Source organism: Dipodomys merriami, unplaced genomic scaffold (genome assembly GCF_024711535.1).
Source record: "Dipodomys merriami isolate MVZ:Mamm:240054 unplaced genomic scaffold, mDipMer1.0.p SCAF_129, whole genome shotgun sequence".
Classification (NCBI taxonomy): Eukaryota; Metazoa; Chordata; class Mammalia; order Rodentia; family Heteromyidae; genus Dipodomys; species Dipodomys merriami.
This window is the reverse complement of record NW_027202593.1, coordinates 1,927,991-1,999,097: the sequence shown is the minus strand read 5'-3', so window position 1 is coordinate 1,999,097 and position 71,107 is coordinate 1,927,991. Positions and strand designations below refer to the sequence as shown.

At 49.8% G+C, this 71,107-nt stretch overlaps 1 protein-coding gene, 1 long non-coding RNA gene and 1 pseudogene across 7 annotated transcripts in view; 2 read left to right on the top strand and 1 right to left on the bottom strand.

The window, feature by feature from the left end:
- Window positions 1–3,232, bottom strand: part of LOC138824445 (protein Aster-B) — a 120,023-nt gene extending 116,791 nt beyond the window's left edge. For 2 of the 6 annotated variants that reach the window (XM_070018304.1, XM_070018305.1), the window contains exon 1: window positions 2,617–3,047. In XM_070018304.1, coding sequence (XP_069874405.1) covers window positions 2,617–2,990 — 374 coding nt within the window. In that variant the 5' untranslated portion in view covers window positions 2,991–3,047. Of the gene's footprint in view, window positions 1–2,616 lie in introns of all 6 variants that reach the window. The other 4 variants (XM_070018306.1, XM_070018307.1, XR_011371088.1 and 1 more) reach the window with 3 other exon arrangements.
- A 20,508-nt stretch (window positions 3,233–23,740) lies between these two features.
- Window positions 23,741–27,675, top strand: LOC138824401 (uncharacterized). Its single transcript, XR_011371079.1, has 5 exons — window positions 23,741–24,028; window positions 24,669–24,851; window positions 25,157–25,392; window positions 26,100–26,397; window positions 27,284–27,675. It is a non-coding gene; the product is annotated as an uncharacterized lncRNA (long non-coding RNA).
- Window positions 27,676–46,947: 19,272 nt separating this feature from the next.
- LOC138824471 (small nucleolar RNA SNORA11) lies at window positions 46,948–47,045 on the top strand (annotated as a pseudogene).
- Window positions 47,046–71,107: the final 24,062 nt, after the last annotated feature.

Sequence of the window (71,107 nt, the reverse complement as noted above, 5' to 3'; positions counted from 1 at the left end):
TGGAGAACCAAGAGAAAGCGTCCTTTATCTGCAGACGAGTCACCAGAACAACCCGGCCTGCCAGGCTGCACACAGCCCGTGGGAGGCACGGCTCAAGGTCACAGGGGAGCCTCACAGAAACCCGAAGGCCCGGGGTGAAAATACACTCTAGCTGTCCACCTGCCAAACTGAGCCATCAGGAAGGACAGGTAGAAAACAGAATGGCCGGGGAAGGGTGATGGCACAGAGGGAATTCATGTCCCCTAGACCGACAAGCTGCAGTGGCCCACTGCCCAAAGCCCTCATCCCTGCCCTCCTCAGAACGGCAACGCAATGCCAACCTGAAAGGAGCCCCTCTCCCCACCCGATTTCTGACTTTCCATCTACATTCAGCAGGTCAGAGACTCTGGTCTTCAGTCTGGGTTTTGAACAATTACCTCAACGGGTTGGGCTAAGTAATTTTGGAAGACACGCAGACACTAATTCTCTAGGTTCTTTTTACATGTTGTTGTTGCTGGTCGTTTGTTCCAAGTTCTAATCCCAAACGCTAGTCCCAGCACGTCCCACTGCCTTATTTCCTGAGCTCAGAGGGCTACACAACCAGCAATAACAAAATGTCACGTTAATCACACGGCAGGTATGACAATGACTCTAAATAAGCCAACTGATATAACTCGTCAGGCCCTGGGCCTGCACCAGACATGCTTCCACCCAATTACCCAGAAGAGAAAGGAGCAGCTGCCACTCATATATTGAAGGTATGTCTTCATATTTTCTAGAACCAACCATAGCTCCTCATTTAGTTGAATCCTATTTGTATATTTTTAAGAGCAAAACCACTTCTGTATATAGGATCTCAACACATCTGTGTGTATGTGCAAGTTCCATGGCTTAAACTCAGGAATTGGGCTCTGTCCCTTAGATTTTTCACTCAAAGCTGCTGCTCTACCACTTAAGCCACAATTATACTTCTGGTTTTGGGTGGTTAATTGTAGATAAGAGTCTCATGGACTTTCCAGACTGGCTTCAAATCAGGATCCTCAAATCTCAGCCTCCTGAGTTGCTAGGATTACAGGGGAGAGCCACCAACCCCTTGGATTTCGGTGCTTTTTGTGTGTTTTTCTTGAATTCAGGTCCCGGGTGCTCTCCCTGTGCCTGTACTTGAGCCACAGCGCCACTTCCAACTTTTTCTGGGTAGTTTATTAAAGATAAGAGTCTCATGGACCTTCCTGCCCAGGCTGGCTTCAAACGGTGGATCCTCAGACCTCTGCTTCCCAAGTAGCTAGGATTACAGGCGTGAGCTCTCGTGGGTTGCAGCGCATTTTCCATGAATCAAAACTTGAGCCCTTTGGCGGACATCAATCTGACGGCCCACCAGTCACCGTTTCTCCACTTCTTCATTAGGCCATCTCACAGCTATGTTGTCTGTGTGTCTCCTACATGTTCTCAGGTGAGAAGCGGAATTCCCTTATCTGGAGGTGGATTAGGATTTATTGGGGCCGCAAGGTGAGTCCCCCTGAAGACAGCTTGCTCTGTCTTGCCCCCCACCCCCCGCGTTGGGCCTGGTACGAAGTACACAGCTCAGAGCGGCCTCAAACTCGCCATCCTTCCACCTCGGCCTCTCACGAAATAGGACCCTGGGCGTGTGGCGCCACACCCCGCCAGATGGGCGAGGAGGGCGGGGAGGCCCTCCCCACGTGCCAAGCACCGCGCAGCGCCGTGCTCTCAGGTGTCCAGAACCCTGAGCCAAGTGCGCGCCAACCCTTCACAGATTACCCGGTATCTGGTGTTCTGTTGTCACCCGAGTCTGCTTTTAGGGTCCCTCTTTGGAGGGGAAACTGACAATTCACAAGTCACGACAAACGACTTTAGTCCCAAGATTCGTCGTCCCCTCCCACCGCCCAGCGAGGACCCCGCGAAGCCCTAGGTCTAGGCGGTGTCTCTAACCAGGAGCGGAGTGCCTGGTCCCGGTGGGAGACGGTGACGAGGGTGGAGCTCAGGGCGGCCGCCCTGGTCCCCAGGGCAGCGCCTGGGCGCCGGGCTCTCTCCCTCACCGGGAAGTTTCCACCGGGGGCGCGCGGGGGGGGGGGGGAGGCCAGGCGCGGGGACGCGCGGGGAGGGGAGGGCCGGGCGCGGGGACGCGCGGGGAGGGGAGAGCCGGGCGCGGGGGCGCGCGGGGAGGGGAGGGCCGGGCGCGGGGGGGGGGGGCGCACAGGGTGCTCGGGGAGGGGAGGGGAGGGCCGGGCGCGGGGGGGCGCGGGGAGGGCAGGGCCGGGCGCGGGGGCGCGCAGGGTGCGCGGGGAGGGGAGGGGAGGGCCGGGCGCGGGGGCGCGCGGGGAGGGGAGGGCCGGGCGCGGGGGCGCGCAGGGTGCGCGGGGAGGGGAGGGCCGGGCGCGCGGGGAGGGGAGGGCCGGGCGCGGGGGCGCGCGGGGAGGAGAGGGCCGGGCGCGGGGGCGCGCGGGGCGCGCGGGGAGGGGAGGGCCGGGCGCGGGGGCGCGCGGGGCGCGTGGGGAGGGGAGGGCCGGGCGCGGGGGCGCGCGGGGAGGGGAGGGCCGGGCGCGGGGGCGCGCGGGGCGCGCGGGGCGCGCGGGGAGGGGAGGGCCGGGCGCGGGGGCGCGCGGGGCGCGCGGGACCTACCTGCTCTCACTGCACTCCTTCCGCTCCCGCACCCGCAGCCACTTGCGGAGGAGGAAGCGCTTGCGGCGCGGCGAGGCGCTGGGCGTGGAGCAGTTGGACCACGGGGTGTCCTCGTCGCTGGAGGGCGTGATCTCGATGGAGGGCAGCTGCAGGAACTCCTTGCCGGGGCCCAGGGCGCCGGGCAGGTCGGGCGCCAGCGCGGCCTCCAGGCTCGGCTCGCGCACGTTCCGCGTCCGGCGCATCTGGAGGCGCCGGCGGCGCAGGGTCGGGGTGGAGGAGCTGGACCAGGCCGGGCCGCCCTCGGGCGCGCCCCGCGGCTCGGGCACCTGCAGGGCGGGCGGCTGCGGGCTCTCCATCGCGTTGGCCGCCGGCATCCTCGGGGTCCGGCGCCCGCGGCCCGGGGGTGGAGCTGGGCTCGGGGTCCCGGGGCGCCGCGCGCGCCGCCGCCGCCGGGGGAAACTTTTCCGCGCGGGCGCGCTGGTCCGGGCCGCCGCCTCCGCCGCCCGCCGCGCGCTGGGCCCGCGCTCCTTGTTTGTCTTCCGCTCGCGGCGCCTTCGCCTCGCCGGGTCCCAGGGCGGCGCGGCCGACTCTCAGCGGAGCGCGCGGGGCGGACCGGGCCGGGGAGCCGCGGGAGCGGCGCTGCGCGGCGGAGGGCCGGGGAGAGAGGGAGGAAGCGAGACACCGGTAACTACGGGGAGGGGGCGGGGCCGGGCCGCCCCGACCGCCGGTGCCCGCCCGAGGCGCCGCCCCGCGCGGCCCCCGAAACCCGAGCGCCCGCCAAACTTTCCCCGGCCGCGATTGGCCCGCGGGCCCCGCGCGAGCCCCGCCCCTTCCCGGGGCCGGGGACACCGGGGGCCCCCCGCGGCTCCGGCCCCCCGCCGGCCGGTGCGGGGACCGGACACTCTCCAGCCCAGTCGCCTCTCCGAGTCCGGTGCGTCCGCGCGGGCGGACCGGACATAGCCGGGGAGAAGGCAGGGGGCTGCTTCCAAAATGACCGCTGAGAAGGAAGGACTCGATGGCGCCTCACAGACCGTGACACACACGCGTAACCGACCACGGAGACACACACGCATACATGGGACAGACCATGGACACACGCGCGCATCCATGGGACAGACCACGGACACACACGCGCATCCATGGGACAGACCACGGACACACACATACACACACATAACAGACTACAGAGACACATCCATGTAACAGACCAGGAACGCACACCCACAACAGACCATGCACACGTGTAACACTCCATGGAGACTCACACACACAGGACCAGTAAGACAGACAGACTGCACCTTGTTCCGTCCCTGCCAATGTGGCACCCAAGCATGAGAGGACAGGAGGGGAGCCAAGCGCGGCGGTTCACCGCATGGGACCCTGCGACCTGCCCGGGCCTGGTTTAGTACGGCTGTGAGCATGGACTGGGTCACATAATCTAGTTTGTCCCCACATCACAGAGCCTAGAACATGTGGGTCAGTCCTAGTAGTGTCTCAAAAGTACTGAGTGGCTCCTCCCCTAGATCCACTTGTGTCCTAAGACATGGCCCCAGAAAGAAGCCATCTGGGTGGGGTCTGAGCCTAGCCAGCCCCACGGCTAGAACAGTCTGTGGCACCCGTGCCCAGCACTTCCCAGCTGGACACAAGGAACACTTAAGACCACATGGCCAGTCCACAACCAGACCTGCCCACTTCGCTACCCAATCTGTGAGTCCCTCCAGCCGAGAACCATGGCCTCGCTTCCCTGGGAGAATAAGACCACACTTCACAGGTGCCCCAAAGCTTAGGAAAACCAACACCCTAAAGGCCACAATAATTCAGTGCGAGTGTGTGTGTGTGTGTGTGTGTGCACGCGCGCGTGTGTGCAGGCCAGCAGGACACAAAGGGTCACAGCTGGACACAGGTCTGGGGTGCCCTGAAACGCCACATAGGTGTGCTCCAGACACCCTGACATTGCACAGCCTCTGAGAGGCTCTGGAGAAGGAAGGAGGTGCGCTCAGGGGAGGCTGGCTGAGAGGAAGCCCGGCCAGGCCATCTATAAATGACGTCCCAGAACATGGGTCCCAGTTCCTGACTCCACATCCGGAGGATCTGGTGTCACTTTATTTTGGGGCCCGGATGTGGCATGGATAAACCCTTTCCATGAGGTATCAGGCCTGGCTAGGAGCAAGACGGCTCTTCCAGCTTGAGGATGCCAGGAGGCTGGGCTGCGACTGGAGACTTCACAGTCCCAGCCAGGCCAGGGGTCCCCAGGGTCTGTTCACTGCCTTAGATCTCCTCCAAGGAGGAGCGCTTTGAAGGGACCTGACAAGGTCCCCGTGTAAGGGGCCTGCCTGAGGCTGGACTGGAGAGCCAGCTGCTGAAGTAGACAGAAGGCTGGCCAAAAAATAAACAGGGGTCCACAAGACAGACAAGAGTCAGGAAACTTAAAGAAAATTTGGAGAAAGGGAGGATCAACCGAGGGTACACCCCCTGTGTACATTTGGGAGGGGGGCATGCTGAATATAATCCAGGGCTGACAAAAGCCACCAGCCCCTGCTTCCCACACACTTCAGCCATTACGCATTCTGAACCTGAAAACCTTTGGGATTTAATTGAACCCTTGGGCACCACAGAGAAGGGACATTTGCATTTTACTGGCCCTGAGGGAAAGACTCCTCCAGATGGCACCCAGAGCACCTCTGATCCCTAACACTGCCTCCCCTCAGAGCCACAGGCAGCCCCCTCTTTCCGTCAGGCTATAGTCAAAAGACACCCCAGCTCCTCTGCCTGGTCCATTTATTAAGATAACAATGGAACAAAAGCAGTCCTCTAACAGCCTGGACAACCCTCGCTCCCTTCTTGAGGGTAATTGAGGATAAACGAGTCTGAATGTTTCCAGTGCCCTGTGTTCTGTGTGTGTGTGTGTGTGTGTGTGTGTGTGACATTCCTGCCTTGTCAGAGGGCCTTTGGACGTCAGACCACACCTTCCCAGCAGAGCTAGGACCGAGGTAGAACAGCAGAGATGGACCAATGTCAGGCACAGTGGTGCAGGAAGGTATCAAGGTCACTTATAGGAGACAGCAACTAATCTGACAAGGCCAGGGTTGGAAACCAGACCTTCAATCAAATGCATGGACTCTGGAAAGCAAGTTTCTCATACTTCCAGAAATTTCCTTAGTCCTGACTCCATCTGGGTATACCACCAAATTTCATGTCACTGTCCAAATTCCCAAAATCTGTTTTACAGGCAGAGAAAAGGAAGCAAAGGGGCTGGGAAGGTGGCTCAGTGGCAGAGTGCTCGCCTAGCATGCATGAAGCCCTGGGTTCGATTCCTCAGCACCACATACACAGAAAAAGCTGGAAGTGGTGTGGTGTCTCAAGTGGTAGAGTGCTAGCCTTGAGCAAAAGAAGCTCAGGGACAGTGCCCAGGCCCTAAGTTCAAGCCCCAGGACTGGCAAAAAAAGGAAGGAAGGAAAGAAGGAAGGAAGGAAGGAAGGAAAGAAGAGAGGGAATGAAGGAAGGGAAGGAAGGAAGAGAGGGAATGAAGGAAGGAAAGGAAGGAAGGAAGGAAAGAAGAGAGGGAATGAAGGAAGGAAAGGAAGAAAGGAAGGAAAGAAGAGAGGGAGGTAAGGAGGAAGCACTTGGTGTAGTAGGGGTTTAAAGGCCCAAGAGTGTCCCTAACCCCCTTCCGGTCCTCAGCCATTGTATTTGCTCTCCATGCTCCCTCTCCTCCCCATTTGGCTCGGAGTGGCTCCTCAGCTCTTTGGGATCTGACCTCACCTCGCGGCCCCAGACAGGTGGTGACCAGAACAGCCCCACCCCCACCCCACCTCGCCGCAAGGGCTCTAATGAAAGGAGCTCACATTACTCAGCAACTGTTGTTTATTCTGGGCTGCACAGGCTCCCTTTCTCCAGCGACACAAGACACCCAACACCTGCCTATTACATCTGGGACCCATAATCGACACAGTCCATTATTCAGTCAAAACTTCCAACCGAAAACTTCAGTGAAACTAGCAGCTTTGAGGCTGGATGTCTCTGGGGGTGCACCCCAAGCGCGTGCAAGGTAGGAGGGGCCTGTACCCCAAGCCCACCGTTCCACCTGCCCCAGGGCAAGGGCCGGCACCTTGGAGAGAACACCAGAGAACATCTCCTCAGCACTTTAACTTCGAGACTCAAGGTTGGGCCCTGGGGTCTGTAAATGCTAACTACCCAGACGTCAAGGCTGCAGCCAGCCCGGGAGGGGAAGTCTGAGATTCTTATCTCCACTTAACCACAAAAGAAAGAAAAAAAAAAAAGGTGGAAGTTGATCTGTGGCTCCCAGGTTAGAGTATCAGCCTTGAACAAAAAGCTAAGAGAGATGACCAGGATCTGAGTTCCAGCCCCGGTGCCTGGGGCAACAACGAAAACAAGCACACAAAAACAAAAACCCTAAAAACAAAGCCACCACCCCTGGGGCACAGAGGTTCCCCCTTGCACAGCAGGGGGGAATGCAGAGGCTGCCCAAGCCCAGCCCAGCCCACGCGGGCGCTTTGGGTGTAGAAGGGGAACCTGTGACTCTCAGGGAAGGAAGCCTGGGCAGACAGCATGGTTGCTTTGGGAACAATGGTCAGACATTCCTCCCTTCTCTGCTGCTGACCTGTCCACTGCGGGGCTGGGGAACATCCCGTTGCTGCTGACCGGTCCACTGCTGGTGGGGGACGGGCGGACCTCCTCCCGAGACAAACATTTACTCAGGCAAAGCCGGTTAAGAACTGGAATGCGTGCCCAAACCTGGTGAGAGCGGTTCTCCCTGCAGAACTCTAAAGGTAATGAGTCCAGTTACCGGCAGTGGAAGAAAAGAGATGATCTCTGGAGAGCCCAGCCCATCCTGGCATTTGTGGGAGTTGAAAACTCAGATTCTCTCTGAAATAAAAGCCTTTCCCTCTGTCTTCTACAAAATCAGTTTGAAGCAACTGTTAGGGGCATTTTGAACACCAGATACTAAATAAACATCTCCCTGGGACCCACAAACAACTTAGAATCCTTGACCCAACTACCAACCATTAGGGTAGCGGTGGGACAGGAAGGGCGGAAGATCAGGAGACAGAATGACTTGAGCTGCCCGGGGACTGGTCTCAGTCCCTTTCAGAATCTTTCCTTCATTTGGCTAGGGAGGAGCTAGAAGAAATGGAACTGAATTTGTGTGGTAGAGGAAAAAGGGTGGAGCCAAATACCTGTAGCTCACACCTGTAATCCTAGCTACTCAGGAGAATCTGAGATCTGGCAATCACGATGGTTCAAACTCCCTGAGATTTTTTTTTTTTTTTTTTTGCCAGTCCTGGGACTTGAACTCAGGGCCTAGGCACTGTCCCTGACTTTCTTTTGCCCAAGGCTAGCACTCTACCAATTGAGCCACAGCGCCACTTCTGGCTTTTTCTGTGAATGTGGTACTGGGGAATGGAACCCAGGGCTTCATGCGTGCTAGGCAAGCGCTCTACCACTGAGCCCATGGACCAGCAGAGAGCCAGAAGCAGAGCTGTGGCTCAAGCGAAGGAGGGCGGAGTGGGAGACCTGGGCTGGGCACACAGGACCTAACTAAACCACATGGAGGAAAAAGGAGAAATGCCCAGTGGGGATGACCTGCCCAGCCAGGAGCCGGGCAGGGCTGCCAGCCTCGGGGCACACACGGGTCTGCAAGGCTGGTCTCCACCAGCCTTCAAGGCAGCCAGGACGGCGCTGACATCACCAGATAAGCCCTTCTGGTGTCTAGTGCTTCAAAAGGCTTAGGAGTCAGAAAACGCTGTACAGAACAACATCAGACTGCCCTTGTTCTTGACATTGGAATACCAAGAGCTGGGCAGACATCATCTCCCGTCCTCTTAATCTTACAAGGACAATTTGTGTGCAAACCAGGGCTGGAGGTCACCCTGTCCATCCTGGGGCCATGGACCCACACCGGAAGTCTTCATCTGCACTCCTTAGTGGGATCATGGAGTGTTGAGCAATCCACAAATGACTCGATGCACAGGCCAAAGTCACGAGCTGCTCAGATCACTTTCCATCATTCACTGTCACTCTGTGTGTGTGTGCGTGTGTGCCTGCGTGCGTGCCAATACTACCAGGGCTTGAACTCAAGGCCTGAACTCAAGGTCTGTCCCTGAACTTTTTTTTTTTTTTTTTTTTTTTTTGGTTGATCGTGGGGCTTGAACTCTGGGCCTGGGCGCTGTCCCTCAGCTCTTCAGCTCAAGGCTAGCGCTCTACCACTTGAGCCACAGTGCCACTTCTGGTTTTCTGGTGGTTTATTGGAGATAGGAGTCTCACGGTTTCTCCTGCCTGGGCTGGCTTTGAACCGCGATCCTCAGATCTCAGCCTCCTGAGTAGCTAGGATTATAGGCGTGAGCCACCAGCGCCTGGTTGTCCCTGAACTTTTTTCATTCAAGGCTAATATTCTAGCCCCACTTCTGGCAGTTTTGCAAGTTAACTGGAGATCAGAGTCTTGTGAATTTTTCGGCCCATGGGCTGGCTTGGAACTTCAATCCTCACATCTCAGCCCCCCTAGTACCTAGGATTATAGGTGTGAGCCTGGCTTCCTTCTCCCTTGTATATAATAAAATTCGTGACTATTATCTAGTCCACAGAGAACATTCCACTACATTGGCCTCTTAGAGCACAGCTTGGCACAGAGATAAATACTACTCTAAATGTTAGCTTTGGGGCTGGGAAGGTGGCTCAGTGGTAGAGTGATTGCCTGGCATGCATGAAGCCCTGGGCTGGATTCCTCAGTACCACATAAGCAGAAAAAGCCGGAAGTAGCACTATGGCTAAGGTGGTAGAATCTTGCTTTGAGCTGAAGAGCTGAGGGACAGTGCCCAGGCCCAGAGTTCAAGCCCAATGACCAACCAAAAAAAAAAGTTAACATCTATCTATCTATCTATCTATCTATCTATCTATCTACCTACCTACCTACCTACCTACCTACCTATCTATCTACCTACCTACCTACCTACCTACCTACCTACCTACCTACCTATCTATCTATCTATCTATCTATCTATCTATCTATCTACCTATCTATCTAAGTTGGTTGTGGGACTTGAACTCAGGGGCCTGGGCACTATCCCTGGGCTTTTTTGCTCAAGACTAGCACAGCTCCACTTTCAGTTTTCTGATGGTTAACTGGAGAGAAGAGTCTCACAGTCTTTCCTATCCAGGCTAGCTTTGAACTGTGGCGCTCAGCCTCCTGGGAAGCTAGGATTACAGGCATGAGCCACTAGTGACTGGCAGTGTTAGGCTTTACTATGTCTAATTGTATTTTATCATGCCCTTGTTAAGAAACTGGACTCGGGACTGGGAATGTGGCTTAGTGGTAGAGTGCTTGCCTAGCATTCAGGAAGCCCTGGGTTCGATTCCTCAGTACCACATACACAGAAAAGGCCAGAATGTGGTTCAAGTGGTAGAGTGCTAGCCTTGAGCACAGAGAGGCTCAGGAACAGCGCCCAGGCCCTGAGTTCAAGCCCCAGGACTGGAAAAAAGAAAAAGAAAAAAGAAGCTGGACTCTTCAGTTGAGTTCTATATAAGGAGTTGTTAAGCTTACAGCACTGGGTGACACTCCTCACTGCCTCAGTCCTGGGAACAAATAAGAGAAAGATGACACAGCTTGTGTATCATGTGTGCCTGGGAACCCACAATCCAGCCCAGCAGGATCAATGACATGCAAAATGAACGTGAGTCAGGGGCTGGTGGCTCACAACTGTGATCCTAACTACTCAGGAGGCTGAGAGCTGAGGATTGTGGTTCAAAACCAGCCCAAGTAGGCAAATCCAGGAGATTGTTATCTCTAGTTAACCAACCAGAAAGCCAGAAGTGGAGGAGCAGCTCAATCAGTAGAGAGCCAGCTTTGAACAAAAAACCAAGCAAGAATGAGAAGTCCTGAGTTCAAGCCCTGATTCTCTCTCTCTCTCCCTGTCTGTCTCTCCCTCTCTCTCTCTTTCTCTCTCTCATACACACACACACACACACACACACACACACACACACACGTGTATGTGTGCACCTTGAAGCATGAATGCATTTCAACAGAAAAGAATATAAGCAGAAGCAGTATGAGCAATGAAGACCTCGAGAAGTAAAGATAGTAGTTTGAAAAATAAGGCCAGATAAATAAGAACTGATGGAGAGAGGTCCAGGCGATGCGACAGGAGAAATCTAGGACCAAATGTAGCATAGAATTTATTCCTTAAACACAAGGTAGCCATTCACATTGATTTGCATTCTTAGTTAGGTTTTGTTTTTTTTTTTTTTGAAAGGTGACATTGTTGAGCTGTATTTGGAGACCATCAACTCTGGTGACAGTGTGAGGTATTGAACAGAAAAGGTAGAAGGCACTGGACCCATTAGGAAATTGTCTTTCGGTCTGTCAGTATTTTGAGGTATTGATGCTTCGAATAGCAGGCTCTAGGCAAGAAGTAGGGATAATCTGAAATAAGGCAGGAATGACAGCAGCTGGATAGGGAAAATGGGGCCCGCATGAAGATGTGTTCAGAGGCAGAGGGACGGCGTGGAAGTGGAAGAAAGAAAGGAGCCAACTTTTGCAGCCAGGCCCTGGGCTAAGCGCTTTGTGTGCCCATGCCATTTGAGGCCCCGACAATCCTGATTAGCTGCTGCCGACGGCCCGTTCTACACTGCGCAGGGGTGACCTGCCCACGTTCACGTAGCCCGCAAGCGAGAGAGAAACAAATCACAACGGGGGTCTCTACTTGACAGCTTAGGCTTTCTCCGTCGACCGTTTCAAGGAGATAAATGGTGCCAGGTGCCACGAGAAAGACTGAGATAATTCCATTAGAGATAGCAATTAGGTCATGGGTGACCTTTGCAACAACAGTTTCAGCGGAGTGGCAAGAGAAGAAATGAGATTGCTCTAGGTTAAAGAGTAAGCATGGAAGAAACAAATGAAGAAGTCAGGGAAGGGGACGGGAGACGGCTATTTATTCTCCAATGGATTTTGAGAACCTTCTTCCCTGGCTGAAACATTCTTCTAGGACCTAGAGTTAGACTGTGAAAAGTTACCCGGGGTGGGGAGGAGGGCAAGAAGAGGAAAAAGGCAGGGGGGAGAGGAGGAAAAGGGAAAGGGGAAAGGAGAGAAGGAGAGGGCAGGGGAGAGGAGAGGACTGGAGGAGAGGGGAAGGGAAGGGAAGAAGGGGAAGAAGAGTCTAGTCAAGGGAACATTTAGAGGGTGAGAATAAGCTTTATTAGTTTTCCCTCGCCCCCTCTGTGTATGTGTTATTGTTGTTAGATGTTACGTTTCAGAGGAACAAAATGTGACTCTATGATTATGCCACTTAAAATGGAGTCCTGACTATACCTGCTAAGAAAATTGAAGTGTAGCGAGGTACCCGGTAATCTAGCAAATCAATCACAAAGTATTCTATGTTCCAGACACTAAGCATGCCATCATACTGGATACTATAAAGAGCTTCTGAAAAGTTTATGTGAAAGGATTCATTGCTTCTTAAGAGTATTTTATTTGAAAGCTGATCGCCAAAGACTCTGTCCTCAGCTGCTTCACAAAGGGGAAGATGGAGCATAAAATCACTCCCAAACGGCAATCTGATAGGAAAATGCACTTCAGTAGGTAGAAATGTGTGTTAAATGCCATGTGAAGACAGGGAGAAAGATCCTTACCCAGAGCAGTCACAGGGGAGTCAACATCAAGTCAAGGTCTGCAAGTTCACAAAGTTAGATTTCCAGATAGAACCAGAGGCCATGTTTCCAGCAAAGTGCGCATGTGCGAAGGCACTCAAAGTTTGCCTTGAGGTTTTTTTTTTTTTTTTTTAATTAAATTTAGTTGTTTTTTTTAAATTTTAGGTGAAGTGAAAATGAACAAACTCATTTTGGGAAACCTGTATTGGAAGACAGAATGGTCACTCTAATTTAAGGCTTGAAAACTGAAGAAGAAGAAGAAGGGCTCGGGGCTGGGAAGGTGGCTCAGTGGTAAAGCGCTTGCCTTGCATGCTCCAGGCCCTGGGTTCGATTCCTCAGCACCACATAAGCAAAAAGAAAAAAGCCGGAAGTGGCGCTGTGGCTCAAGTGGTAGAGCGCTAACCTTGAGCTGAAGAGCTAAGGGACAGCGCCCAGGCCCAGAGTTCAGGCACAGGACCGGACCAAAAAAAAAAAAAGAAGAAGGGCTCAAGCTACCAATTTGGAATTCATCGGAACTGGGGGGGGGAGGGGGGCAGGGATCAGTCACACAGTAAGAGCTACCTCCAGGGAAGCAGTCAAAGTTAAAACCATAGGAAACTGGCATTGAAAGGTTTGCAGAGAGGCTCATACAGAGCCTCATACAGGTACTCAGTAATGGAGTGTGGATGGATGGTGGATGGATGGATACATGGGTAGAATATTGGATGTTGTTCTTGGTAGAGGAAAGGACAGTCTTGTTGATCTGGGAAATGTTAGCTTTAACCAAATTGATAGAAATCCTAGACTAGTGGTAAATATGAGATAGGATGGCTTCTTCCTAGGGCACACTTCAGTTTTTGGAAACAACAGCAATCCCCCATAGATTAGGAGAGAGGCAGAGGGCTCAGGAGACCTTATTTATTATTATTTTCTTTGCAGGGTGGTGAAGAAAAGAAAGACCCTACGCGTCTGCTTTCCCCTCCTCCTCCTCTTCCTCCTCTTCCTCCTCTTCTTCATGTTTTTCTTCTGCAATATAGGGCTGTTTTCTATTGTAAGTTAGTTTGATGGCCTTTACAACATCCTTGATGGTCTTTATATTTAAGGGTATGTTATTTTGTGCAAATGTCTGTATCTGAATTCTTTTATCTAAGATCTGAGATTAATATCTTTTATTTATTCAATAAATGTGACATACCAGTAATATATTGAAAGACATTTTTTAAAGCATGGGGCTATAGATATTTTTTTTTAAAACCTAGCAAGAGGTACAACCAAAATACTAAAAGGATTCATCTCTGGTGAGTACCAGTGGGAGGGGGTCAGGCTAGCAAGAAGAGGATGAATGCAGTCCAAGTATTGTAGCTATGAAAACAGAACAATGACACCTGCTGAAATTGTTTTGGAAGAGGGGGAAGGAAGAGTAATAGAGGGAGTAAGATTGTAAATGTGTGGAAGTGAAACAGTGAAATCCCCCCCCCATGTATAGCTAATGTAAACAAATTTAAAAAAGAAAAAGAAGAGACCGGTTTGCCTGGAGTCTGCTGAATGCACTGCGAGGGGTTGTGGGGGGCGCTGTACACCCTCCCGCACTCCTCCACTCCACACGCATTTACGCTCAAGACGCTGAGGGCAGCGGTGCTCGGAAGCAGGTGTGTGAGGTCTGAAAGAGTTCACGCTCTGCTGAGCGCAGAATTTCAAAATGGCAATAATTTCAGAGAGTTGGTCCCAGCTGGGAAGGGCAGCCCTTGCCGCCAATCCCAGCACTTGAGAGGCTGAGGTAAGAAAGCTTGAGGCCGCCCTGGGCTGTACAGTGAGACCTTGCACACACGCACACACACACACCTGGTTCAACCTCTGCTTTGTCTCCACAGTTCATTTTGTTTCACAGATTAGCAAACTGAGGCACAAGGACGCCACGTCATTTTCTTAAAACCACGTATGAAAACAGCTGAGTTAGCCAGGCGCTGGTGGCTCACGCCTGTAATCCTAGCTACTCAGGAGGCTGAGATCTGAGGATCGCGGTTCAAAGCCAGCCCGGGCAGGAGAGACTGTGAGACTCCTATCTCCAATAAACCACCAGAAAACCGGAAGTGGCGCTGTAGCTCAAGTGGTAGAGCGCTCACCTTGAGCTGAAGCGCTGAGGGACAGCACCCAGGCCCAGAGTTCAAGCCCCACGACCGACAAAAAAAAAAAAAAAGAAAGAAAAGAAAACAGCTGAGCTTCACAGATGATGAACGGCGTTGTGTGACCTTCCCGACCCAGACTGGAGGAGGAGGAGCGAGGCTCAGGCAGAGAGAGAAGGCTCCCATGCTTTAGGCCATGACTGCGCTGAAGCCCTAGAGCTACCGGCCCAGGTTCTTCTGCTAGGAGCTCAGGCCCATTCCTTCCTGTTCTGCACACTGGAGAACCAGACTTGCCGACCAGGTTCCAGAGAACCAAATGCCCCCACCACCCCTAGAGCCGGTCGCCTGGCTTGCGCTGATCGCTGATGACCTCTCATCTGCAGAGCACCCAGGAGATTATCTTTGCATACTCCGTCAAGCAAAAAAAAATTCAGGGCTGGGAAGGTGGCTCAGTGGTAGAGTGCTTGCCTTGCATGCATGAGGCCCTGGGTTCGATTCCCCAGCACCACATAAGCAAAAAGAAAAAAAGCCGGAGGTGGCGCTGTGGCTCAAGTAGTAGAGCGCTAGCCTTGAGCTGAAGAGCTGAGGGACAGCGCCCAGGCCCAGAGTTCAGGCCCCACGACCGGACCCCCCAAAAAAAATTCAAATTGTTTTGTTATGACAGAGGAGGAAGCTGATGAAGGCTGGGCTGGAAGGAGAAGCATCTTCTGGAACACTTGTCACCCTGCCCCGCAACCACTCCCAGGCACCCGGAATCGTTTATCTCTCTGCAGCGATGCATCTGGAGGTAATTAATTACTCTGTGCGGTTCAGCACTGGGTGTGAGCTCTTGCCTGTTGCTGGTCTCCACCTTTCAGGAGAGTCCTGACCCCCGAGAAGGATGAGCACTGTGCTGGGCGCCCCTCCCCCCTGGGGGGCTCACACCCGGCCACACTCACGGGTACTGTGCAGCATTCTGCAGACTCTGAAGCTGAGATCTGGAGATAGGCTCTGAGAGGTGATCTGTGTCTGCCTGCAGTCCTCAGCATCTGTGAACTGGAAAGAGTTGCTTGAAGCAATTCTTCATATTTAAACCAAGTGCTGTAGTGCATACCTAAGGTCCTGGGGGTTCAAGAGGCTGGGCAGGAGGACTGACTGAATCCAGCAGCTCAAGATCAGCCTAAACGACATAACCGGGCCTTGTTCAAAAAGAAAAAGAGAGGGGCTGGGAAGGTGGCTCAGTGGTTAGAGCGCTTGCCTAGCATACACGAAGCCCTGGGTATGATTCCTCAGTACCACATAACAGAAAAGGCTTGGAAGTGGTGCTGTAGTAGAGAGCTAGCCTTGAGCAAAAGAAGCTCAGGGACAGTGCCCAGGCCCTGAGTTCAAGCCCCAGGACTGACAACAAAAATATATACTTATATATCTGAGCTAAACACTTACCCATGTACAGGCTCATGTGATCCTAGCTACTCAGGAGGCTGAGATCTGAAAATGGTGGCTCAAAACCAGCCCGAGCAGACAAATCCAACATTCTTATCTCCAAATAGTCAGCAAAAAGCCCAAAGTGGAGCTGTGGCTCAGTGGTAGAGTGCCAGCCTGAAGCAAAATAGCTAAGTGATAGCACCCAAGTTCTAAGATTAAGCTTGAGTACTGGTGTGTGTGCACACACACGCACATACGCGCACACACACATACACACACTAAATAACAACAACAACAATAATAATAAAGTGTAGCCCTAATTTCTGTTTCCCCCTAAGTATTCTAGTACCTCTTACCTGTTGGGAAGGCTGCCTGGGCATCTGAGGGTCATGAGCAGGGCAGCCCCTGTCCCCGTGTTCAAGGCTCCTGCTGTTAAGGATTGCAGACCCAATCTGTGGTCTTAAGGTTCTAATTGGACTTGTTTCCAGGAAGTAGCATGGGGCGAGGGCTGAGACCGGGCAGTGAGTGCGGAGTCTCGCTCCTTGCAGGCTTGCTCACCGCATCCCAGTCTGAGCACCCCCTAGGCAGAACCTCGGACCCTGGAGCTGGGACATGGTGCTCTGTCCTCACCCTCAAAACTGTCCCGGCTGGACAGTCAGCACTCCTCTGTCCCGTGTGCCCTTCAGGCCCGGTGCCCCTAGAACATGGAAAGTCAAGGGTACTGCCTGCCTCCTCGCCATGTCCCGTCTGCCCAAACCTCCCGGGCTCCATCAGAAGCAGACACGGTAATCCAGACATGACAGTGAGCTTCCACGCAGGGCGCTGCAGGGTACCAAGGAGACCTGCTCTCTGTGAGGGGGCCAGACCACCGCGGGGCACTTCCAGACCTAAGGTTCTGTCTTCTCCACACGCCCCAGCCTCTGACTGCTCGGGCACTCACTCCCAGCTCTCCTGCCTGCTGAGCCTCCTCCAAAAACATCTGCTACCTCCATTAACATCCGTTGTTACAAGTTCAGGACACCCTCAAAGCAGTTTGCTCAGACCTCCGCTCAACTCATCATTGGCATCCTGTAGCATAATGATTACTGTTTTCTTTTTGTTGAGAGGGTGGAGGGTACTGAGGCTCGAACCCAGGGCCTCGTGCGTGCTCGGAAAGCGCTCTCCCCTGCGCCAGCCCTCCACTGCCGCGTCTTACTGAAGGCAGCATCATGTGCCAGCCTGTTGTGCAGGAAACACGTTTATGTTCGGCAAAGGTCGGGGGGGGGGGCACAGGGACAGGCGGATTGGGGAGTCACCCAGCACAACTAGCTCCCCACCTCAAACTCTCCAGAGATGGCTTTTCTAGCACAAGGCCCTTCTAAAAAGGCAGAAACAAGAATATGGCCTGCCCCTGGCCCGCTGTGACTGTAGTCACGATCCCCTGAATTACCAAGTCCCAACCAGCTTCCCTCCAGCTCCTCGGGGACCCTGGAGGAAGGAACCCAGGACCATAATGCTCTTTGCCAGAACATTCATTCCTGATGAACTAAACGCTCAGAATTCTCAGGTAAGAAGAGTTTTTGGACTATGGATCTTTAGGGAGCAATTGAAAAAACAAAAAAATGCACCTGAAAACAGCTTTTAATCTCCCAACTCTTCAGAAAAACACTCTGAACTGAAGTTCAATCAATGCTCTTACATTTGCTGGCTGCGGGCCTCAGCTATACCATGCCTGCCAGAAGAGACTTTGTCCTACTTTCTCTCAAAGGTCCCCAGATAGACAACTCTCCCCAACTTCCACATTCTTGTTTTTTTTTGGCCAGTCCTGGGGCTTGAACTCAGAGCCTGGGTGCTGTCCCTGAGCTTCTTTTGCTCAAGGCTTGCACTCTACCACTTGAGCCACAGTGCCACTTCCAGCTCTTTCTGCTTATGTGGTGCTGAGGAATGGAACCCAAGGCCTCATGCATGCAAGGCAAGCGCTCTACCACTGAGCCACCTTCCCAGGCCAACTTCCACATTCTCATGCTGTCCAACCTTCCTGAAAATCTCCACCTTGGTCCAGAGGAGACCCACTCCTGACCACAGGAAGGCCAACATCAAACATCATTGAATTTCCCCTCTCTAGGCGTTCATTTTATGTGAGTCTCCAAGTAGAAGAATACCCGCAAGGACGCGAATCCCTACATCGTACTGGCCGCGTTGGTCGCCTACTGCTGGCTCCTATAGATGGAGGCAGTCCATTAATTACGAACAAGCTGAGTTCTGAGTGCAGCTCAGGTCTTTGAGACAGGAGTCCACTTGGAGTCACCAGCTTTCTAATAAAGACTCCCAATTCAACCTCTGAACGTGTATCTTCTCTCTATCTCGCGGACTGAATTCTTGTATAACGTTTGGTGGTAGTGGCGATGGTGGTGATGGTGGTGTGTGTGTGTGTGTGTGTGCGCGCACACACACATGTGCATGCATGCTGGTTCTAGAGCTTGAACTCAGGTCCTGGGTGCTGTCCCTCAGCTTTTTTGCTCCAGGCTGGTGCTCTGCTACTGAGTCACAGGTCCACTTCTGGCTTTGGGTTCTCACATGTCAGCTTGGCTGCCTCTCGCTTTGAGTGAGCTAAGCCTTGAAAGCCAACTTCTAGTCCTAAGTTGGCTCCTGATTTGCTAAGTTCATTACTCCCTTACAACAGGAGTGCTTTTACCATTCAATTACCATCTTGTCAGATTTAGTGGGAGTTGAAAGATATCATTTTGGTTTGTTATTCAAATAGATGAGGCTTTAGATGCACCTACGTTGCATGTGCCTATATAAAATACCATATTCTTCATTTCTCTTTTTCTTTCTTCTTCCTTCCTTTCTCTCTCCTGTCTTCTTTCTTCCTTTCTTCTTTCCTTCCTTGCTTTTTCTTTCTTTCTTCCTTCTTTTCTTTTTTATTTCTTTTTTATTTTTTGCCAGTCCTGGAGCTTGAATTCAGTGCCACAGTGCCACTTCCGGCTTTTTCCGTGTATGTGGTACTGAGGAATTAAACCCAGGGCTTCATGAATGCTGGGCAAGTACTCTACCACTAAGCCATATTCTCAGCCCCTTCCTTCCTTTTTTCCTTCTTTCTTTTCCTTTCTTTCTTTTTTCTTCCTTCCTTCCTTTCATCCTTCCTTCTTTCTTTCTTTCCTCCTTTCTTTTGTTCATTCATTCTTTTTTGAGCCCATATTGAAGCTTGAACTCTAGGCCTTAAGCTCTCATTTAGCTTTATCGTTAAGGCTAGAGCTCTACCACTTGAGCCACAGCTCCACTTTTAGCTTTTTGTTGGTTAATTGGAGACAAAGAGTCTCATGAGCTTTCTTGCTCAGGCTGGCTTCAAACCACAATACTCAGATCACAGCCTCCGGAGCAGGTAGGATTGCCAGCTTGAGCCACCAATACCCAGTTCCCTATATATTCTTAATATCCATTTCAAGATTCATTTAAAATAAATTTAAATATGATATCTGCATATATATATATGACATCTGAATTTCCAATGCTGGCAGACAAAATTGTACATTCTTAACATGTACTACAAATATTCTAAGAAAAGCAGGAACAAAATATTCATTTACTTCCTCACTTGCAGAAGACTAGGTGGAGGCTAGCATGATATGCAAGAGTGTTACAGTTAGAATGTATGAGTTCAAACCCAGGACCCGCCACTTTGCAGCCGGCTAACTGATCACTCAGTGCCTCAGTGAACCGTGAAGAACAGTTGACCATAAAAGTGCTCACCTCCCAGGCTGACTGTGAGCAATGAACACGATAATACGTCCAAAGCCTGGGGCCCAGTCCTGGCCACAGAGCTCGTGCTCAGAAAATCCACGCTTCCACACTCCCAGGCTACAGCATCACCCTCATCACTAGAGCAACAAGGGATGCCAAGGATCAGCCACCCACACACCACAGCACACCCTGAAAATCCACCTTTTCCACCCAGGGCCACACTCGCTGCCCACATAAAAATCCTTTCAGTGGCTTCTCATATGCACAAAAAGGTAGGTGAGGCTCAAGTCAAGTTCCCAGCCTGTAGTACAGGCTTATTTATCTTAAGGTCTGTGGAGAAAGGGGAAGTTGGCAAGCAATAACAACAGGCACAATTATGATCATCGTTGTTATCCTGATTATTATCACTAACGTGAATAGAACTTGTGGCTTGTCAGCATCTTAGATTTCTGCTCTTGCCTTTTTCTAAAGGAACTGGAGAATGCTTCATTGCTTCTTTACAATAGGAGCGCCTTTGCCATTCAATTCTCATTTCCATCACACTCTGTAGAAGTTAAAAAGACGCCATTCCATTCGGCTATTCAAGCAGGTGATCTTTCTATGCCTCTTTTTATAGGAAAAGGAACTGGTAAAGCCAATGCAATGGGCTGTAACTAATACCCTGGAAATATCCACAGCCCCAGCAAGACTGATTGCATTCAGCACACTAGTTTCCATATTAAGAGATGTGTGTGTATGTGTGTGTGTGTGTGTGTGTGTGTGTGTGTGTGTGTGTATGTTAAATCAGCTCTAGGGGAAAATCCTCTTTGAAGCAGAGCTAAGCCATTTTTATTTATTTCTAAGACTTACAAGAGCTTGATGCAATAAATAGAACAAACAAACAAACCTCAGTATTAAGTTTACCAATTTAGCCCTTGGCTGAGCTACAGTAACAGCTACAGGAGGCTAGGTATATGTGCACAATATTCAGAATGCCCATAAAGTGTGCTGGGGCCACAAGTAATGAGACTAGTAGGAAATGCTAAAAGCATGCCCCAAACTTACCAAATTGCCAATGAAGCATGATGACAAAAGTTAGTCGATTAAACAATGACTAACAGGAAATCTATGGTGTGTGTGTGTGTGTGTGTGTGTGTGTGTGTGTGTGTGTGTGTGTGTGTGTGTGTGTGTGTGTGTGTGTGTGTGTGTGTGTGTGTGTGTGTGTGTGTGTGTGTATGACATGTGTATGCATTACCATGGCTTGAATTCTGGGACTCTCACTCTGGCTCAGTTTTTTTTTTTTTTTTTTTTGGCTCAGGGTTAGAACGTTACTCCTTAAGCCACACCTCCAGTTCTACCACTAATAATTTTTGTTTTTGTTTTTGCTTAAGACAGGACCTCACCCTGTACCCCAGGCCCACCTCCAGCTCTTAGTTCCCTGGCCTCAGCCTCCCAAGTGCTGGAGTAGAGGTACGTAACACCATACCTGGATAATCCTTTAAAAATCACAAACATGTAATTCCAGTTATTTGCTTTTACAGCTTGTAGTTCCAAAGGTTTCTCATGCTGCTTTTTTTAGCCATTTCCTTTGATATAGTATAATTTTGTAGTTCAAATGGAGACCAGTGTTCTTCCTCAGTACAACATGCATTAGTAAACCCCCCCTTGCACTTGCTAGTGGCTGGGTGCAGAGACCTCTCCTATAATCCCAGCTATGCAAGAGTAGAAGCAGGAAGACCAAATCTGAGGCCACCCACAGCAAAAGTACAGTATTTTATCTGAAAACTAAGGCAAAGGGGCTGGGGTATGGCTCAAATCTTGTTTATCAAATGGAAAGCCATGAGTTCAAACCCCAGTATAGCCATAAAAAAAAGCAAACTAAGCCAGGTCCTGGTGGCAGATGCTTATAATCCTAGCTATTCAGGAAGCTGAGATCTAGGGATCATGGTTCAAAGCCAGCCCTAGAATAAGTCTGTGGGACTCTAATCTCCAGTTAATCAGCAAAAAGCTGGAAATGCAGCTGTAGCTGAAGTGGTAAAGCCTTGAGCAGAAAAAGCCAAGCGAGAAAATAAGGCCCTGAGTTCAAGCCTCAAAAACAGCATGCGGCACACGTGCGTGCACACACACGCATGTACACACACGCACACACGTACGCAGCAAAATAAAATAATAAGTACAGCAGTAATAATGATAATGGTGGAAATATGGCGATGATGGATGCCTATCACCTTTAGTACTTCCTCCCAAGTCTCTGCGAGGTCATCTACTGTGCAGACGGCAGAGGACTGATTTAATTGGACAACCTTGAAGCTGAGCCAACGAGGGCTGTAGCTCAGAGCCATCACTGTTTCCTGGCTAGTTCTCTGGACAGAGTCCTATCTGAACTCTAATCATCACCGCCCATGGCTGCCCACAGGCTCTACTGAGCACAAAGGCTACAGAAGACGTAAATGAACAATGCGTGAGGTCAGAGGCCCGTCCTCCCGCTGGACCTGCTCTGGCAGCCCTCTCCTCACAGGCTGGGGTTGGTGGGGCCGCTGGCGTGGATCTGTGTGCGATCCATCTACTCTGCAAGCAGAAGGCAGCAGAGCTAAGGAGTCAACGGAGCCCCTTTATCCTGTGTGCTCTCCAGCCCCGCCGCAGGGAGACCCACGGAAGTGGCTGCCTTTGTCCCTCCTGTCCCTTCCTACGTGCTCAGTGGAATGTGAAACTCATGTCTTTACTTCTGAAGGAAAAAAAAATACAGAGAGGGAGGAGCACATGGTCTTGTGGAAGTTTCCTCCAGTCCCTCCTTTCTCCTAGAATTAGATAGTATGTGGTATAGGTTTATTGTGCTTTTTTCTGTTTAAGGCCCATTACTCCAGCCCTGCCATTTAGTTTTTTGCCAGGAGAGAAGATAAAGGCTGCAAGGACCCCCTTCCTTCTCGTTTGGGTAGAATGTGCCTGGCGCCTAGGCCTCTCAGGGAGATAAAACAAAGGGGCGGCAAGAGGAGAGGGCAGGAGAAGCGGTACGTGGTACACAGGCCGGCCTCCAGGAACGCAGGAACCGAGGAAGATAAGCTCTGCCAGTTAAGATAGAAGGCTGTGGGAAATGTCTTAGTGGCAGGTGAGGCTCTTTAGGAGTTCCATCCAGTTTTCTTAATAAACAGCTTTTAATGCAGCTAAACTTCTCTTGGGAACGGCTCAGCAATTGTAGGCCAAAGCCAAGATCGGGACCAGTTGGGTGGTTTTGTTTTTGTTTGTGTGTGTGTGGGGGGGGGAGGGGTCCATAAAGGCTAAACCATTTTTGCACATCAACCCAGAAGAACACTGACCCCTGGCTTAGAATCCACCACCAGGCAAGAGCGTCAACTCCAACAGCCTCAATAAATACCAAAGGCATCCCGAGGTCACTTTGCTGACAGCCCATTCACAAAGGTCACATTCTGTCCTTGGAAGTGATCAGAGTAGCTGTGACCTCATCACTCCGGGTCTGGACCATCTAGAGCCGCTGCCGGGAACAGCCGGTGAGGAACCCTTTGCCTGTTGGCTGTAGACGAGATAGACTCACCGGAAGAGATGCTGCCTTCTTGGAGATCGTGGTCACACAGTGGAGATCAGAGCTGAGGGCATCAGTGGTCCCCAATACCAAACTCAATCAATGAATGCATCAGCACGCTTAATTTGGGAAGAGGAAAACTCAAGCTCCTGTCCGTTTACTTATTTCTCTTACATTCTTGGACACTGATTTAGCCCAACATGCTTGGAAAAGATCACTAGCCCAGTCCTGTTGGAAATCGCAAAGAAATAACTCAGACACAAAGGGTCAATCCCCTGGTGGTGGGGAAAACAGGCTCTCCAGGCCCTCTGCTGGCCAGCACACATTCACACGTCAGGCTTGGCATTGAAACATCCTGTAGGGCAAGAGTGGCCAGGTTTCACTGAGCCATTGCCAGCTCCTGGCGAGTCCTTGTCTGTGGGCCAGAAAGACCCGAGGTCCTCAGAGGAAGCTTCTCCGGCCTCTAGGAAGAGCAAATGGGTATGTCAAGAAGCTACAATCGAGCCTTTTAAAGTGAACAGGAAGCTTTTCAGTGAATGGCCTGTACTTTGAAGAGTTCCCTGAAAAGGAGGAGGAGGAGGAGGAAGAGGAGGAGGAGGAGGAGGAGGAGGAGGAGGAGGAGGAGGAGGAGTAGGAGGAGGAGGAGGAGGAGGAGGAGGAGGAGGAGGAGGAGGAGGAAGAGGAAGAGGAAGAGGAAGAGGAAGAGGAAGAAGAAGAAGAAGAAGAAGAAGAAGAAGAAGAAGAAGAAGAAGAAGAAGAAGAAGAAGAAGAAGAAGAAGAAGAAGAAACTATTCAGAGAAAATACTAATTCCCAGCCTGCAGTGTTCAGATTACCAGTGATTTGGTTGGAGTTTGGGGGTCAGGGACCCTTCTGAGCACAAAGACTCTCGGAACCCTTTGAACTTGGCATTATTGGTGTTCCATGAATGAATCCTCCCCAGCAGGAGAAGGAAACTGAGGATTGAACCCCATTATTGGAGAAATTGTAACTACAAAACCTAAGGTACTGCAGGGTGCTCCTAGGGAAACACAGAGCTGGCTTCAAACCAGGATCCTCAGATCTTAGCCTCCTGAGTACTAAGATTACAGGCATGAGCCAATAGCTCCCAGTCTTTCTCTCCCTCCCTCTCTCTCTCTTTCTGTCTTTCTTTCTCTCTCTCCCTCCCTCCCTCCCTCCCTCCCTCCCTCCCTCTCTCTCTCTTTCTTTCTTTCGAGTCCTGAGGCTTGAACTCAGGGCCTGGGCACTGTCCCTGAGCTTCTTTTGCTCAAGGCTAGCACTCTGCCACTTGAGCCACAGCTCCATTTCTGGCCTTTTTCTGTGTATGTGGTACTGAGGAATCAAACGCAGGGCTTCATGCATACAAGGCAAGCGCTCTACCACTCAGCCACAGTCCAGTCCTCTAAATCAGTTTCATAACCAAAAGATAAAGCGAAGACTCCAGACATCCCACTGTAGGATCTGGTCGAGCACACACTCTCTCTATGGGTACCAGGCTCAAGTCCTCCAGAACCTTCTGCCAAGGGAGAGTTTTTCTGAGTTGATGTAAACAGTCTTTTCAATTGCCAAGTTTCATCTCACTCCAAGTCCAAGTAATCTCCCTTCCCACCAAGTAAGTACTAACAACCTGTTGTCTGACGCACAGAGCTGCGACCGGCCCCGCCACGCCTCACACACAACTTGGTTAGGACTCGCATCCGTCCCTGGGCTAAACAGCATGTCCTGCTCTTCCCCTGGCCGCTCTGCTGCCATTGCTCTGCTCTCCTGGTCCTTGGGAGCTAGAGGGTGGCTGGAAGAAGCATGGAGAAGGAACAGAGGAAGTCAGGAGGTGAGCGTGAGGCGGTGAGTGTGGGAACAGATGGGCTGCTGGGCAGCATCCTCCCTTGCTCCCTCCCTCGCTCCCTCCCTCTCTCCCTCCCCCTCCCTCTCTCCTTCCCTCCTCCCTCTCTCCTTCCTCTCTTTCTCTCCCCACCCCCACACGCAGTGATACAACACATTCTTTCCTCTCCTCCTGACCCCTGTCAATCCATCCCAAGGCCATCTCTTCCCTCCTCCTCTTCTAACAAATCCAGTGCTGACATGGTTGACCTGGTCGAGACCTGGTCTCCCGGCTAGTTGCCTTCTAACCCACAGGTTGGATATTTCGACTCAAAGAGCGGGTGGGGACTTGGCAGGAGGACACTTGGCGGCAGCCAGTGCTGAACTTGGCCCTGGCAACCTGGGCACCTGCCCACAACTTCCCCGCACCAGGCAGAACGTCCCAGGCCGGCAGCTCCCCAGGAGCAGCACCGTCCCTCACCAGTGAGCTTCCGCCAATGCAAGGCTGAGGCGGGAAGACCAGAAGCCAGAAGAGCAGAGCCAGGCTCCGGGTATTTGTGATCCGTTTCAGATTTTCTCACATTTTTGACACTAGGATTCCAGATCTAGGGTACTGCTCCTGAAAGGTGAGAATGAATCTAGGAGAGGTGAATGCACCAGTGTAACGCCAGCAATGTACAGTGTGATATTAGGCCAGGCATGGAATGTCTTCGTCTCTCAGTTTATGTATTCACTTTTAAAATGGGAGGTTGAATTTTAAAGATACCAACTGAGCTAGGCATGGTAGGACACGCCTGTAATTCCAGCCCTCTGGAGGCTGAGGTGAGGGGATCAGGAGCTTGAGGTCTGCCTGGCTGACAGAGCAAGACGCTGTCTCAAAATAAAACAACACAGGGCTGGGAAGGTGGCTCAGTGGTAGAGCGCTTGCCTTGCATGCCTGAGGCCCTGGGTTCGATTCACCAGCACCACATAAGCAAAAAGAAAAAAGCCGGAAGTGGCGCTGTGGCTCAAGTGGTAGAGCGCTAGCCTTGAGCTGAAGAGCTGAGGGACAGCGCCCAGGCCCAGAGTTCAGGCTCCACAACCGGGCCCAAAAAATAAAATAAAATAAAATCAAAATAAAACAACAGGGAACACAGCTGACCAGTCATCTCCAGCGAGTGCTTTCAGCGGCTCAGGGAACTAGTTTATTATATTGAAAACTGTCATACAAAAGAACAAAATCAAGTAATGTCCTTGTTTTTGTTTTTGTACTGACTAGAGTGTGTACAGATGCTAAAGAAAAGCATCTTCTCCTAAAAGGGCTTCTAACAGAAAGAAAGCGAAGGGAGGGAGCGCCGCTGTTTTACATTGATTGGAGAGAGGAATCTGGACACTGCGCACCACGGGCCTGCGCTTCCTCCCACAAGCGTCCAGCAAGATCCAACCCAAACTGGGAAACCTCTGCCCCCAGCGGACCACCTGCAGGAGGTAGAGGACAGAGGGCATTCTGCACTGTACCCGCGGCTCCAATGTCCTTCCGCCAAACAGAAAGCAAAGGACACAGGGCGAATCTGAGAGTAAGTGATGCGCATCACCCGTGTTGATTTGGGCCATGGGGAAGGACACTGGAGCATCACAACCAGGCCATAAAGAAGCACAAGAAAAAGTCAGGCACCAGGTGCTCACGCCTATAATCCTTGCTACTCAGGAGTCTGAGATCTGAGGATGGAGGTGCAAAGCCAGCCCAGGCAATCTCCAATTAACTGCCAAAAAGCTGGAAAGACAGCTGTGGCTCAAGTGGTAGAGCCTAGCCTTGACTGACAAAGCTCAGGGATAGTGCCCAGGCCCTGAATTCCAGCCCTCCCTCCACACACACACAAGGAGAGGAACAGAGAAGCACCTCCCACGCTGAGAAATTCAGCTAGCCACTCTAATCGACTGTCCTCATCTACTGAGCAGAGAAAACCATTGTTCCTGCCTTGTCATTGTGCCAATTAAATTACTCAGAATTCTCAGCATAGGCCTTCTCCTCTTCCTCCTCCTGCTCTTCCTCCTCCTCCTGCTCCTCCCCCTTCTGCGGCTTCTAAATACAGTCTGCCCGTGGTGGCACACATGGGGCCTGAGCTCACGTACGTGGGCTCCCGTGTCAGCAAACACGCTGCTTCTCTGGAGCACGGAGCAATCCGTTGCAAGCTGTGACTCCACAGAGCCCTGCGCCAAGTGAGTCCTTCTCTGAAAACCTTCTGGGGACACTCATCCCCAGAGCGGTTACTCACGCACCAGACTCCTGGAACTCCAGCATGTGCTGTTCCGTGGCTTTGCGCACTCCACGTGGGAGGTTCCGGAGCAGCCCGGGCCCCTCCTTGTGTCTTCCTCGGCCTCCCTCTGGAAGGGAACCCAAGCACTTATCATCTCTGTCAAGAGATGCTCATTTGAATCCTTTCTCCGTCTATTATTTGCCAGGCACTTGCTTAGACCCAGCACTGGGACAGCGGGATACACGGAGGGACTGGAGAATGAACAAGACTGAAGAGCCCCTGCTCTCCTAACAGCAAGAGGAAAGGGTGGGATAACTAACCATCCCACACAGAAGGAAGAGAGAAGGGAACAGAGGGGCCTAAGGGGTGGGCAGACACCGAGGGAGACCGACAGAAACCCCAGGGCCGGAGAGCCTCTGGGAAGAAAGGCAGGACGGCGCTTTCTACTGGAGAGATCTAGAAAATGAAGGGGTGACGTCTGGAAAGGAGACGTGGGATTTGGCATGAGGGAGTTAGAGACCACTCAGATCACTCATGGCACAATGGAAGAAAATAAATCAGAGTCCAAAGGAGTCAAGGAATGTATGGGTGACGCACTTGGGGCAAGCCCGTACGTGTTGATTTTTAAAGGCAGATGGGGGTAGGGAAGGGGGGAAAGAGAGGGGGAGGAGGAAAGAGGAAGAGAACGAAAGAGGAAGAGATTTTATAGACTCAAAAGGAACAACCACCAAAGATAAGATGTGGCAGATAAAAGGAAATAAGCTTAAGCGATTCTTACTCAGGCCCTAGGGCTTGGGCCAGTATGCTTAGGGACTTGTGAGGCAGAGCTCAGGAGCTCAGGGCTAGTCTAGGCCAAAGCAGAGAGTTCAGGAGACTCCATCTCAACGGATGGCTAGCTGCCAGGGTACTACCTGCCATCTCGGCCAAAGGGAAAGTAGTGGTGTACTCCTGTCATCATAGCAACTCAGGAAAGCACCAACAGGAGGACTGCAGTGCAGGCCGAGCTCAAAATACACCATGACAGAAAGGGCTGCGTGGCTCAAGTGACAGGGGCCAAGTTCAAGCTCCAGTACTGCCAAAAAAGAAAGAAAAGAAAGAAAGAAAGAGGATTCCTTTTCACACATCAGGAAAATGCATATTTACAGATAAAGAGGAAGGTGGTGCATGTTTATGAATATTTATGGTGTGTATTTATGAACAATGAGAGAGCAAGAAATTAAAGACTTAGGTAAGAAGAAATAATTTGTGAGGCATTGTATAAGAGACAAAGGGGCAGGTGTGACCCAGAACACAGATTGTGTGGGGCAGGGAGAGAGACTTGAACTCAGGGCCTGGAGGCTGTCCCTAAGCTTTTTTTTTTTTTTTTATCGGTCATGGGGCTTGAACTCTGGGCCTAAGCGCTGTCCCCCAGCTCTCCAGCTCAAGGCAAGTGCTCTACCTCGAGCCACAGCGCCACTTCCAGTTTTCTAGTGGTTTATTGGAGATAAGAGTCTCACGGACTTTTCTGCGCTGGCTGTCTTTGAACCGTGATCCTCAGATCTGAGCCTCTAGAGTAGCTAGGATTATAGGAGTGAGCCACTAGCGCCCGGCTTCCCTAATCTTTTTGTGTTCAGGGTTAGTATTCTACTTGAGCCACAGCTCCACTTCCTGCTTTTCTGGGGTAGTTAATTGGAGATAATAGTTGTTAGGTCTGCCCAGGACCTGCCTTCCACTTCATGAAAGACAACATCTGTGGCCCATAGCCTAACCAGAAATCACCTGACTGTGAGTCAGCAAAGGACTCTGAACTCTGAGGTCACTTCCTTACCTGCTGAGGTCACTTCCTGAACTGCTCCAGTCACGCCTCCTTCAGACACTGAGAGGTTCCCCAGGCTCTGAGATCATTTCTGCATCTGCTGTGGTACACCTCCTCCCTGCCTTTCCCTGTATAATCCACTCCACCATAAATCCCGCCCTCTTCTTCTCTTCCTTTCTTCCTCTTTGCACACCTCTATCTCATGTGGGCCGGAGCTTGCTCTCCCTCCAATAAACTCTTTTCTGCCTGAACCATGTGATGTTCTCCTTTCACAAACTTTACAATAGTCCCTGAGAAACTCTTATCTCCAATTAACACTCAAAAGCCAGTTCAAAGTGGTAGAGCGCTAGTCCTGAGCAAAAGAGCTCAGGGACAGAGCCCAGGTCCTGAGTTCAGGCCCCACAACTGCCCCCCAAAATAAAATTTTGTGCTAGCTGCATTTGGGCCTGTAGGTTCTTTGGGACACAAGTCTGCCTGCAGTCACCAGCTTTCTAATAAAGACTCCCTATTTGACCTGTATCTTGCGACATGATCAGTTCAAGTATGCGCCAATCACTTTGCATAGGGCCAGGGCTGCTTGCAAAGCCTTGCACGCCAAGTGCGATGCAGGAGGCTGGTCTCAGGAGCAGCACAAGCCACTTTGTGAGGTCAGATTAAGGCAGGCATTGGTTGGAAACAGGAGGGGTGGAGAATGGGGCCAGAGATTGGCTCCTCACCTTCCTCCACTTACCTCCCCTGGCATTCACTGCTACCCCAGGCAACAGCTGGAAGGAGACCACCCTCTCCTACAGCCCTGCCACCTCCACTGTTAACCAACCACACCTCTGCAGATTCCTTTCATTCATTTCTCCCCATTATTCTGTGTGATTGTGCCGCTGTCCCCTGTGCAGCCACATGGCACACAGGCTATCAGATGCTTTGCCATAATGGGCAACACAGTCACCCACACGCATGCGTCCTCCCACACGAATACATGTCACATGCATGATCACAGTGCCTTCTACATGCACATGTCACACGTATGACGCACACCCACAGTGCCTTCTCCTGTGTGTCTACATGTCACATGTATGATGCATGGTCCAATTGCCTTCTCCCACATGCATACATGTCACACACATGACGCGTGAACATCAGATGCGTGGTCTTCAGGAAATGTCATAACATAAAAGAGTTCTAAGTTGATCTTTAGGGCTCATTACCAGTGTAAATGTCATAACCAAAATAATTTAAGGACCAATGATACTTAATCATAGCCCTTAATGTTCTCAGCTCCTCTAAAATCCCCTAAAGAAAAAAATCCTGGATTTGACTGATCTAGGTTCAAAAGTAGGAAGAAATGTGCCAGGTCTGAAATGAGAATGAGGCCCACGTTCAAAGCTCTCCCCATTTCTGGTCTTGAAAGGCAGGCCAGCGATCTGTTGGTTGCCGCTCACACTGTGATAGTAACCTAATTTAAAGGATTAATTTGCTTTTCAGAAGAGCAGTGAAAGGAATGAGTGCTCTGAGAAGCCCTGTTTCCTGTGCTGTTCTCCCTCCCCTCTCCCAGGCACTCTTAGTTTTCCTGTCAGTGTCACTCATTTATTCCGGGACAGTGAAATGGCCCAAATTTTGCCTTTACCATGTGCTTTCAGAGGCACACTCGGCGGCAGCAGTGCGGGTGAGGGCTGGAGGAGGCCGCCTCGGTGCTGGGCCCCACAGTACGGGCAGTGGGTGCCCACCTCACCCACTCAGAGGCTGACTGGATCAGCCCAGCCACCACGCGCTCTTTTCAGCTCAGCCTGAGCTCACTTCTCTGGCAAAACCTCAGATCTAATCTGGGGCAGTCAGCAGAGTAAGAGGAAAGCTCTTGCCACGGAAGGGCTGTCTGACATCGAGGAAGAGCCCCTACCATGGACCCCAGCTTGCACATCCATCTCTGGGTTATTATTTTTTGTCGGTCGTGGGGCCTGAACTCTGGGCCTGGGCGCTGTCCCTCAGCTCTTCAGCTCAAGGCGAGCGCTCTACCACTTGAGCCACAGAGCCACTTGTGACATTTTTCTGCTTATGTGGTGCTGAGGAATCAAACCCAGGGCCTCTTGCATGCAAGGCAAGCGCTCTACCACTGAGCCACCTTCCCAGCCCTCCATTTCTGGATTTCTCTCCCACCCTTTAAAATTTTTTTTTTTTTTTTTTTTTGCCAGTCCTGGGGCTTGAACTCAGGGTCTGGGCTTTGTCTGAGCTTTTTTTGCTCAAGGCTAGCACTCTACCATGAGCCACAGTGCCATTTCTGCCTTTTTCTGAGTAGTTTGTTGGAGGTAAGAGTCTCATGAATTTTCCTACCCAGGCTGGCTTCAAACCGTGATCCTCAGCCTCTAGAAGGGCTATGATTACAGGAATGAGCCGCTGGCACCCACTGGATTTTCCCTTTAGACTTCTGGAACGTCACCCACCACTGAGGAGTTACCTAAACACCCCTTCTCAAGCAACCCCCCACTGCCTCTGGCAGGGGACTCGGTAACGAGGAACCGGCACCGTGCCCACAGGAGGCCCGTCCGCCTCTGCCAGCAGATGAAGAAGGTGGTGCTGGTCTAGGATGCAAGTCTCCTACCAGGATTCGCAGTGAGGACAAACTGCCCTTCCCCTGGGAAACAGCGCACGGGGCGCTCAGGGAGACGCCAGCAGCAGCTTCCTCCCAACGTGCAATGCTCGCTACCATTGCCACCAACATCTGGTCAGTTCAGTCGTAGGACACAAGGGTCTGGGGCTCCGGAAGCCCATCTAGGAGTTGCCCGGGGAAGGACTGGAGAGGGAGGTGGGAGAAGAGTGAGGGAAACACGCCTAGAGCCTCAAAAATGAGCAGAGCCCATACAGCTCACCCTGTGTCTGAGCCCCATACCCCTGGCCAGGGTTCCCATGGAAACCGCACACGTTCTATCGAGAAGAGGAGGAAAACATTAAAAATAAGGAGCATCTGAAGTAGGTATGAATTTGTTCCAGGGAAGCTGAGCAGAGACGGAGAGAGGGAACTCACACGGGGACAATGAGGGACTATCAGTGTCTAGAAAGGACCCGGACAGCAAGCTGACTTTAGTTACAGGAGCAGGCGGTACATGGGACGAGAAGGCCAAGGGATACCGAGCAGGAAGGAAGGGACAGCAGACAGACAGCAGAGCTGGTGACGGGAAGGAGAGGGAAGGGGAAGGAAGGGGAAAGGGAAAAGGAAAGAGAAGCACCCAACATCAGCAAAACAAAGCACCACAACTCTGTAATAACAAGATCAATAACATTTAAATAGGTAAAGGATCATTTCTCCAAAGAAGACATAAAAATGTCCAATAAGCACACGGGTGTATATTTAATACCATGATCAGGGAAATACAAATAAACCACTTGATACTCATATGTATGTATGTATGTATATATGGGGGGGGGCATCAAGTGGTTTTTATATATATGATGAAACATATTGCTGGAGAAATCAGAATCCCCCTACATTGCTGGTAGACCATGAAATAGTGCAGCCACTTTGGAAAATGAGTGTAGCAACTTTCCAAGAGATCTAGTACTCATCTAGTTACCATTATTATCTAGACTTATCATAGGATCCAGAAATTCCACTCCAGGTATTGCCAAGAGAAGTGAAAACATATCCACACAACAATTTGTATTCACACCAGCATTACCCACAGCAACCCCAAAGTGGAAATAAAAATCAAATGCTCCTTAACAGAGAATTAGGTAAGTAACCTACAATGGGTTATCATTCAGTCACACACATACACACACACACACACAAAGTCCATGCCCAAATTAAGCAAATCTCTTGAGACAGAGCATGGACTGGTGACCGTGGGAGATTGTGGGAGATATGGGGAAACTGTGAGCAGTCATGACTTCTATGGGCAGGGTGAAAATGATTGTGATGGTGGTGGTACACCTTTGCAACATGCTAGAGAAGGAATTCTACGCTTTCAGCGGGTGAATTGCATGGCCCCCAAATGGCTCCTTAGTAAAGTTGTAATTGGGAAAATGATGCCATACAAAATCTCGCGGCATACCAACCGTGCCTGTATGTCAAGTTCTGGTTCTCTTCCACCGTGGAGTTTCCACAGTGTTTTTGGTTTGGAGGGTGCACCGCACGACTGTATATTCCTCCTGACTACTTGGGGCACTAGCTTGGGGCACTTCTTCAAATCTGGAACCCGAGCCTCCCTGGCTCCCCCCAGCCATGGCCCTGGGGTGGGTGCAGCAGTGCTGATATCGCTTCGCACTGGGTCTGGAATGTCCTCGCAAAGGCCTTGTGAGCCGGGCGCCGGTGCTCACACCTGTCATCCCAGCCACTCAGGAGGCCGAGATCTGAGGATCGGGGTTCAAAGTCAGCCCGGGGCAGGAAAGACCGTGAGACTCTCATCTCTAATAAAACACCAGAAAACTGGAAGTGGCGCTGTGGCTCAGGTGGTAAAGCACTTGCCTTGAGCTGAAGAGCTGAGGGACAGCGCCCAGGCCCAGAGTTCAAGCCCAGGACCAACAAAGAAAAGAAAAGATAAGACAAGGGCGTTGTGTTAGAGGCGGGTCCTCACCTGGGAGCTCCCAGGAGTCCGTGGGCTTGGGAGGTTGCCGTTAAGAAGGCCCTCCTGTCTACTGTTGGGCGGACCTTCTCTTTGGTGTCTCAGCCCTGAGCTGAGCAGCTCCGCTCTGCCATGTGCTCCGCCATGAAATTCTGCCTCAACATACCCCCTACACACATAAAGCAGTCAGCTGACGGTGGAGGAACCTCTGAAGCTGTGGGCTGTGTACACATTCTCTCTTCATAATAACCCATCACCTCAGGCATGGATGACAGGAAGGGAAAGCTGACTTATGCAGGCATTTGCAACTTCCAGGCATCTTCTCCAGCCCACAGGAAGCCTTCCCTTTCTCCCCGGCTTTCCTCAGCCTCGGGAGCCCATTCCACGCTTCACCTTGAGCTCTCCTGAGGTGGTTCTGCTGCTCTGCCGTGTGTGCTCCCCCTTTGTGGGCACCTATCCCCATGTGCCATAAATGAGAAGAAAAGAAAGATTCCACAAATTACAGAGCACTGTGCATAAAATGGATCCCTAGCAGATTCCAAAACGGTTATTTTACAACATGGTATTATGGAACATTCAGAAAGCTGAGCACTTAACAATAGCAGCCAGTAGTTTTAGCAGACCCCAGCAATGGCAAATGAATCTCACTGCCTTTTTTGTTAACGCAATCACTAGGCTGCAATAACACGAGAGAACTGCTAACTTCAAGGCATCTCAGTTTTATCAAAGCACCCAGAAGAATCATCATGAACAGGACCGAAGGAGGTAGGTAAGAATGACTGTATATTAGGATAGGCTGTAGTTTATAAGTTGGTTGATGTTACCCATATTTAGCTCAGTACATGTCAACAGAGCAAAGGAGCTGCAGTAAAATCTAAATTGTCCTTGGGCTCCTCCATCTCCAAATATCTAGAAAGAGATTCCACAGTCAAGCTACTATTCTTGGACTGCTCAGTTCTGAGGATGGCACTTTCATGAGTCACCAACCACACAAAGGACTTCTAAAGAAGAATGGTCAAGCGGAAGTTCAGTTTGCAAGATTAAAAAATATTTTCAGGTCCGGATGCTGGTGGCTCACACCTGTAATTCTAGCTACTCAGGGGGCTGAGATCTGAGGATCGTGGTTCAAAGCCAGCCTGGGCAGGAAAGTCCTCCAGACTCTTATCTCCAATGAACCACTAGAAAACTGGAAGTGGTGCTATGGCTCCAGTGGTATAGAGTTCTAGCCTTGAGCACAGAGAGGCTCAGGACTGTTCCTGAGCCCATGCCCTGAGTTCAAGCCCTACAACTGACAAAAAAGAAAGAAAGGAAGGAAGAAAGAAAGAAAGAAAGAAAGAAAGAAAGAAAGAAAGAAAGAAAGAAAGAAAGAAAGAAGGAAAGAAAGAAAGAAAGAAAGAAAGAAGGAAAGAAAGAAAGAAAGAAAAGAAAGAAAGAAAAAAGAAAGAAAGAAAGAAAGAAAAAATATTTTTAGGAAGAAGCAAGGTGACATGGTGTACAGTTTGGGAGACACAAGAATATAATAGTTACATTTAAATACTTTGAAAGAAAAAAAAAGAAAATTGAACCAACTCTATGTAAATCAGAGGGCAGAATTAAAGCCAGATCATGGAAATTGTTGTTGTTGTTGTTGTTGTTGTCAGTTATGGGGCTTGAACTCAGGGTCTGAGTGCTGTTACTGAGCTCTTTTGCTCAATTGGAGACAATATCTCACAGGGACTTTTCTGCCTGGGCTGGCTTTGAACTGCAATCCTCAGATCCCAGCTTCCTGAGTAACTAGGATTACAGGTGTGAGTACTAGTGCCCAGCTGAAGTTTTTTTTTTTTTTTTTTTTTTTTTTTTTGTTGTTGTTTTTTGGTTGGTCATGGGTCTTGAACTCTGGGACTGGGCACTGTCCCTCAGCTCTTCAGCTCAAGGCTAGCGCTCTACCACTTGAGCCACTTCCAGTTTTCTGGTGATTCATTGGAGATAAGAGTCTTACAAACGTTCCTGCCCAGCTGGCTTTGAACCGTGATCCTCGGATCTCAGCCTCCTGAGTAGATAGGATTACAGGTGTAAGCCATCAGCGCCTGGCTTGACATTAACTTTTTCAAAAAAGTAAATCATGTCAGTTAAACAAACAGAAGCCTTTGCTCCCCTGGAGCTCAGTGGCGGGCCTCTTGCAAGTTAAATAATCACATGAGGTTAGACCTCACGGCTCATAGGATCTCTGCCAAGTCAATGATATAGATCTGTTTCCTGTGTCTGCTTCTAGCCCTACAAATGCTTTAGTAAATGTGTGTTTGGGAGAAATTCCTAAGATACAGCCAATACCTTTCCCTAATTCCATCTCTATAACCTAATGTCCTGCCCGGGACCCCTCTTTTTCCCTTCCTGATGCTTTTCTATATCTTCCCTTGTTCCTCTTTTTTTTTTTTTTTTTTAAAGGTTTATTGCCAGGAAAGGGGGCCGGCAAGACTCCTTCTCACAAGGGAGAAGTGAGAAGAAACACCGGCTATTGTCTTTTTTTTTTTTTTTTTTTTTTGGTCTGGTTGTGGGGCCTGAACTCTGGGCCTGGGCGCTGTCCCTCAGCTCTTCAGCTCAAGGCTAGCGCTCTACCACTTGAGCCACAGCGCCACTTCCAGCTTTTTTCTTATGTGGTGCTGAGGAATCGAACCCAGGGCCTCAGGCATGCAAGGCAAGCGCTCTACCACTGAGCCACCTTCCCAGCCCCCCCTTGTTCCTCTTATAGCAACACAGAACAAATCCCTCACCACACACCCACAACCCTTACTGAAACTGGGGTACATGAGACACCTTTAAAGAAGGAAAGAATAAAAGAGCAGAGTCCGAGCCCAGTGGCTTTGTGCCTGCTATGTTTTGATGATAAATCTCTATCACTCCCTCACTCTGGTTCATTCGCAGAAGCTCCTAGAACTGATAGAACCAAGGTCATGTGACTTGCCCTCCAATGCCTCTGCCTCGCTGGAATCTTCCTGCGTGACACTGAATGCTTCCAACATCTCCATTGCATTTTCCTGCTTTACCGGTGAGCTTCGAACACCAGACCAAGATAGCTTTGGTCTCTACAATAGTAAAGGCACTTTATCAATAGTAATTAAATAAATAATTTTACTTACCCTCCCCCAGGTGCTCCAGACTTATTGAGATTATCCTTATGAAAGTCCTGCTTAAGGCTAAACCTTAGCTGTGGGCCTGTAAGCCTAACTACTCAGGAGACTGAGATCTGTGGGTCAAGGTTCGAAGCCAGCCCAGGCAGAAAGGTCTTTAAGACTTTTTTTTTTTTTGGTCGGTCATGGGGTTTGAATTCTAGGCCTGCGTGCTGTCCCTGCGCTCTTCAGCTCAAGGCCAGCGTCTATAAGACTTTGATCTCCAATGAACCACCAAACAGGAAGAAGTGATGTTGTGGCTTAAAGAGCAAAAAAGCTCAGGGATAGTACCCGGGTCCTGAGTTCAAGCCCCAGGAGCAGTGTGTGCATGTATGCACACACGCGTGCGTGCACACACACACAGACACAGACACACACAGCTCTAATACCAATAACCAAGTCTAGTCCTCTGACCACTACAGCCCACGTATCTGGTAAGAGAAGAACTACATCTGTTCTAAGGGCGGAGGGAGTACAGCCTGGGTACTGTGTGCTGGCTGTGTGCTAAACGCGCTTCTGTTTTCAGGCTAAAACACGGGGCACACAAGGGAGTAGCCCCCCTCACAGGGATGCCTTCCTTCTTCGGGGAGACCACAGTCTGGAAGGCAATCCGTTTCATTCAAGCTCCGTATCGTTCGTAGATCTCCCTCAGGCTTTGTCTTCAGATTCTTAGTTCAAGCCTTTCCATACAGAGAGTAACAGAGAACTATATGCTCTCCAGCCACTCTGGATGTGACTTGGGAGCATGTCCATAGGTCTGTCCCTTTGTCTCTGTGAGTGTGTAATCAAAGTTACAGCATTAGGACAGCCCCCCCCCCCCCGCCCCCTGTGGTCTTCATGGCTCCCTTCCTGGTCTCCTGTCTGGGCTTGAGATCCCCTAGACCTGGCTCCACCTTCCTGTTATAACACAGTCTTATTCTCTCTCTCTCTCTCTCTCTCTCTTTCTCTCTCAATAATATCTCATTGCTATTAGTAAGCTGTTTTACACAGGGGGTATCATTTTATAAGTACATGTATTTTTGCACAATGTCCCCCCTTCCTTCACATTCCCCTAGCTTTCTCTTCCCATCCCTGCCCACCAGTTACAAAGTTCATTTTCCACATCGTGTCTACTGAATACCACGACTGCAATTGTTCACCCTTCCTCTCTCCATTTCTGGGGCCCTCCTTCCCCACCCTCAAAGGAAAAAAGCACTAGCAATAACAACATAACAAAACCCCAAAACAAAACAAAAACAAATACCTCTACCTCCTCCTCCTCCTTCTCCTCCTCCTCCTCCTCCTCCTCTTCCTCCTCCTCCTCCTCCTCCTCCTCCTCCTCCTCCTCCTCCACCACCACCACCACCACCACCACCACCACCAAACTCCCCCGTGGTTCTGTCTGCTGGAGTGCATTTCCCTTTTCTTCCTGATGGCCTTCCTGCTAAGGTGTCTGGGTTGGTCCCTCCAGGGAGCATTTCCTTCCTCCTGCCCCCAGCACACATCCTGCTGTCTTCACCTGTGGCATCTCATTGTACCCAGAGCATCTCAACAGACAGGCTGATTGGTTCACATGACTGAGAAGTTGTTTTTTTGTTTTGTTTTGTTTTGTTTTTGGGTCCAGTCGTGGGGCCTGAACTCTGGGCCTGGGCGCTGTCCCTCAGCTCTTCAGCTCAAGGCTAGCGCTCTACCACTTGAGCCACAGCGCCACTTCCGGTTTTCTGGTGGTTTATTGGAGATAAGAGTCTCATGGTCTTTCCTGCCCGGGCTGGCTTTGAATCGTGATCCTCAGATCTCAGCCTCCTGAGGAGCTAGGATTATAGGCGTGAGCCACCAGTACCCGGCTCATCTCTGAGTTTTTATAGCTGTTATCATCCCAGGGCAAGGTGAACAGACAAGACAGAGGAGGCACATCCCCAGAGAAGTCAGCATCAAGGAAATGGAGCAGCGCTGTTATTGGACACATTGATAAGACTGTAAAAGAAATTCAGTTGCTGAGCATCAGAGTGTTTGAAGGGAGTTGTGTATTGCTTATCAAAGTAGATACTTTTGTGAATATTTCAGGAAGGGAGGAATGGATGGGAGGGAGAAAGATAATGCCCATTGGTGTAGGTAGAACTCTGGGTGTAGTTAACTAACGGCTATGGAGTGTCCCAAATCCCATGGCAATTCTAAGACACCAACTGGAAACAGGATGAGCAGGAGCAGCAATCCAAACACTGTCCTGTGGGAGGAAAGAACTCGAGTTCTAAGGACCTGACCCAAGTTCTACTCACCATCCCTATCTACAACATCCCTGCTCAAAGGACCTGAGCCAGACCAATAGGCAAGATCTGGGCAAACAAAAATATGAGGAAGAGAGAGAAGGAAAGAAAGAGAGAGAGAGACAGAGACAGACAGAGAGAGACAGAGAGAGAATCATGCCCATGTTCACAAGTAAGAGAAATTGCCTTGCTATTTAGGGTGGGTGTCTCTCTTAGGGACAGATGGGCCTAGACTGGTCCATATCCCTTTGAGATCTTCTCAAGTCATGCCAAGCTATTCCTTATTGTCAACATTAGGATACACATGTTAATAGCAGCATGACTCAAGGCCTTCCCAATCCTGTATCTATTTACAGTCTATCAAAGATAATTTATAATAGCAATAAAAAAGAGGTAGTATGCATGTTCTTATTAGCACGTATTTTATGAGTTCTAGTCCAGTAAATAAATCAGATTACAAGATTGTACATTCCATCTGCTTAGAAGCATGTAAATATGAAAATTCTTTGTCATCTAGCAGAGATTATATAGTTATATTAAGAGTGTATGATTAGCATAATGGTTTATCTTCTAGAAGCATTCCTGCAATACTGACTCTTGCACTGTTTTTCTTTCTTCCAAATTTAGAAATAAATCAGTAATGTTGAGTTGGAAATGCCGCTGTCTTTCCCACTGATATGTTGGCCAGGGAATAGAAGGAGACAACAGAGTATCGTCCAGCAAATGCATGTGTACCTGTGAAGGATGTCTGTACACCCAGGCTGGACCAGACAACTCTGCAAAACGCTGAGCTAGCGTGGTGACACCCGACATCTAGTCACTAAAGCGTACTTCACAGGTGACTTGTATCCCGTGGCTAGGTTACTGCTATTCAACTGGTCTCAAGCCACAAGCACTTTTCCCCGCAGTCTCTTATTGCTTCCTATGAAACATAAGCTACTTGTGGACTAACGAGGCTCTCAGTCCCCCATCACCTCCTAAACTCCGTATTACCCTCCAGCAGCCCCTCGCATCCTTCTAGCCGGGAACAAATAATGACTGAGGCCTAGCAAGGCACACAAAAAGGTAACGGAACATTCACTTCCAGAACAACAAGTTGGACGCTGTCAGCCACCAACCCGGGGATGTGCCCTCCACCTAGCAGTTCTTCAGGAGCAAAGTCCTCATGGGACCCAGACTACTCCCTGTGCTAGTGGTACCCAAGGCCCAGGGTTCTTCCTTCCCTGCCCCTGTGTCGAGTGATAGTGAAGAGGCTTGTTTACTGTTTTGCTTTCATCACGGATAGTCCTTTGCTTTCTTGACTTCCTGGAACGGATGGTATTCATCAGGAAACAGTCCCATCCCCAAGCCTGCCATACAGAGAGACTTCTCTGGCACATGTTGGTTCGCTAACTCAACACTCATTTCACATACTCTGCCTTCTCCTGCGATGAAAGCTGGAAAGAATATTTTGTTCCAGCTTTCTTTGCAACTCACGATGGCTCTTTCCAGGATCGGCCAAGAAGACATAAAGGAAGGGACACTAGGAAATTTCTGTTCTTTTTTTTTTTTTTCTCCTTGAAAAAATGATGGGCAAAACAAACCCCACCAAACTCTTATTTCTTCCTTCCTCAAGGGAGAGCAAGGTCTCTGAGCAGTAATGGACTTCATGGGACCACAAAATAACAGCTCAAGGATCAGAATCAAAACCAGTGAGGAGGGGCTGGGAAGGTGGCTCAGTGGTAGAGCGCTTGCCTAGCATGCACAAAGCCCTGGGTTTGATTTCTCAGTACCACATACACAGAAACAGCCATAAGTGGCGCTGTGGCTCTAGTAGTAGAACAAAAGAAGCTCAGGAGCAGTGCCCAGGCCCTGAGTTCAAGCCCCAGAACTGGCAAAAACAAACAAAACAAAACCAGTGAGGATGGTGGGTTGAAACCACAAAACAAGGCCATCTCCAGATTGTATTCTCTGCTATCAACACCAGGCCCCAAACCACATTTCCTGGAGGGATTATATAAAAAGTAGCCCCTCATTTGCTTAAACTACTGTCCGCTAGGTATTCAGTAAATTGAAGCCAAAGACATTCCTAACTGAATGACTCCCTTGAATCAGTCATTTGTAGGCAGACTAGCTAGATACAATTGTATCACCCTGTTTAAATTCCTCAATAGCTCCCGTTATAAGGACCTGGGTTGACAGAAGATAAACATCTGGTGTGCCCACAAATGCTCTTCTTCATTCCATCCCTTTACTTCCTTTGTTAGTATTCCAAAATAACACCTTCTATAAAAAGCCACACTCTTCAGTCTCAGTGTCTTTGTGGACATTGTCTTCTCTACTTAGGATGCTCTCCCCAGCACTCTGGACTACATACAAGACCTTGTCAAAAAAAAAAGTTAGCTAGGGGAAAATGGTGAAAGGGTTACCAGTGACCAAGATGTGTTGTTTTTATCAACTGATATGTTGAATTGGGAAATCAATAATACTGATTGCTTGTGAAGGGAGTTAAGTGAGAACATGAATGTACTGTTTCTTAAAAGGTGTTTGCCATACACCACGCACTGCAATAAAGTGTTGTTTAAGCCGGGTGCCCGTGGCTCACACCTGTAGCTACTCAGGAGGCTGTGATCTGAGGATCATGGTTCAAAGCCAGCTGAGCAGAAAATCCGTGAGACTCTTATCTCCAATGAACCACCTGAAAACCATTATTGGTGCTTTGGCTCAAGTGGTAGAGTGCTCGCCTTGAGCTGAAGAGCTGAGGGACAGCGCCCAGACCTACAGTTCAAGCCCCACAATGGACAAAAATAAATAAATAGTTGTTAATGGCCAAAATGATAATGATGGAGAGGATTTCTTAGGCAGAGTAGACTTGATTCCATGCCAAGGTCAAATGGATCTTTTGTTGAGACTGCAGTTATTTGCTCCATTGGCCAATGATGAAGACTGACGCTATCACAGGGTACGCGAGCAATGGCAACCGGGCAACAGGCTCTAATGGTGTTGTCCTGTAGCTCATTGCTAGGATGATGTCTCCCACCTCTGCCATCTTATGACCCAAGCACTCAGCCCAGAACCCATCAGCCCATACGGCGAGGTTGATCTAGAACTAAAACGAGAGGCTCTGTGTATGGCTTTGTAATCATTTAACCCAACGTAAACAAGTACAGCAGGAGTCTGTTAGGAGAATGAAACTTGCAGGCTGGGAGGCCTGTGGGTCAGGGACCTCAAGGGTGTCCAGACTGTTTTTAACTTGCCCTTCCTGCCAGAGATGGCAGCTAGACTGCTCTCCGGCTTTTATGCTAAAGATAGTAAATCTGTGGTTAGAAATCTCTGGGCCTTAGTGGTTCCCTTTATTTGAGAGGTGGCTCCTTGAAACAGTGGGCTGTGGTTTCAGTTAAAGGTTGAACAGAGAGTTTGGGGTATAAGAGACAAGAGGGCTGTGAGTAGTAATGACTGTTTTGTATTACCGTTTTCTGTCTCCAAGATGCCATAGCAAAATGGCCCCGCTCCGAAGGAAAGGCGGACTTGGTTTGACTGAGACAGGAAAAACCGGGCAGACAAAACACAAAATTACTTGATGGGTTATTTCAGGACAGACCAAAACAATAGCACAGATAACAGAGAGACAATCCAGACTATAAACATGTCATGTATCACATTTTGGAAGCAGTTTGTAGCATTGGAACAGGACAGAAAAATAGTCAAAGCATCAGTACCAGCATGATACATCGGAACCCTCCACCCCACCCCCTGCCAAAGCATCTCCCTTCCGCACCAGCACGGCTGAGCACCTGCTCAGTAAAGCTATTAACATGGATGAGTCCATGGCTCTTCACTGTAGTTTGTCCAGAAGGAATTTTCCTGGGGAGAGTAAAATCAGAGGCAAAATCGCCAGCCAATAACAAACCACCCTCATTCCATACAGCTAACCTTGTAGGGATATCTCTTTGAACTCTGGCAAAAGGAGACTATAGGTTTTCATAATGCAATTTATTAATGTATGTTTTATGAAGAGAGATGGAGGAGAGCAGGAAGACTTCCTTAATTTTCTTACAAGCAGTTTAATTGATTTGCATTCACGTTCTTGTCCTCGTAGGCAAGCCATCTGCCCCTACTACTGTGGAAGAGATGTACCTAGGAAGGGTAACCCCTTCTTCCTGAGCATATGTTATTCCTAGAGGGGGACAGGTGCATTAGGGACAGGAGCTTTGGGACTGTTTCTGTAGCAGCCAGCATGTGTTTTGTCAGCCTGACCAGCAAGGCCCCAAGCAGGGAGCTGTAGAGCCCTCAGTTCTGGAGATGGACGCTAGGGTCATATGAGCACGGACTCAGACTACACCACTGGGCAAGTCACAGGCACACTGCCATACCTGAGCAGGCCAGAAGCTGGGGAAGAGCCCCATGCTATTAGGATTCACCTAAACCCTCAAATCTTCCAGCTCTAAGACCAGGCAAGGGCTACGGGTGCTCTACATGAGTCTAGCCATTCTGCTGTGTAAGAGTTCAAAGATGTTTTAGACAAAGTCAGCTCTCAATTATCAACGCTAATCTCTGCTTCTTAATAGAAAGAAATGTGATAAAGTGATCAAGATAATGCTGGTGGCATGGTTCAAGAGGTAGAGCTCCTGCCTTGAGTGAAAAAGCTAAGAGAGTACCCAGGCCCTAAGTTCAGGCCCTTGTATTGGCATGCATATGTGCATGCATGCGTGCACCACACACACACACACACACACACACACACACACACACACACACACACACACTATCCATATAGGACCATCTGAGGACCAGAGCATTTTACTTGGTGCCCAAGCAGTCACCTCAGTGGGAAGACCAATTCCCACCACCTCACAAGCAGACCTTCACGGACAGCATGAAATCCTGTGTCAAGCAAAGGGTGTCAGGCCCAAGCTGATTCCCACAGACTGGTGAACTTGAAGAAGTGACTTCTTTTTGCTCAGCCTCATTTTTTTCATCTATAAAAGGTTAAACAAGGCAACTCTGGGCTCCTAAATAACCAGAGATACAGAGCAAGAATCACAAAGGGCCACCAAGAGCCAAACTTCTAGTATTCCTCGAACAGAGTCTGCAGTAAGACCCATAATGAGGGAGTCATGTGACCCTCTACCAGGCTGCTTCCTGGGTAATTATGTTTGGCATCTCAATTGAAAGGCTGGGTAATCACATTTAGTCCTCCTGTAAAAACAGTGGAAGAAACCAGAACCACCCATAAGGAAAGGTAACAGACTAACACAGAAAGGACATTTTACAACCCTGCTCTGGTGCTCTATGAACAAGTAAGCAGGCAGGTACTGGGGCTCACACCTGTAATCCTGCGACTCAGGAGGCTGAGATCTGAGGACTGTGGCTCAAAGCCAACCTCAGGCAGACAAATTCATGAGACCTTTATCTCCAATTAAGCAGCAAAAAGCTAGAAGTGGAGGTATTGCTCCAGTGGTAGAGTGCCAGCCTTGGGTGATTAAGCTAAGCAAGAGTGTAAGTCTCTAAGTTCAAGCTTTAGTACAAGCACCAAAACCAAAAACACATCTGAGGTTTAAGACCTATTTGCCCGCCCCCTACTCCATCTATACAACTCTTTTTGGATGACATCAATGGCTCACAAACACACAGAGACCTGTTGTCTTCCACTAACTGCATGTAGAACAGAGAGTTGAAGTGGCACCAAGCTACCGTATAATGACCTAGCAAGCACTTGCACTCAGGAAGGAGCTGGGAACTGGGCCTGGGGGGAATCGGGGTAAGAATAGACAAGAACCACAGGAACTCCAATGGCTCAAGTCAGACAGGTGGGACTTCCACCCACCAGTACTGCTCTCTGGCCGACAGGAAGAGTCTTTGTCTGTCTTAGCAGTGGCTCATATGCTGGCTTCTGGTGACAATGCCTGTAAAAGAGCACAGTCTGAGGGGTGACTCACCCCTCACAACACGCCCGGCTGGATGAAAAGGGAAATCATTGTCTTACTTGGCTGGACGGAGTGGGGAATGGCCTAGAAAACCGCTCTGTAAACCTCACGCTTCGTGAGCTGAGGCATAGCCACTGTTCTCTGGGAGTGACAAATTTAAGTATTATGACATAAGATAAAATAAAAATAATACAACCCAGGAACAAAAAGAATCCTGTGGCTCGGACCTTTGAAAAAGCTACAGGTGGAAAATGCTTGCAACAGCATATTTTAGAAACTCTTCAGAATACCAATTAACCAGCCTCTCCCTATCACCCTAAAATGGCTAGCTGGACTGTGGCCCCCCCGGGTTCCCCCCCCCCCACTGTTCTGACTCCGCAGGGCCTACACCTTGCAGCTCCACCAACATTGACCTACACAGCCTTTAAAACAATCTCCCATTTAATAATACACAGCTTGAACTCAGGGCCTGAGCTGAACTCAGGGTGCTGTCCCTGAGCCTCTTTATGCTCAAGGCTAGCACTACTACTCCATGAGCCACGGCGCCACTTCAGGTTTTTTGAGTGGTTAATTGGAAATAAGAATCTCATAGGGACTTTTCTGCCCAGGCTGGCTTCAAACACAATCTTCAGATCTCAGCCTGAGTTTCAATATTTATTGAAAGAACGGAGGATGTAGAAATAAAGTAAATGACAGGAATAAGCTTAGAACAAAAAAAAATTGGAGTAAGGACACATTACATCCTGTACACAATTGGTAGAGATAAATACTCCAGTACAAAAGAAGCAAAGAAGATAAGAGCACTTACCCAGTGCTCTGAAAACCCTCGATTCCTATCCATTAACTTGTTTCTGTCCTTTGCTCCCACAGGAACAAAGCCCGTAAAAAGTGTGAATGTCTGTGCTCGCCTCCTGTCTCAGGCTTGTTTGTAATTCCTTTTGTTGTCCTCTCCCAAGATCAATTTCTCAAACCTGACCCCAGTCCCACCATTCTGACGCAGGTACAGGAAGTAGCGAAAGGCTGAACAGCTGTCCTTTTGACTGCCGTTAAGAGCCAGCAGACCTCCAACAGAAGAGTCAAAACTCAGTCCTAGCACGATGTATGCAGGTCTGTGGCAGACAGATGTCTTAAGAAATAGCAAATTTGGGAAGAAGGAAACGGAATAGGTAAGATTATTTTTAACTCAGTTTGACTTGTTCTCTAGCCTCATCAGCTGCTAAACCAATGCACTAAGAAAATAACTCTGCTAATTCATTCCTGATTTTTGACAAGCCAAAATAAATCATTCAGCTTGGGTTGGTCTCACTGCTAAATAAAGCAGTTGGAACAGTCTTATTTACCTGGATTTGGACTTTCTCAGACAAATAACAGGAAGCTTATGCATACTGGAGCAGTGTGTGAGTAGGGGGAAGGCCCAGCCCAGACCCGGAATTAACATTCTCTATTGCTTGTTGCCAACTGAGTTCAAATGGAGGGAATGGCCTCTGCCAGGATGAAGGCAGCAGACTTGCGGAAGCTTGAATTCTGAGCGACCTGGCATCTCGCTCTCGGACGTGGTGGTCTCCCTTAAATTGTGCTACAATTCTTTTGCCTTAAAGAACTTGATTTAGGGCTGGGAATATGGCTTACTGGTAGAATGCTTGTCTAGCATGCATGAAGCCCTGGGTTCCATTCCTCAGAACCACATAAACAGAAAAGCCAGAAGTGGCTGTGGCTCAAGTGGTAGAGTGCTAGCCTTAAGCAAACGAAGCTCAGGGACAGTGCCCAGGCCCAGAGTTCAAGACCCAGGACTAGCAAAAACAAAACAAAACAAAACCAAAAAACCCACTGCTGTATAGGACCAGGATTCACAAATAAAGATAATCTAAAAAAAAATTAAAGAAGTTTTGTTTTTTTTTAATAGCAAGAAATCCTTAATAGAAATCCTTTCTGTGATTTAAGTGTCAAGGCATCTTGGCAGTGATTCACATGACAAAACCTTGATTGATAAGGGGCATTGTCCGGTGGGTGTTGGTAGTTCACCACTGTAATCCTAGCTACTCAGGAAGTTGAGATCTGAAGATCACAGGGCAGAAAAGGCTACTCTTCACTATCCTTAATCTACCAAAAAGCCAGAAATGGAGCTGTGGCTCAAGTGGTAGCGCTCCAGGCCTGAGTGAAAAAGCTGCGAGACTGAGAAGCTCTGAGTCCAAGCCCCAATTGACACACAATAAATTAAAATTAAAAAGTGGGTTCTTCTCAGAATAGGGGTTCTAAAGAATGGATCTTTGTTTATAACACATCCAATAGCAATTTATGGCCTTTTTTTTTTTTTTGGTCAGTCATGGGGCTTGAACTCTGGGCCTGAGCACTGTCCCTCAGCTCTTCAGCTCAAGGCTAGCGCTCTACCACTTGAACCACAGCGCCACTCCCAGTTTTCTGGTGCTTAATTGCAGTTGAGTGTCTCACTGACTTTTCCTGCCTGGGCCAGCTTTGAATTACGATCCTCAGATCTCAGCCTCCTGAGTAGCTAGATTACAGGTGTGTGCCACCAGCGTCCAGCAATTTGTGGTGTTTTGTGATGAAAACAAAAATGTGTAGCTTCCTATGAATAAATGCCCTCCATGTGGGAAAAAAGGGGGAGAACCAGGGGTCTCAAGAAAACAGATACAGTCTCTCTATTCTAAAGCCTTAAATTAGATTTGCATATGTATTCACATTTTAGGAGATCCCTTTGTGTATCAAGTACAAGGATGAACACAGTGTCTCTTCCTGTAAACACAGAGAAGTGTTTACTGACAGATGGTGAGAAAGGATGTCAAGGAAATGCGAATGTATTATCTATAAGGAAAATATAACGTAGTTAGTACTAGGACATTGGTTTAAGTTCTAGCTCTAGCACTTACTGCTGAGACATCTAGTCTCAGTGCCTTTAAGATATGAATAACAATCATTTATTCTGCATAAGATTTCTGCCATAGACAGCTCATGATACAAGTGATAATTCAGCAGTATAGACTGAGCACCCCCAATCTGAAATCCAACATGTCCCCAAACTTTCTGAGTGCTTACATGATGTCCTCAGTGGACCCCACAGGGAGTCACAGGCAAACACATGTGCATTTAAAGTATTGTATAAAATAGCCATTCCAGCTACGTATGCAAATGATACATGAAACATTAATGATTTTCCTGCTTAATATAGGTTGTCCTCATGATATCTCACTATGTCTATGAAAATATTAAATAGAAAACTAAATCTGATATACTCTGGTCCCAAGCATTTTGGACAAGAAATGTCTGGCCCAGGATGCAACAATAAAACTGAAGTGTTCACAGGAGCTTTGGCTCAGGAAAGAGCTATGGAAGCTTTTGGGAAAAAAAAGAAATGAAAATCGAGTTGAAGAATACATTCCCAAATATATCTTTACAAAGACGAGTATGAGGAGGTTCAGGATCAGGGTAAAAGTCTGGGGAAAATGCGTGGCCAGGCAAGGAGGGACTGGGGACTGCCGTGTTCTGCTCTGGTGGCTTGTGGGCTGTATCCTGCTCAACTCTGAGCCCAGAGACCTTCGAGATGGAGGCAAAGGCATCACACAGCCAGAAGGTGGTACTCTGACTCGTCAGGAGTGATGCAAGTCTAGACCTGGGTTTATCTCTTCCCCTTTTCCCCCATGATGCATTAAAAAGAAGTTGCTTGGTTTCAAAACCATGCCAGATACCATTGCAAGAACTAGCTAGCCAAGGAGAGAGAACGCTGAGAAAGCAGCTGCATGCCTCCTGGTTAGAGGAGCCGGAGACTGGCTTCTGCCTTCCTGGTGTGTACTGTCAGGTCTTAATCCACTGGGGTCTCTGCATGCATATGGCCCCGTCGAGGCTTCTGACTGCTCCCTGCATCAGAGACAGACAGACCTGTTTATAGTCACGCCAGGGACTCTTCTCTGGCGCTATGCCTGTTTTTTTCTAAAGGGAAATCTCAGCCCCTAGAAGGCTCTCTGGCGGGAAAGTGTTGCTATCTGAGTCAAACTGTCCCATCCACCACCCCTTTAAGTCAGAACTGACTCGAAGGCGAACTTCATCACTGTATGGTCTAGTCAAAATAGCATTTTAAAAGTAATGGAGGTAGAACTATATAAGCCTTCAGTAGATAAGAAAATGGAGCCCATAAATATCCTACTAAACATGAATGTGCATAGCCATGATAAGCCTTTTGAAGAATCTCACATTTTTTCAGCTACTCAATCAACCTTCTCCTGATAACGGGTCCCCTGACAGGCATTCTTGGTTCTAGGCAGCAGGGTGTGTATTTAACTACAGCTAGCTCTTGAGGACTGTAGGGAGTGAGTCCATATCTAAACCAATTAAATATCATCTACTCTGTGCTTGCAGCACATATTAGAGGTAAAACCGGCTCATTACATGCTGCCTAAGCCGTTGCCACAGCAGACTGGAGCTTGCCAGCCAGATCAACAAATAGGTCCATCCGATGGAGAGGACTGGGGTTCTGCTTCCTACAGCCAGCCCCAGCCAATGAGACTCCTTTTGTCCACCAATGAGATCTCTAAAAACAATCCGAGGCTGGAAGGAGGGAGAGAAAAGGGGGGAGGGAAGAGAAGAGGGAGGGAGGGAAAGAGACGAGGAGGGGGAGGGGAGTAAGAGAGAGGGGGGAGAGAGAGAGAGAGAGAGAGAGAGAGAGAGAGAGAGAGAGAGAGAGAGAGAGAGAGAGAGAGAGAGAGAGAGAGAGACTGAGAGAGAGACTGAGAGAGAGTCCTAGGAGGAGGAGGAGGAAATGCTAAGCTTCTTGGAATCACTTCACTGGGATTCTTCCTGCCAACCAAGCCAGACAACAAGGCTCCCTTCTGGCTTTGGTCCACTATCAGCAACAGGGTTCTTTCAAGGTGGCTGTGGAAGCCCAGGCTCTGTGCTGGCCAGGCAGCCCCCTCAAGGAAGCCTTCTTAGCTGATTAAATAGGATATTATGCAAAATCTTCAAGCCACCCGGCGCTGGCTGTGTGGGTGTTCTAGATCAAATCTTCAAAAAAAGAAAAAGAAAGAAAACCTGCCATCCCAGGGTCATTTGTTTAATTTCAATCCTGCAAAATGTAAAAATAGAATGATCCTGGGCGAGGGGCTGAGGCGTGCGGCTTCCCCGCGAAGCTCGGCGAGCATGCGGCGGGGCTGGTCCACGGGCCCTGGCTCCTCATCTGCCAGAGAAGAAAGGCGGACAGCGGAGCACGAGCGCCGAGCAGAGGGCTGCTGCCTCCTCCCTCCCGTCCCTGGCCCTTCTCTGGCCCTTCTTTGCACACGGCCTTGAAGATGCTCTCTGCGTCTTCTTGTCCCATCTGTCTTCTCTCCCTTGGGGCTTCAGGGTCTCTCCTCCAGCCTGCCCTCTCCCCGCCTGTGTGTCTCGGTGTCATTCCTCATGTTCTTCTTCCCAGAGACCAGCTCTCCTCCCCTTCTTTGGCACCCTCCTCTGGCCTGCTTTGGCTTATCCCCTGGCCCCCTGGATCTCACCAGCTCTTCTAAGGATTGCTCTCTCTCACCTGGTCCTCTCTCTATCCACCTCTCCCCCCCCCCCCAAGGTATCTGAAAAGGTGGCATTTCAGAGATCGATTAGATGGAGTGGCAGATGAGTTGTAGGAGCTGTCTCTTCCCTACCCCCTCCTCTAGCTAAATATGTTTAGTATTCAGTGAGCTCATAGCTCCTGGTGGGAGGGGAGCAGGCAGGTGGTACATCACTGGGCCTGTATTTTGAACAAATCAATTTTTATTTGTATAAAGGCTTTGTGAAAATTAAATGCTCAAGGTTCACTTGCCAAATTCTTTTTTTTTTGGGGGGGGGTCTGGTTGTGGGGCCTGAACTCTGGGCCTGGGCGCTGTCCCTCAGCTCTTCAGCTCAAGGCTAGCGCTCTACCACTTGAGCCACAGCACTACTTCTGGCTTTTTTCATTTTTGCTTATGTGGTGCTGAGGAATCGAACCCAGGGCCTCATGCATGCAAGGCAAGCGCTCTACCACTGAGCCACCTTCCCAGCCCTTACTCGCCAAATTCTTGAACCTTGAAGTCTACAGCCACCTCACATTAACCCGGTGATAAGCCAGGCTCAGGAAGAAGCGTGGTCTTTCCGAGCTGGGGATCTACACCAAAGGTCACACAACGCTGAGGCAGGACAGATTCCGTGGCCTTCCCTCCTCTGAGGGCTTCGGAAACGTCCTGCCTTGGACCAGCTTTCACATCAGAGGAGCCGTTTGTTTCCACATAACAATCAATCATCAACAGGCCTGCTAATATGTGCATAAAACCAACTCCACAGAGCTCTTCCACACACCTAGAAAGGGGTTATTGGTGGTAGTCTGTGAGTGACAGCTGCTATTCTTCAGGTCCCTGGAGACTTCTTCTCTGAGGACAAAACTGAGCTACTACTTTGAGAAGGGCTAGGAGAAAAGGTGGTTAGCAGCCCCCCTGACACAATTAATCAATGCCAGCCCATTCTAAAAACAAGAACTTACATTCCTGGCTCTGTGTGTGTGTGTGTGTGTGTGTGTGTGTGTGTGTACGCGCGCGTGCGTGTGCCAGTTGTGGGGCTTAAACTCAGAACTGTCTCTGAGCTTCTTTGCACAAGGCTAGTGCCCTACCACTTAAGCCACAGCACCCTTTCCGGCTTTCTGGTGTCTCATTGGAGATAAGAGTCTCATGGACTTTCCTGCCCAGGCTGGCTTTGAATGGCAATCCTCAGACAGTTCCCTGAGTAGCTAGGATTACAGGTGTGAGTCACTGGTACCTGGCTATATTCCTGGATTTCTAGCTATCTTATGCCCCTCCTAACAAGTATTACTCCATCTACAGAATTCTCTCTCTCCCTCACACACACACTCACACACACACACACACTCACTCACACACACACACACACACACACACACACACACACACACACACACACACACACACACACACACACACACACAGTGATGTCCATAAACTAAGGTGACCCTCGGTAAGAGCCCATGCCTGTTCAGGATCCATTCCCTGAGACACATCCCTTCCTCTCTCTGTTGTAACAATGTTTCCACCTCTGGTCTCTCCTTAACAATATCAGTTCATTGCCCAGGGGCACAATGCAGACCCTGTAGCTACGAATCGGATGGCGTGCCAGGGCTTGCCTTAGGAGCCAGAGCTGTGCAAACCCCCAGTGACGGGCTTGTGGGATGGAACTGGAAGACGCAGGCGGCCCCGGGGCTGTGCACAGATGAAATTGAGGCACTGAAGGCTTTTACTGGCATTTGAAGAATGATCATGCTTAGGCTGAAAAAGAACTGTGGCTCCTCGGGTACCAATCCACAGGTGCAGAAAGGGATAGGGAGAGGAAGACAGACAAGGCTGTGGTCAAGTTGAAGGACTCAGGAGTCCCCCAGACGACAAGAGTACACACTCCAGCAGAACCCCAGAGGTAGCAGCCCCGCCCCAGGGCCAAGCAGAACAAGATGGTCCATGGCAGAAATGTGAGCTCAGCCCAAAGACACAAGCAGCTAAAACCTACAAACCACCTGTGCAAAACCAGCAGCCTGTGAGCGCCAAGCCTGGGGAGCCAAGCCCCAGAAGCACAGCTGTAGGCCTGGGGCTGGTGATTCCCACTGACTGCAAGTCTCCAGTCTGCACCTGTGTGGGACAGCGGTCTCGGGCACAAGTATGACAGCTAAGGGCCAGAAGGCGGTGGCAGGGATGGATGGGATTTCCCTCTGGGTCCATGATCCTTCCATACAGCAAACAAATAGGGTGCTCCCAACAGGTAGCAAAGCCAAGCTGAGATGCTTGAGCAGGACCCCAGTGTGCAGTTCATAATGATTCCTTTCCAACACTCACACCAATTCTGAACAACATCTGAATGTGGTCAGGGGCAAATCGCAATCTCGGCTGCCCCTCTGACAGACCCTAGGTCTCTTGAATCACAAGGACCCCTAGCAGGGAGGGCTCTTGCCCAAGTTGTAGGTGGAAGATGACACATCTAAGCAAGTTACTAAGAGAGGGAGCTCAAGGAGGGGGCCGCACTGGTGACCTTATTATACCCCATCAAAAGAGCCAATTAAGAGTGCTGAGAAGCAGGGAAGGTGGCTCGGATGGGGACATCCAGTATGAGCAAGAAACATAACCTTCAAGTAAGGAACGAAGGTGGGAGGCACGGGTGAATAAAGGGAATAATTGTTAACCTCATCTCCGGAACAAGACTGGATTGCTCACAATGGAGCCACGGGCTCCGTGCCTGTAAGGTGCTATCTAATCTAAAGGCTGTGTGCGTGTATCAAGGAGGGGCTGGGGGACAACACCTCCTTCCGACTGCCTAGTGTACAATGAGCCTCTCTCTCTCTCTCTCTCTCTCTCTCTCTCTCTCTCTCTCTCTCTGGATGAATAGACATGTAACTTTTTCAACCTGTTTGCCATATTCATTTTCCTGAGGGAGTCCAGCTTGGGTTTGTCCCTCCTGAAGAGCCCCCCACCCCCCAGGGGGGCAGGGTGCACCCAGGAGGTGCTGGCAGAAGAGAGATATAGCTCAGCCCCCCTGCACAAACCTCTTCGTTTTTGCCTGAAGTGGTGGGAGTTTTACATCTGCTGCTATCATGAAAGCATTTTTTAATTTTAATGTTTAATTATTACTTCTTTGGTAGGGGGCGGGCGTCTCAGGGTCTTCCAAGTGTATGTGGTTGTATGAAACTCGGCCTGGGGCAGAGTTGCCCTTACTGTGCTCCAGCCGGCCCAGGATCACAGCCTGCATTCAAACACCTGTTCCTGTCACCTTGAGGTTCCCCCCCCCCCACTTGCTGAAGAACTCTTCCTGCCTGGGGGTGGAGGGGGTTGAGTGGGACCCGAACTCGTGCTGAGTGGGTGCTGTCCCTGAGCTTTTCTGCTCAAGGTTGTTGATCTATGATTTGAACCACAGCTCTACTTGCAGCTTTGGGGTGGTTCATTGGAGAGCAGAGTCTCTGGACTTTTCCTGCCCCAGCTGGCTTCAAACGGAGCTCCTGAGATCTCAGCCTCCCGAGCCGCCAGCAGCTGGCTAGGAAACTTTCTGAGGCATGAACTTTCTCTGGGAGTGATGAGGTCGGCCAGAGGGTTCAAGTACCTTCCCTGCGCACCGCTGGTCCACATAGTCCTGATTTCCCCAGGTGACCACACACGTCCCGAAATGCAAACCCGGAGTCCCGCACTGCTACACGGAGGAGGAGGTGAGGAAGGCCAACCCCCGCCAGCCTGGCCGCCTCCGGATCCGCCTAGGGCTCCCGCGTCTCCTTCTGCCCCAGCTTGGAATCGCGCCGTGCCCGGGGCCAGGGCGCCCGGCTCTGATGGCGCCGGAGGGAGCGGGTGCGGGCGCGCTGCCCCGGCCCGGCCTCCCCGGGACCCCACAGCCAGGCCGCCGTCCGTGTTAATAGCTTTGCCGTGCCCTCTGGTGACTTGGACCCGACAGCGCCCCGCCGCGCCCCCGGGGGTCCGGGGACCGGGAAGTTCCTACCTGGGTTTGGCTGGAGAGCCGCTCATGCGGACGCAGACCCGGGCGCGGCGGCGGCGGGCGGCGGGCGGCGGACCCCCGCCTCGGGCTCGGGCTCCAGGCGGGGTGGGGAGGGCGCGGGGCCGGGGCGGGCGCGGCGGGACCCCGGCGCCGCGGGCTCCGGGACGGCCGCCTGCCGCCGAGGCCGGGCGCGCGGGAGGAGCGGCGGCGGCGCCCGCGCCCGGTGCTGCGGCTCCCCCGGTTCCGAGGCTCGGCGTGACCGCCGCGGCGCCTTTCTATAAATACCCGGCCCCGCCCGCGCGCCCCGCGCCCCGCGCCCCGCGCCCCCCCGGCGCCGCCTCCGACCGCTCCTCCGCGATCGCGGCCAGCCCGCGGGCCCGCTCCCCTCCCGCGCTCCCTCTCGGGAGCCCCGCCGCCCCCGGATTCCCCCCGCCGGCCCGCCTCGCTCCCGCGCCCAGCACTGCGGCGGCGGAACTCGGGGACACAGGACCCGACAGGCGCGTCCACGCCGGCCGCTCCTTCGGGGCCTAAACACCCGGGGTTCGAACCCCACCGGGAGCCCAGCGCTCACCTCCTTTCCAGGGAGGAAGGGAGAGGGGGCGGAGGGCCCGGATGCCGCCGGCACCCGCCGCGACCCCCTGGCGCTCCCCAGCCGGGCCGAGGGTGTCGCCGGGTCTCCGGGCTCCCCTGCAGCGGAGGCCGGGGGGGGGGGGGCTCAGGACCGCACCGCCGAGCAGGAAGTCCCGCCGCGGGGCCCACCGGCTCCCTGCATGCGAACGGACCTGCTTGTCCTGCTTGTCCGGACCGGCTGCCACACGAGGACCCCACCTCCGGGGTCCCCGAGCCCGCGAGAAAACCCCGGGCTAACGCCCGACCACGCGAAAGCGGCCGGAGGATGAAGCCCGCCAAGGACCGCCACTGCCCATCTCCCGCCATGCCCAGGACCTGACCGCCACTGCCCATCCCCCGCCATCCCCAGGTGCTGACCACCACTGCCCATCCATCTCCCGCCATGCCCAGGTGCTGACCGCCACTGCCCATCCATCTCCCGCCATCCCCAGGTGCTGACCATCACTGCCCATCCCCTGCCATGCCCAGGTGCTGACCATCACTGCCCATCTCCCGCCATCCCCAGGTGCTGACCATCACTGCCCATCTCCCGCCATCCCCAGGTGCTGACCATCACTGCCCATCTCCCGCCATGCCCAGGTGCTGACCATCACTGCCCATCTCCCGCCATGCCCAGGTGCTGACCATCACTGCCCATCCCCCGCCATCCCCAGGTGCTGACCATCACTGCCCATCTTCCGCCATCCCCAGGTGCTGACCATCACTGCCCATCTCCCGCCATGCCCAGGTGCTGACCATCACTGCCCATCCCCCGCCATCCCCAGGTGCTGACCATCACTGCCCATCTCCCGCCATGCCCAGGTGCTGACCATCACTGCCCATCTCCTCCCATCCCCAGGGCTTGAAATCACTGCGCTCAGCTGCTTTCCAGGGACTCCGCTGGACAGACCCCACCTTCCCCTCCCTCTGGGGCCCTGCTTCACACCTGTAACCCCAGCTACTCAGGAGGCTGAGATCTGAGGATTCCAATTTGAAAGCAGCTGTGGCAGGAAAGTACATGAGACTCTTATCTCCAATTAACCAATGCAAGGCTGAAACTGGAGCTGCAGCTCAATTGGTTCAGTGCCAGCCTTTAGTGAAAACACTAGAGGACAGTGCCCAGGCCCTGAGTTCAAGCCCCAGAACTGGCATATGCCCACATGTGCATGTACATACATACAATCGTGAAGCCCTGGGTTTGATCTCCAACAAAGAAAAGACAAAACAAACAGCAATACCACCAACAAAATGAAGTTAAAGCCTCTGGGTTTGACTCAAGCAGTAAAGTGCCTGCCTAGCACACATGAAGACCTGGATTCAAACCCCAGCACCACCATCAAAAAAATAAACAGGGCTGGGAAGGTGGCTCAGTGGTAGAGCGCTTGCCTTGCATGCTTAAGGCCCTGGGTTCAATTTCTCAACACCACATAAGCAAAAAGAAAAAAGCCGGAAGTGGCGCTGTGGCTCAAGTGGTAGAGCGCTAGCCTTGAGCTGAAGAGCTGAGGGACAGTGCCCAGGCCCAGAGTTCAGGCCCCACGACCGGACCCAAAAATAAATAAATAATAAACAAACAGAAATGGTGCTGTGGCTCCAGTGGTAAAGCACTCATCTTGAGCTGAAGAGCTCAGAGACACCACCCAGGCCCAGAGTTCAAACCCCACTACTGACTTAAAGAAACAACCCAAACCAGTCAAAAATCAAGCATTTGTTATGAGTTCCTAGACACTATGTACTATGCTCCAACATAATTATCTCATTTCAAATTCTCCAATTCTAAGCCTATTTTTCATGTATTTTGGCATGTCCCATGCAGGTAGCCATAGCTTCTAGATTCATTGAGCTAGAAGGAGTCCGGCTTTCTTAGATCATGGCCCAGAAGGGACTGCCGACTTGTTCATATTTATAAAGCTGGGGTAGCAGAAGTCCCTGGCCTCCTTATCTTTGTATCAGGCAAAATATTTCTAGACATTTATGCTATAGAACACGAACTAGTTTTTTGCAATATTAATAGATGATATCCAATCAAGGACTCTGTAGCCCTGTGTGTTTGGGAAAAAATGATTTAAGGAAAGTTAAAAATAACAAAGCCACCGGGTGCTGGTGGCTCACGCCTGTAATCCTAGCTACTCAGGAGGCTGAGATCTGAGGATCGCGGTTCAAAGCCAGCCCGGGCAGGAGAAATCGTGAGACTCCTATCTCCAATAAACCACCAGAAAACTGGAAGTGGTGCTGTAGCTCAAGTGGTAGAGCGCTCGCCTTGAGCTGAAGAGCTGAGGGACAGTGCCCAGGCCCAGAGTTCAAGCCTCACGGCCGACAAAAAAAAAAAAAATTAACAAAGCCATGTTTCATTCTGTTTTATTCTCTTGTGATTGCTTTGAGACAGAGGTCTCTTCATGTAGCCCAGGCTGGCCTCAAACTCAGTATCCTCTTGTGTTAGCCTCACACGTGCTGAGATTATAGACATGTACCACAATGCTCAGCTCTTTTTTTAGTGCAAGACAATTTAGGCCTTTCTTCTGTTTATGAGTATTGTGGAAATACATTCAAGCTGAAAACCCTTTCTTGCATGGCTTTTGGAGAATTAATGATGTAAGACATACATTTAGGGGACACTGTGCTACCCTGTGGAAATGCAGCAGTCCATGTGACTGCCCAGCTTGTGTGACTTCTGGAGGGACCGCCAGTGTTAACTCACCCTAGACATTTGATCAGTCCTACTTATTTTATTTTATCTTATTTTATTTTTGGTCTAAGGGCTTGAACTCTGGGCCTGGGCACTGTCCCTCAGCTCATCAGCACTCTACCGCTTGAACCGCTGTGCCACTTACAGTTTTCTTTTTTTGTTTTTTTTTTTCTGGGGTCCAGTCATGGGGCCTGAACTCTGGGCCTGGGCACTGTCCCTCAGCTCTTCAGCTCAAGGCTAGCACTCTACCACTTGAGCCACAGCGCCACTTCTGGCTTTTTTCTTTTTGCTTATATGGTGCTGAGGAATTGAACCCAGGGCCTCAGGCATGCAAGGCAAGCGCTCTACCACTGAGCCACCTTCCCAGCCCCCACTTACAGTTTTCTGATGGTTTATTGGAGATAAGAGCCTCACGGACTTTCCGCCCAGGCTGGCTTTGAACCGTGATCCTCAGACCATTCGGGAGGCAGAAGAATCACACGTTCTATGTCAGTCAGGGCTACCGAGTGAACCTTGCCTCTAAATAAACAAACACATTTACAAAAGAATAAACACCTCCCAGGACCAAGAATACAGAAAGTCCAACCATGTCTTTGCTCTCTCCCCATGTGGTATGAAACCTGCTGCAGTCCTCCCCGCAGTGAGATGCGCCCCTGGAGCGGGAGGAAGTGAATAATAGATATTCTGTGTAATCTGAGACATCTCAGTAGCAAATCCTTTTGAGCAAGCTCTCAAATGAGCACAGAGGGATAGTGGGTATTTATATGTGCCAAAAGCTTCCTTTAATTGAGCAGCTCCTAAACACCAGACTTCCTTCTATGGGATGTACCTTCACTAGCTAGCCACCTCATCATCTGTCTATGCTCCAGGCCGCTCCTTAAAGAGAGCCAGCCTTATCTCATTCTGAAAATTAAAAATAAAAGACAGTGTATGGGGTGACAGGCCAAATAGATCCAAGGACCAAATGAGCCACTTGCTGCCCTGTGACCTCTTAAGTGTGAGGAGAAGAGAGGCGTATCATAGCCTGAAACACACTTGAAGAAACACAGGAAGGACTGGAGCCGCTATGGATCCGCTGACAATTAATGACAAAATGATTAAGAAATGGAGCCAAGACTCTATCTATAGTCACCGTAGACTGGAGGCACCCACACGCCATGTTCACTGCTGCACTGTTCACAGTAGCCAAGCTGTGGGAATGCCTGGTGCCCCAGCATGAATCAAGAACATGGGCTGTGTACAGACAACAGAGTGTTATTCAACACTAAAGAAAAATGGAATTGTGCTGTTCATGAGGAGATGGATGAAACTGGAGATGATTTTGTTCAGGAAGTAAGCCAGGCTATGTTTTCTCTCGCCTAAGAGATACACAAGTATCCCATGTGTGTGCTTGTGGGACTGCTTGAAGACATCGGAATCAGGGAGGAAAAGAGGGTTAGAGGGTGAACAATAACCAAATCCATGGCACCTGTGAACAAACAAAACTCACAGAACTCTGTTGAATAGTAACAGGTGGGGGGATGGGAAAAGAAAGAGTAAGTGAAGGTGTCAGTCTGTGTGTGTGTGTGTGTGTGTGTGTGTGTGTGTGTATGAAATAGCACCGTAAGGCCCTTTGAACAATTAAAGTACACTCTTTAAAAGTAAATTACAGAATCTAGTCGACAGTGGCTTGCAGCTGTGCATTTTAGCTATTTAAGAGGCTGCAGGACAAGGATCCCAATTCAAAGCCAGTCTGGGAAGACAAATTGGAGAGACACTTATCTCCAACTAACCAGCAAAAGCTAGAAGTGGAGGTAGAGCTCAAGTGTCTTGATTTAAAACAACAACCACCATCGAGCTGTGCAAGTCAGTGAGTTCAAGCCCCAGTAGCAGCCCGCGCGCACGCACACACACACACACACACACACACACACACACACACACACACACACACACACACACACACACACACACACACACACACACACACACACACACACACACACACACACACACCAGAAAGGTAAAACAGTTCTGTTCAAGGTGGTGTGGGTATTGGCGTGAGGTGGGAAGTGAACAAAGAAGGTGAAGAGGGGTGAATCTGGTCCAAACGTTTTACATACTTATGATTATATAGTACAATGAAGTTTGAGATTGTGTTGGGAAAGGGGATGGGGGTGCGGGAGAGAGATGGAGGGGTGTCTGATTACTGTACTGTATGTGCATAAACAGACGTGTCACCGTTACTTGATGCCAGTTCAACCGTAGGGGGAAAAGACTACGACTTTCAATGGTCTCTGCCAACGTACCACTGGCTGCACTGTGCCTGTCAGGCTAGGAGTCCCAAGAGCCTGCTGAAAGGGAACAGGGACCCACCAGGTGATCAGAAAGACACTTTCTACAAACAGAGAACGTAAAGGCTTCTCCTTCCTCCTCCCGGTGAGAGCCCAGACGTATGGAGGGAGGTGAGATGGTGAACTGAGGCTCCTCCTCTCCGTTCTCACTCAGAATGTCCTTTCAGACTCCCCACACCCCACCTTCGTCCCGTCCTGTCCAAGGGCACAGGGCGACCCCCCTCGTATGGACCGGGAGTCCTCCCCCCCTCCCCCCCCCCTCTCTTTCAGGTAAGCAGAGAGTGAAGGCTGGCTCTGCTCCCCCTGGAGGTCAGATTCCCTAAAGGCAGCCAAGACAGACTCCGACTCCTGGCATCAAACACAACTAGGTTATTTTGTAAATTATTATTCTAGAGGGTTTAGAAAGAAACCAAGCTAATAAGAGAGAAATGACGAGAGAAGTGAGCACAGCTTTGTTATTTCCCCAGGCAAAACATGAGGAGGAAGAAATGGAGGAGTAGGAGGAGGGAAAGGGAAGAACAAAAAGGAGGAGGAGGAAGAGGAAGAAGACACCTTCACCACTGAGACTGGTGACTACAAAATGGTCCAGATGTGTACCTTCTGTCATGGGCGCTCGGCTTGGTGGCTGTATGGGTGTGGGTGTATTAGGGGCTTGGGGTGGGATTCGTAAAACACCACCTGTGTGAAGAACCACTGCAATGTTGTACCACCCAAACACCTTTTCCTGTAGGCTTCACAACATCCGGAAAGAGCCCAGCATTGTGACAACAGCTAAGTAACTAGCCTAGGGCCACTCAGTAAGTAAGGGCTGTGATTTACAACAACAATCAACTCCCTTGTTGTTGTTGTTGTTGTTTGCTGGTCATGGGGCTTGAACTCTGGGCCTGGGCGTTGTCCTTCAGCTCTTCAGCTTAAGGCTAGCACTTTACCACTGGAGCCACAGCACCACTTCCGGCTTTTTCTGCTTACGTGGTGCTGAGGAATCGAACCCAGGGCCTCATGCATGTGAGGCAAGCACTCTACCACTGAGCCACCTTCCCAGCCCCGCCAACTCCCTTGTGTAGGGCATTTTCTAACTGGATAGTCAATGACCAGAAAAGGTCAATCAAACTCTGCGTCCACTTGTACATGAGGCACAAACTGAGGCTTGCAGTAACTTCTTTGAGCTCCAACATGTACAAAATGGCAGTTCACCCTTGATTCTGGGGCAGGCTGTATCAGTCCAACATTCTAGCAAATCTAGACATTTTGAGATTTGGACATCTGAATGCCCTTGAGAATCAGAAAGTATGTCATTCTTTGGAGGAAGCTCTTGATAAATCACCATGCCAAACCAGAAGGGTCAAACCCATAGGAAGCTTAAGAAATGCATATGGGCAAGCACCAGTAGCTGTAATCCTAGCTACGCAGGAGGCTAAGATCTGAGCATTGAGATTCAAAGCCAGCCCAGGCAGAAAAGTCCATATGACTTATTCTGGCAAAAAGCCAGAAGCAGAGCTGGTGGCTCAAGTGGTAGAGAACCACCCTTGCACGGAAAAAGCTTTGTAAAAAGCCTTGAGTTCAAGTCATAGTACAGACACAGGTCTTCAAGCCAAATGTTCAGTTCGTCCTGGGTGAGAAAGAATAAGAAAGACAGTAACAGTAAGAACAGGATGCACTTAATTCAACCCCGATAAACCTCAGGCCTGGTGGGAAGTGCTGTGTCTTATTCACTATGTGATCATGAGGCTTGCTGGGCAGCAGGCACTGTCATCTTCTTATTCTCACATGAGGGGAAGGCCTTCACTCACGGTGCTTTAACGTGTCAGGGCAGAGCTAGGTCTTCTTCAGCCCACGGCACCAGAAGTGTAGAGGATCTCTGGCTGCCAGGACGCGGTTGGTGGCTCTGATGAGGTCCACCGGAGAGGTCCTGGCGTCAGGGAGAAGAATGCCCCCTCCGAGCTGCACCTTGCCCCCCGGCACTCGGCCTACTCCCTCCGGCTACTTCACTGCCCACATCACCAGCTGCCCCTGGTCACTCTCGCACAGGGAGGCCAGCCTGGCTGTGGAGGGGCCTCGCCCATCCTGGGAGCTCCCCTCCAGCCCGTATCACCTTCCCTGCTTTCAAGCCAGGGAAATGGACTCCAGTCCATGAACCATGCCTATCAATCCAATCAGGGGTGTTTTCCCTAATGGTGGGCATTGCCCACTCTTGCAGAGCCAGGGCCCAGTCCAAGGCACCGACGGAGTGGACAGGCACCTTTGGGGTAGGCATTGGACCTCGAGCCCGTTGTTCAGGAACGGGTGTGGATGGGAAGAGGCAGCTTGAGGTGGTGAACAAATGCCGGCTCTGGGGTGCTCCGTTTGTTTTTAATATGCTTTAACAAGAGAGAAAAACATCCTAACATGAGCAAAAAAGAAAACCTTGCATAAAGTTCAAAGAACATTGAAATGACCAGTCTTATGCCAAGAGACGGACTTTAATTAAATTGAAGCACCAGTTACTGGGCCTACATGAGGGGCTATTTTATGAATCTGGCCTGTTTTATGCCCCACAAAGGACTACTTCACTCTGAGACAGCATCGTGCCAGATAATAATCCCAGCAGACTAATGGGAGGAGACAGCAATAATAAATATCTCTGCTATGAGAGCACACGGGAAGTAAAAGCTTGAGGTATCTCTAGAGTTCCAGCTGCTTCCTAATAAAGGTGACGATAATGTGATTCCTTGGCCAGGCTGCAAAAACATCTTTTAGTTACAGGTGTCAAAGCCTACATGTCTGGCCCTTGCTTTATGATGGCCATTTAGTATGCTGTTAGCGTCTGCTTGCAATATAAATGTGCTCTCTCTCTCTCTCTCTCTCTCTCTCTTTCTCTCTCTCTCTCTCTCTCTCTCTCTCTCTCTCTCACACACACACACACACACACACACACACACACACACACACACACAGGAAGGGCTAGGTGAGTAAGAAGGCAGCTGTCAGCCAGGTGCTGGTGGCTCACGCCTGTAATCCTAGCTACTCAGGAGGCTGAGATCTAAGGATCACGGTTCAAAGCCAGCCTGGGCAGGAAAGTCTGTGAGACTCTTATCTCCAACAAACCACCAGAAAACCGGAAGTGGCACTGAGGCTCAAGCAGTAGAGCACTAGCCTTGAGCTGAAGAGCTGAGGGACAGCACTTAGGCACAGAGTTCAAGCCCCACGACCGACCAAAAAAAAGGCAGCTGTCAACAGAACAGGAGAGAGCGCCATGGTCAGAACCAAGAATGCCAGCACCTTGGTCTCAGCCTCTATTGGTCTTTCAGTCTTCCTGTGAGAGAATAAATTTCTGTTTATTGAAATTCCTCAATATTCAATATTGTGTCTTGGCAGCCTGAGTAGACTAAGGTGGGTATGTAGATAGATGATAGATAGATAGATAGATAGATAGATAGATAGATAGATAGATAGATAGATAGACAGATTGACAGAATAGTTAGATGTGTACATGCATATATACATATATCTTAACTCTAGGTACAGTCCTTTATCAGATACTTGCTTTACAAATACTTTCTTCCCATCTAAGAATCGTCTTTCCATTCTCTTAACACTACCTTTGAAAGATCAGATAGTTTTGGTTTTGATGAAGTAAATGCTGAAGCGCATTCACTTAGATTTCAAGTCTTTTGAGTGATATCTGATGACATCCCACGGGTCAAAATCAAAATCAGAGCAGGTGGGTCGTCTGAGGTGGAGTGAGGTGGCACTCGTTAGGCCAAGGGATTCTAGTGAGGAATCACCGCGAACCTCGGCCCCAGGCCGAAACTACATCTGCATTTCACCTTCTGTCATAGCTTCAACAGTCATTCTTTCCCAATTGCTTTGGCAAGATCTGAGCAATTTATAAGTGTAGGGGCTAAGGGTGGGTAGCATGTGGACAATTAGGTCTAATTTTCAAGAAATCTTCAAAGGCAGAGATGACCAAGAGTTCATTAATGGACTGACTTTTGCAGCCAGAATATTATACAATAATTGGAACCTTTTTGTTTGCAAATGATGGAAATTCAAATATAAGTAGTTTAAAAAGAAAAGGAATTTTATACCTCCCATAAACACAGCAGGCTTAATATTATTTGAAGTCTTTGATAAATGATCTCTAATAATGACCTTTTCTGTGGTACTAGGGATTGAACTCAGGGTCTTACAGATGTTGAACAAGTACTCTACTGAGCTATACCCTGAACTTACCTCATAACATTGTGTGAGTGTGTGTGTGTGTGTGAGAGAGAGAGAGAGTGTGTATGTGTGTGTGTGTGTGTGAGTGTGTGTGTATGAGTGTGAGTGTGTATGAGTGTGTGTGAGTGTGAGTGTGTGTGTGTGCAAGTTAGCACTGGGTCTTGAAGTCAGGGACTTGCACTCTTATTTAGCTTTTGTTGCTGTTGTTGGTGGTTGTGGGGCTTGAACCCAGGGCATGGGTGCTGTCCCTGAGCTTTTTGCTCAAGGCTAGCATTCTACACTTTGAGCCACTGCACCACATCTGGTTTTCTGGTGGTTACCTAGAGATGAGAGTCTCTTGGACTTTCCTGCTTGGGCTGGCTTTGAACCATGATCCTCAGATCTCAGCCTCTTGAGTAGCTAGGATTACAGGTGTGAGTACCGGCACCAGGCTTACCTAGCTATTTTTGCTCAAAACTGACACTCTACCACTTGAGCCATGCCTCCACTTCTGGCTTTTGGGTGGTTAATTGCAGATAAGCGTTGGTAGGATTTGTCTGCCTGGCCTGGCTTCAAACATTGATCCTCAGATCTCAGCTTTCTGAGTAGCCAGGATTAAAGGCATGAGCCACTGGCACCGAGCTGGCTGCCTAATTTTTAAATAAAGTTTTCTTGGGACCCAACCAAACCCATTCATTTATGTCTTATATATAGTTGTATTAATTCATTTATAGCTTGTTTGTTTGTTTGGCAGGACTGGGTTTGAACTCAGGGCTTTGTGCTTTCTAGACAGGAACTTTACCACTTGAGCTATACCCCTAGTAACTCACTTATGTCTTTTTCTTTTCTTTTCTTTGGTCTGAAACTAGGACTCAGTATTTGACACTTGCTCACCAGCTGGCTCTCTACTACCTGAGACATGCCTCCAATCTCTCATTTATGTCTTATATACAGTTGTGTTTGTTCATTTATGTCTTTTTTTTTTTTTTTTGTCAGTTGTGGGTCTTGAACTCTGGGCTTGGACTCTGTCCCTGCACTCTTCAGTTCAAGGCGAGCGTTCTACTGCTTGAGCCTCAGAGCCACGTCCAGTTTTCTGGTGGTTTATTGGAAATAAGAGTTTCACGGACTTTCCTGCCCAGGCTGGCTTTGAACCGTGATCCTCAGATCTCAGCCTCCTCAGTAGCTAGGATGACAGGCGTGAGTCACTGGCGCCCGGCTTCATTTATGTCTTATATACAAGTGTGTTCACAGTTCAACAGTATTTTCAATTAGCTTAGTATTTGGGACAGAGCCACATGTAAGATTGAATTATTTCTCTTTTGTCTTCAAGAAAGTCAATTGCAAATTCTCTTGGACAACTAAATGATGCAAATAAAAAGTTCAGTCTAAAAAAAAAAGGAAAACACTTTCTGACTTCTGCTTTAGATTACTATCAATTAAACATAGACAACCTGAAAACATTATAATATGATTAATGGTTATGCTAGAATGAAAACAAGGTAAATATAGCCTTATAGAATTAATAGATAATGATTTACGAGATACACATTTGGCTGGGCATTGTTGGTCCTCCAACATTTTACCTATTTGATATTTTCTTGCTGACTTTTAAAAACAATAGCTTTACACATACCTTTCAATTATGGCATCCAGAGAGTAATACCACAGTGTATGCCTTATTTTATGTAATTATTTGCTCAATTTGTAACTATTATTATTGCTTGATTGCTTTTTGTTTCTTTGTATTTAAAGCATAGTGTCTCTATGGAGCCCGGGCTGGCCTCAGTCTCTCAAATGCTGGGATTTTATGGCTTTTGAGTATTCAGGAACTTTCGGTGTAACTCTCACCCCAGGTGTTGAAGATGATAGAATCGCTTATGAGCAGGACTAGGTTCCCTCAAAGAGCCACCAGGTTGCTGCTATGAACAGATGGGTGGACAGACTGGATAGGTTATATATGACAGGTGTCAGTTACAGCTGATGGTTTGCTGACAGAATTCGTTCAGACACCACTGCTCTCTGATGCCAGGATAGCGTGGCCAGGGAGGAAGCGCATGCCTGATGGGCATCTCGCGGAGTCCTTTGTCGGGTTTTATCAGGCAGAGTGGCCATTCAAGGTTTCATGAAAGAGCCTCAGCCCAGGAAGCTGCCTGGGAGTCAATTTTTTTTTCTCTTTTTTGATCTTGTTATGTCCCAAACTCTGCACAAGGTTCCAGGTTTCGGCAATTTTGCAATTCAAATGACCAGCTGGATAGTTTGGGAATAGCAGACGAGGCTCCCCATTGCTCCGGATGTAGAGTTCTGGAACAGCCTAGCAGGCAGGCAGGCTCTGCCATGGATCTGTCTAGGTGCTAGGACACACGGCCCAGAGCCCACGGGAGACAATCTCGGACAGACTGTCTGTGGCCTTGACCGTTCTTGGCCTGAAGGAAGGATGAAGTACTCTTCTTCATTGGCACAGATCTCGAGATAAGAGTAAATCCCAGCTAATCATCCACCCAAGGCAGAAAGTGAAACTCTAGCAAATTATGTGAGGATGCAATCGATACACACCCTGAGAAGTGGGAACCAAAACTTACTTTTCTCTGATTTCCTCTTTAAACCTGGAAGATGAGATCTGGGAATGGGAAGAGCGGCCATTTGCGTTGATCAATGTTGACAAATCACTATCTTCCCTTTTTCAGAAGGAATTAATGGAAAGAGGAGAATCACTGAGGTTTTATCTCATAATCAAGGGAAAGACGCTTCATTTTCATTCCTTAAAGACATCTGCAGCCAGATTTAAGCAAATGACAGCGCACAGCATCGTCTGTAGGGTAAGAACATTTTGCTCCCTTTTCTCCCCATTATTTCTCCTTTCCAAAAGCCATCCATTTATCTTCTACTAGAATAGCTAACTGGATTCTCGATAATACATTTTGTTCCTCTAAGCCAGTAATAGTATAGATATGCTCTAGTTAAAGATTTTTTTAAGCAGGAAGATGCCTTAGAGGTCACTCTGAAAGCTTCTTCCAGGCCCAGGAAAGTTAAATAAACATCCCAAAGCACCCAATTCTTTTGGCAACAGATAAAAGTCTATATCCCAGACATCTCAACTTGGATTTGGGTCTCTTTCAACTGTGCTGATCGATATGATGATACTATGGAGGACCAGAGATGTTTTCTGGGTGATCCATTGAGAAAATCCACTTCAGACTCTGGCATCTTTGGATAGCATCATTCCAGCCTGTGGGAATAAGTCTTGAAGTAGGGCAGGACAAACTGTGTAGAAAGGACAGAAATGCCAGGAAAGGAATTAGCAGAATTCTATAGGATGGGAGACATGGTATGGGGAAGGGCAAGTAAGTCAAAAGTGAACTTGAGACTGGATTTTAGCAAGAGAAATCAGAAAGGCAGGAAAGGAAGATTCAATTCCTTTCCTGACTGGTAGGTCATTACGAGAGTGCAGCTTTCTGACAGTTGAACTTATTAAAAAATGATTGACATTAGGAATTTGGGGGTTGGAACTATCCAGGTTTAAGTGTTCTGTGAGAATTGGAGTTCTGAGATAAAAAGAACCCAGAGCTGCGGAGGATGCAGGACATGGAGACCCAGTAGGTCTTTGGGGTGTTTTGGTGCAGAGGTGTTCAGCAGAGAGTCTCCAGGAATGCTGACTGGAAGTGCACATGACATCTGTGACAGAGGAAAAAGGAACTTGGTCTTTCCATGCACTGAGCAGGAAAATGTTCAGAGAACGGCCCTCGAAAGCCAGACAAACATAGATGTCCACCAGATTCTAGTGTCAGATGCTACAGGGGGAGAAAAGGAATTGAGAACACAGAAAAAAAAAATCTCTGGATGTTATAATGAACAAGTAACAGATTATGATGAGAATCAAATTTCAGTTTGGCCACAGAAAAAAATTTAAAAATACACCCTAGCTACACCAGGCCCAATGGCTCACCCTGTAATCCTAGCTACCCAGAAGACTGAGCCAAAATGTGTCTTCCTGTGTTAGTGCTGGTCTGAGTTCTACCAGTCCACATGTCACAACTGAAATGGACATTGTTTTGTTCACTGGTGCCCTGCCAGGATCTGGCGTATAGTAAACCCTCAAACAATATTTGTTGAATGAATGAGAAGTGCTTTTAAACAATGTGGATGGATGTAGATTGAGATGATCCCCCCAGCTTCAACAGATGATCGAAGCGGAGCAGAGATTACATATAGCTGAGGACAAGATGTCGTTCTGAAAAATCCGACAGTACTCCTTACCCTCGCGGGTGATCCAGATTTGTGGAAGCAGAAGGAAGAAGGGGAGGGAGGGGTGGGCTGCCAGTCAAGAAAGTCTCCGAGTTCTTGGGGAAATCGATCATGCAGGAGCTCTGACTCATGCCGGGGCGCTTCTGGATTCTCTCTGGTCCCCCTCCTTGGAGACAAGGGAGTTCATTTTGCATAGTGACTTGTTTAGCCTTCCAGGTGCTGTCATTGCTTTGAATTCAGGATCTGGTGGGGTGCATCTTGCTGGATCCATCACCTTCCTATTGTCATTCCTTCTGAAACTGCCAGGAGCAGGAAAAGTGGGCGTGGAAAAATGGATTCAATGAATAACATCAACTCCTCGTGTCCTAATTAAATTCATCCTCTCTACCCTCCCCCAATCCTACTCCTTCTGCTCTGTTTGGTTTATGGCACATCACGCTTTCTTAGCTCCTCGTCCTCTCTCCCTCCTTCTCATTCCCAACACCGAAGAAGCCTCTGTGTCCCATCCAGCCTGTTGCCTAATGGCTTCCAAATCTGCCTTCTTCATCGTCCTGGTGCCTTGTCTTTATCAAGTTCTTCCCAACTCTCCTCCGAACGATCACAATACCTTCCTGTTCTCCCATCTGCCCCAAATCTCTCCAGGAGCAGCAGGTCCGAAGATCTTCTTCTTGTCCAAAATATCCAAGGCTTGCCTACTGCCTACTGAATAAAGTTGAAAACTTAGGACATCATTCAAAACAGCATATACTATCATGATCTCCCGCCAGGCACCAGTGGCTCACACCTGTAATCCTAGCTACTCAGGAGACTAAGATCTGAGGATTGTGACTCAGAACTAGCCAGGGCAGGAATGTCTATGAGATGCTTATCTCCAACCAACTATCATAAACGCTGGATGGTCTGGGAAGGTGGCTCAGTGGTAGAGTGCTTGCCTTGCATGCATGACGCCCTGGGTTCAATTCCTCATAAACAGAAAAAGCTGTGACTCAAGTGGTAGAGTGTTAACCTTTAGCAAAGGAAGCTCAGGGACAGTGCCCAGGCCCTGAGTTCAAACCCCATCTCTGGCAAAAAGGAAAAAAAAAGCTGGAAATGGAGGTATGGCTCGAGTGGTAGAATGAGAGCCTTAAGTTAAAAAAAAGCTCAGGAACTGTGCTCAGGCCCTGAGTTCAAGCTTTGGGACACACACACACACACACGAAGGAAGGAAAGAAGGAAGGAAGGAAGGAAGGAAGGAAGGAAGGAAGGAAGGAGGGAAGGAAGGACCTGGATCTACCCTGTTCAATGCCATGTGAGAACTGCCCAGCCCGTGTGGCAGGGGTGCTGTTCTCTCAGAGGAAGAGCATGGAGGCCTGGGGCATGGAGATCCTATTGCAGAGATGTTGGGGAGAGAGCACCACACAGAAAAGACCTCAGGCCTCCAGCTGCTGGGACGGGAGCAGCGTGGGGGGACCATGGGCCTAGAGAAAGAAGGGAGAAAGGGGAAGAGCAGTAGCTCTTCCAGCCAGCCGCATGGAGAAGGACACCAGGAGCCAAATGGCTGCTGAGGCACTGTGCTGGAGCAGCTACGCGGAAACGAACTTGACAGGGGCCTCTGGAGGAGGAGCACCGTGAAACTGGGCCAAAGCCCAAGTGTGATCTTTGGCAGGACTTCCAGGTACAAAATGTTCTCTGTAGTTGGCAGCAAAGAAAGCCTCGTTGGAGGTCGGCGGGGTGACCTGTGTCCTCCCTGAATGGCACCGCCATGGCTCCTGGAGTTCCCAAGTCCTGTCCTTGTTCCCATTCCTTCATTATTTCTGAGCCAGATCACCTGACCCAGTGCATCTGCTGTTGCTATTTGAGCGCTGAGTCAAGAGGCTCCATCAATACCTAAGGAAGCACACAACAAGTCTGGACTCAACCTGCCTCTCAGAGAGCGTCCCGGCTGGGACTTAGAGGCTGACATCAGTCCATTCCAGGGAGCTACGAAGGAATCCGCATCCTCAAGCTTCCCTCAGCCCTGCCTCTGATGTCACCATGGCAACCCCTTGGCAAGGGAGCGCCCCAGGGAGTGTTAGGAGAACGTATGACCGAGGGCTTGGATATTTAACTGGACTCCATCATCTGTGAGCCATACGGCTAACAACGTCCGTCTCCCTGGCTGCACAGAGAGCAAGCACATCCACAGCAAGCTGCAGCTACAGAGCCTGTCTGGAGGCTCGGTCCTCAGTGGTACTCAGCATGTGCTGTTTATGATGATGATTATCACTATTTTAAGAACCTCTGCCTGGGAAGGCTCATGATGCCATGAAAGAGGAGGCGCAGAGGTTGAGGACTGACCCAAAGCGGGTGACGGTCCGAATCGTAGTAAGAATTAGTTAGGCGCTGGTGGCTCACGCCTGTCATCCTAGCTACTCAGGAGGCTGAGATCTGAGGACTGCAGTTCAAAGCCAGCCTGAGCAGAAAAGTCTATGTGACAATGATCTCATTCGTCAGTAAAAATCTAGACATACTGGAGGTGTGCATGGCTCAAGTGGTAGAATGCCAGCTGTGAGTGAAAAAGCCAAGCAAAAGCGCAAATTCATGAGCTAAAGCCCAGTACTGGTGTGCTCACACACATGTGCACGCATGCGCGTGCGTGCACACACACACACACAGAACTGAAGATATGTGACGATGTTGGATAATGGTGAGCAGCATCTTCCAGAAGAAATGACCCAGGTGAAGCAATGACCTTGGGTAAGAGCAGCTCTCAGTGCCAACCAAGAAAGAGGAGCGACTCCAGCACAGTGGGGGCAGGGAGGTCCACCAGTCCCGCGTCCACTGCAGAGCGGTCTTCCCGCCTCGATCCCTTCACCCCACAGAACCTGACTTGGTTGATCCCCCC